Genomic DNA, 66,437 nt, shown 5'->3' with positions numbered 1-66,437 from the left:
GCTTTGAAACAACTGAAGCTGCACATTTCAGATGGTCAGTCGGACCTGAAGGACCAAACCCTTAGAAGATGCAGAAGTTCCTGGTTTACTGACAGCTGCAGTTTTGTGAAACAAGGAGACTGTAAGGCAGGATCCAGTCCCCGGCTTGAAATAGGTGAACTAGAGATTTCAGAGATGATGTTTGTGCTTATAGTCCTTGGATCCTGGTCAGTAGCAGTTACTGCATATCCTGCCTTACAGAAATGAACGGGCGCCCGTTGCCCGGGCTTGCCCTCGCCACGACTGCGCACGCGCAGAGCAGGCGGCCGGCGTGCGCGCCGCCGTCCGATCGCCCCTCCTGCCGAGCTTTAAGTGACAGCCGGGACAGCCAATCGGCTCTGCAGGGCGGGAACGCGGCTCTCCCGGAAGAAGGGCGACAGCGAAAGCCAATAAGATGGCCGAACGGGGAAGGGCTGGCCAATAGGAGGGCTGGAGGCCGTGCCGGGGGAGGGGCGTGCGGGAGGCCGTGCCGGGCCGCAGCCTGGGCCTGCTGTGCGTCGGTCTGTCCGGCGGTGCCGCCCGGCGTGCGCTGCTGCTCCGGGCCGCGCGTGCCGGGGAAACGTCTCTTCCTTCTGTGGAAGCCGCCGAGCGCCTCGGCCTGCACTCTGTCATAAATACGCGGCGATGAGCGGCTCGGTGCGCACAGGGCGGCCAATCCGCTGCTGGGACGGCACTGCCGCTGTCAGACCGCGTCCGAAGTCGCGGTCCCTCCGGCTGTGAGCTCCCTCCGAGGACGAGCAGGCCGCCATCAGGTCTCCGCAGCGCCTTCTCCGGGCCGCACGAGCCCGACGATCTCAGCCCTTCCTGTCGGGAGAGGCTGTTCCTGGGCGATGGGGCGCCACCAAGGAGTCAGATGCAACGAGGGCATCCCCTCGTCTTCCCATTCACTGCTACCCAGAAGCGAGCAGGGGCAAGGGAAGAGCATCCCTCCACTTCTTGTCTGAGGAGAAGCGGTGCGCCGAGAGGCCTGAGAGAAGGGGGAGGATGTGGGGGGTGGGAGCTGCACCGCCACAGCTGACGCAGGCACTGCGGGCTGTAGGTGACGAGAAATCCACACGGCAAGCCTTCCTTCCACATGGGCCCAACACAGAATCACAGAATCATAGAATCACAGAATGACCCGGGTTGGAAGGGACCTCAAGGATCATGGAGTTCCTACCCCCCTGCCTGGCAGGGCCACCAAACATACACCTTTACTAGATCAGGTTGCCCAGGGCCCCGTCCAACCTGGCCTTGAACACCTCCAAGGACGGGGCATCCACAGCCTCCCTGGGCAGCCTGTTCCAGGGCCTAACCACTCTCCTAGTAAAGAACTTCCCCCTAACATTCAACCTAAATCTTCCCTCCTTCAACTTGGATCCGTTTCCCCTAGTCCTGCTATTGTCAGCCTTTTCAAAGAGTTTACTCCCCTCCTGGGTGGAGGTACCCTTCAGGTATTGAAAGGCTGCAATGAGGTCACCCCGCAGCCTTCTCTTCTCCAGGCTGAACAAGCCTAACTCCCTCAGCCTGTCCTCATAGGGGAGGTGCTCCAGCCCCCTGATCATCTTCGTGGCCCTCCTCTGGACCCTCTCCAAAATCTCTCTGTCTTTCTTGTACTGAGGGCTCCACACCTGGACACAGTACTCCAGATGGGGCCTCACAAGAGCCGAGTAGAGAGAGACAATCACCTCCCTATCCCTGCTGACCACCCCTCTCCTGATGGAGCCCAGGATCCCATTTGCCTTCCGAGCCGCCAGAGCGCACTGCTGGCTCATGTTGAGTCTCTCGTCCATCAGGACCCCCAGGTCCTTCTCTGCCCAGCTGCTCTCAAGGACCACTCCTCCCAGCCCGCACAGGTGCCTGGGGTTCTTCCGGCCCAAGTGCAAAACCTTGCACTTAGCTGTGTTGAACCTCATTAGGTTCACCTGAGCCCAGCTTTCCAGCCTGTCGAGGTCCCTCTGGACGGCATCCCTTCCTTCCACCGTATCAACCGCACCTCTCAGCTTGGTGCCGTCAGCAAACTTGCTGAGAGCGCACTCAATTCCCTCATCGATGTCATTAATAAAGATGTTAAAGAGCACCCGTCCCAAGACAGACCCTTGGGGGACACCGCTCGTTACCGGCCTCCACCTGGACATAGAGCCGTTGACCACCACCCTCCGTCTGCGGCCTTTCAACCAATTGCTTATCCATCGAGTTGTCCACCCATCAAATCCACTTCCCTCCAATTTGGAGATGAGGATGTGGTGGGGGACCAGGTAAATGACATCGGTCGCCTTCCCTTCATCCACCATCGCCGTCACTCCAGCATAGAAGGCCACAAGATTAGTTAAGCACGACCTTCCCCTGGTGAAGCCGTGCTGGCTGTCTCGGATCACATTCTCATTCTTTATGTGATCGAGCATGTTGTCCAGGAGGATCTGTTCCATGATCTTCCCAGGCACGGAGGTGAGACTCACCGGCCTGTAGTTCCCCGGGTCCTCCCTGCTCCCCTTCTTGTATACGGGAGTGACGTGACCCTTCCTCCAGTCATCTGGGACCTCACCTGACAGCCACAGCTTCTCAAATATGATGGAGAGCGAGGAAAGAAGAAGCACGACATTTGGGCCTTGCAGGTGGGCATCCTTCTGTGCCAGAAGTTCTTTGTCCTCTTAATAGTGAAGGGAGTGACGTGCAGAATCAAACTCTGTAACCCACGTAAGGTTATAAAGCAGCTATGCTCATCATGGCGCCAGATCAAGGGGGATATCTCCTCCTTTCTCACACTCGGAGAAAAGCCCTGGGTACATATTTACAGGCATAACATTTACATGTTCATTACGTTCCACAGAAATGGGCTCAAATTCTGAGAAATTATTAACATACTGTCCCACCCTCTTGAACACGCGTCCTAAAAATGGGGTGGGTGTCTCCGGTGGTCGCTGGATGAAGGCTGGTAGTCGACCTCGCTGTGAACTTCCAGCCTTTTAATGTGGGTAGTCCAAACCAGCTCGTACTGGTGTTGTGTTGAGCTGAGGCATCTGTTTCACTCTCCCATCTTCTACAACAGGAGTCCTTCCTTCTTTCTTATTGTTGATGGGCAGCGAGTTTCCGTGGACTCAGCATTCTGTTCTTCAGCTTATGTGTGCGCAAGCATCTTGTCCTTCAGCGTGGACCCACTCCAGGTCTGTGAAAAGGCTGTTCCCACAATTTGGAAAGGCTGTTCTCCTGGTTCGGGAGACAGCCAGAGCTGGGGAATGGATGCATGGCACCGTAACTCTGAGCAGCAAGGGAACTAGAATGGAATGCAGACACTGCCAACTTCTGCCAGTTCAAATCTGCTTCCAAACTGTTGTGGCTTTGTAATTTGGTTCGTCTTGCTATTCCACATCAGAACATCATGTGGGATAATGGGAGTTAAGGACACAAGTTTTTTTTTTCTTTCTTTCTTTTCCTTTCCTGTGGACTGCCTGAAATGGGCATGGGGGGAAGCGGCACCGGAGGGGAGGTCGGGGAGGGGACAGTTTTGCCCGGCAGCGTGGTTGGAACTTCCCGCCTCCCACAGCCCGCCGGTGCGATTTGGACTCGTTTTTCTCCTTGTTGGAACTCTCTCGTTGTTGCTTAGTGTCATTGGGCTCATTAAACTGCTGTTCATTCTTTTCATAGTTTCCCTCCTAGACCCATTCGCAATCTCCCTTCCCTTCCCCTCTCGGCCGCACCGCGCTGTTAGAGAGAGGAGGTTTTGGTTCCTACTCTGCCCGGGTTTGTTCCCGCTGTCACCGAGTGAGCTCTAGAGAGAACTGCGTGACACAAACTCATTGCAAAGTCTCAGCTAGAAGAAGCGTCACCTCAGTGTACCCAACAAAAAGAACAGCGTTGAGATTCTAATTTTTGGGGGGTTTTTTGTTTTATTGAGGGTGGGTTGTTTTTTGTTGGGTTTTTGTTCTTTTTTGGTTTTTTTGTGTTGTTTTTTTTTTGGGGGGGGGGGGAGGGAGGGAGGAAGGGAAGGGTGGGACGGTTGTTGGATTGTTTGTTTTAAGTATAAAATAAAACTTGGAAGACTTCTGGCCTCTCCAGTGGCAGAATGGAACGGACTGGAACTATTGCTGAGATTCTTGTTCAATTGGGCAAGAGTCTTGTTGCCTTTCCCAGCTCTCATCTCCAGTTGGAACCATCTCCTCGTTGCTATCAGGAGGAGCTTCTTCTTCTGCTGCTCTCTTTTCCCTCTTGCGCACTCTGTGAGAATGAGTTTCAGAAAGCACTACTCACTGACAGGAAATAAGGGGAAACTTGAAAGACTTTGCAACCTGAGTCCTGGCAGTGTACTGCCAGCAGCCGATTTGGCCGCCCAGGATCCTGGCACCACAAATGCTCCATTGCCAAATGCAGCAATCAGGTGTTCTGGGGAAAGGCCAACTCACAGGTAGTTTCTGCACAGCCATATCACAGCACCAACGGCCAGCACCAGCACAGGCAGCAGCACCGCTGAGACCATCACCGGAACGTGGCGCTTCCGCCCAGGTCTGTGAGCACCAGCCTTTGTGCTTTCGCCTGCATTCATCCCTGGAAGAAACGAGACAATGTCCCACATTACCTTCAGCTGCGCTACAGATGATCTCTCAGTGTGCTTCACGGACCCCAGAGGTCTTTTTTGTCAGTGGGTGCCTCCGTCTCTGGTGCCGAAGCACCGGAGGACAAGAAGGATTGCTTCCACCTCTCGCTGGGTAGGGAGAGGCTGCACAGGCACTACCCGTGTCCTCCTCTGGGCCGAGAGCTGGGGCTGTACCCTGGGGTCTGGGCTTGGTCTGTGGGGAGAGCTACAGAGCAGAATCCCTCACGCTTTCCCCGGCGTGCGTGTCCTGAGCTCTCCTGTGGGACGCCCCCCAGGCTGAAGGTCAGGCTTCAGCCAGCACAGGGCACAGCCAGAGCCAGCCCAGGGGAGAAACACTCCTGCAGGCTCCTACCACGCAGGACCCTGCTCATCACCCTCAGGTGGCTTCGCTCACAACTCTGGGATCCGGGAGCGGTGGGAGCTGAGCAGTGTCACAGAGGTCTGCAAGCTGGAACAACTCTCCACACCCCACTAAGGCCAGCCATTTTCAGAGAGCCAGCCCTGGCTTCTTTGACATCTGCTCTGTGCTCACACGCTCAGCTCTGGCTGCTGACCTGGTGTGCAAGAGCTGGCAGCAAGAGCCTGCAGGCACGCAGTGACTCTGGTTAGTGACACCGTATGATCACGGGACAGAAATTACCTGGCATGCCAGTTGTTGCTGCTGCCTGCGCTCCTCTGTCCGGGACCGGCAGAGTGGGATATCCGCCTTCCTGCCGTGCACCCTGCTCAGTTTCTTGGTCCGTTCCTTTAGAAAGAAAGCAGGGCAGTAGGATTGGGATGTCACGTGCACAAAGCAGCTCTGACAAGTAATGGTTGTGCTGGGGGAGCAGCTGCCTCTGGCTCTTGGCTGGGTGCAGACCAGCTCTGGTGCTTGACAGCACCTGCAAGGTGTTACATGGAACACGGCTGCAGCACGGCTCTGAGCCATCCCTTCCTGCTGTGCAGGCTACAGCCTGCCCACACACGTACGTCAGACCTCAGCTTCCCAGGTCCCACAGTGAACAGACTGAAGTATACCCACCACGCTCTGCCTTCTTCATTTCCTTCAGCAGCTGCTTCAGGAGCCGGGATGAGCCCTGGGAGTGTTTTCCTCTTTTGGCTTCATCCTCTTCTCTTTCCCGACCTTAACAGAACGTATGAAGTTAAATATCTTGTGCATGAAGTCTTGAACTCAGCCAAGTCAGTGAAGACAAACTACTCACTGCTGGGATTCCAGCTGGGCTCCAGCGCAGGAGGAAACGGATGACCTGGCAAGGCCCACACTGGGGGCACTTCTGCAACCAAAGACCCACAAAAAGTTTCAGTCACACACTACAGCATCACTGAGTAGCAGAGCGTACAGGGGATCGTGCCATGAGATGGCACTGAAACGGGCAGCAAAAGCTCTCTGAAGAATTTCAAAGCTATGACCTACCTGCGCCATCCGACAGAGTCTCCGTTCTGGAAATCAGAGGATAACCTGGATCGCCTCCTCTGGTCACATCTGCAAACAAATGCAGGACAGAGCAACTGCTACTGAGCATCCTTTCGGCCAGAAGGACGCAGGATGCAGTTAAAGCCAGGGATTCCTTCACAACACTGTTCTCTCCCTTCCGCACGGGAGCGCCTCGGAAACAGTTCCTGGCTGCCTCCAGGGGCCTCACCATCGTACTTAACGAATGCTGTGCGGAGCTGCCCAGAGGAACGCCCTCCTGGAGTTCACCCCTGCTCTAAACTCAACCGCACGGAGCGGGGTAAACCTAGGCTTTGGTAAGCCACTGCCTGCAGACACAGCTGTCATCACGCATAGAGGAGAAATGTTCCCATTGCGTGTGCCCATCTCTCGTTTCCTTAGTGAGCTGCAGTGCTGGAAGTGGCTCAGGTGATGACACGGGGCGGGGGGGGGGGGAAATTCCAAAGCTGCACAGAGGCCAGGTGACCTGCTGGCTGGCATTCCACAGCTTTCCAAATACTTTCTCCAGGCCGTGGGAAACAATTCTCAGGGACCTCATGGAAGACCATTTGGCCCCTTGAGAGGCCACAGCCCGAATCATCGAATGACCCAGGTTGGAAATGACCTTGAAGATCATCAAGTCCAACCGCAGCCTAACCATAGAACCCTAACTCTAACAACGCTCTGCTAACTCATAGCCCTGAGCACCACATCCAAATGGCTTTTAAACACATCCAGGGATGGCGATTTAACCACCTTTCTGGGAAGCCTATTCCAGTACTTAAAAAAGGTCTGTGCTCCCTCGGCTGCAGAGGGGCAGCGGTATGCTTCCCACTGAAACGTGGCAGCTCTCCGAGAGACATAGTACTCATGGCTCATCTGTGGAAGCCCTTCCAGGCACAAACAGGCTTGGAAGACCCGGAGAGGATCTTCAGTCAAATTGCACCCAGGTGAACCGTGAGAGCAGGAACGGTTCAGCCTCCAAGGAAACAGACGCTCACAACTTACCCCTGGGTTGTCCCCCAGGCACAGGCATGAAGTTCGGATCCAAAGGATCATCCGGAAAGGGAGCACCAAGCTCATCATCTAGAATCAAGAACAGATGTGAGAAGTTCCAGCTCCATGGTGTGATCTCCTTCTCCCTCAGTAACTGGATGAATAACTCAGGTCATGATTTCCAAAGCTGCGGGGTGGACGGGATGAGCCGTAGGCTGGCACCTGGCAGCGTATGCAGTGCTCTCTCCAGGCCACGTGCCACATCTCTCGCAGATGACGGGGAAGAAGATGCAGCCCCCCAGGGCTTTCTTCCTGGGAGGCCTCTGATGTACAGGAAGGTCACACTGAGGCACTGGAGGAAAGCACACCTGTCTCTTCCCCTGGGCTGTGGACTGGGGCTCTGGCTTGGAAACTGGGATTCATCTCTGGGGAGTGCCATGAGCCTGAAGCAGAAATGCTCGTGCACGCCCAGCACGCCTCTTCTCAACTCTCCCCGGGCATCTCCCAGGATAAAGGCTGTGCTCCAGCCAGCAATGAGCAGAGCCACAGCCCGGCATGGCTGGAGCCGGCCCTGGGGAGCAGCGCAGCCACGGGCTCTTGCCCGGCTCCCGCAGTGCCGCCCATCACCCCCTAGCCAACAACACCCCCGTGGAAGGCAGGCCCCAGGGAAGTGTAGTACAGGGCCGTGGGGACACAGCCCGACTTCTTGCTGCCAGCGCTGCTCAGTTTGGGTCCCAGCTCTACCCACCCACCTGCTCCTGGTGCTCGCCACGGAGCAGCACAGCTCTCCTGGAAACTCATGGCCACCAAGAGGAGGAAGAGGACAAGGCGGGCAGGGCCCATGGGGTCCATGGCCCCCCACACTCGCACCATGCTTCCAACACCACCGCTGCAGCCACAGTGAGTGTCGCACAGAGCCAAGCCTGAGGCCAGGCCTTGTGAGCTCATGGCACAGCTCAGCACAGCCATAGGACGGGGCATTGTGACCTCACCGCTCTGTGATTCCGGGTGGCGGCTCCCCGCAGGCTGCTGCTCTTGTGATGCGCTGCACCGGGGCTGCGTGGGGCTGCTGCTTGCATCATAGACATGCAGAATCATACAACGGCTTGGCTTGGAAGGTGTTGTCAGCAAAGATGGCTGAAGTTATGACTTCCGCCAGCGTTTAAATCACGCTTCCCTTTTTTGCCTGAAAAGCTGTACTTTTATAGCAGACAGACAAGGATGTTCAAAAAACACACATGCTATTTGGAGGAAATCTACTGCAATAAGAGCCCTAAACCCCCTTCAAAGCCACGATCCATTCATTCTTTTCCTAGAGGTGTCCTTGGTTCTTATGCTGTTTATCCTGCTTCGCAGCTGCTGCTCTGTGAAGTCATTATCTTGCTCCATAGCTGCTGCTCTGTAAATTCCTTCTTGTATTCCCACAGTCCTGTTTCCCTTTTCTGGAGGCACAGATTTTGCGGAATCCCTCCCCTCCACCAGTCATGGAACTGGGACAAACCAGCCTGTAAACCGTCGACAGGGCCAAACCTTTACTATACACACAGACGTCTGTGACTTAAACTTAGTTAAATGAGATGACACACACATTAGACGTAGACAGGACAGTGCAGCAGTGTGCAGTGCTCAAATTAATTGTGGTGGGTGCTGCGCGAAAAGCTGAGCTGTTCTCAGATGTCATTCACAAATATTCTTGTAAGACCTCTGATGAGTGTTACAGACCAGGCTACTAACAGCTGGGCGGTACATATGTTTTCCAGTGCTTAAGGGAGATTGAGTGTTCTGCTCAGGCAAGAAATTCCTGATCTTACTGTAGATGTAAAAGAGACCCCGCTTTGCTGTGATTCTGGAGCAAGAGAGAGTAGAAATCTCAATCCAATAGCAAGGAGCTTCCTCTGAGTTTATAATAATGAGTTAATGATGGAGATCTGTCTTTCTCCGTGAAGGCAAAAACAAGGAGATGCAGGAGGATGAAAGGTATACTGATGAATAGGAGGAATTTTCTAAGCTTACAAAGGGTGTCAGCTGCACAGCTCCCAGCAGTCACATGAGGCTAAGGAAACTCAGCAGCCTTAGAGCATGTAACCTATGCAGATCTTGACAGAAACAAATGCAAGTGGCATACCAATGACTCTTTTGCCTCATGAAGAACATTTTGATTTCTAATAGTAAGTTGCTACCTAAGTGTGAAAGGTAAGCAGACTATATAGTAAGCTCAATGCAAATGGATTTTTTTCATGTGAAAAGCATGGCATAAAAGGTAAAACGTCAATACTGCAAATTTTCTGCCTCTAGTATGTTTATTTACCTTTTATTACTGGCATCTAGGCTAAGTTGTTGGAAATATATTAGGAAACATTTCTTCTCTGAGAGAATGGTCAGGCACTGGAATGGGCTGCCCAGAAAGGTGATTGGCCATCATTCCTGGAGGTGTTCACGAGATGTTTAGGCATTATACTGAGGAACATGTTTTAGTGGGAAATATTGGTGATGAACTGATTGTTGGACTGGATGATCTTGGAGGCCTTTTCCAACTTTGGTGACTATGATGATTCTATGTCAATGATGTTTATTTTTTCAAGTAGGCAATGCTTTTACACTTTCAAATCTTCTGTTCTTTTAGTGCTACTGGGAATGTGAAAATTGCTGAGGTTCATCCAGGTAATCAGTGTGATCAGTGTGATCTCAACCGTCAGGAACAGATTGAGAGCCTGTGGGTTAGAATTAGAGATGAGATTAATAAAGGTCACCTGGTGTTAGGGGTATACTACAGGCCACCTGATCGAGGGGAGGCTGTTGACGAGGCTTTCTTGCTCCAGATGTGGGAGGCGTCATGCTCACGGGCTCTCGTCCTAATGGGGGACTTCAACCATCTGGCATCTGTTGGAAAGACCACACGGCGAGCTGCAAGAGCTCCAGAAGGCTCATGGAATCCATTGATGATAACTTTCTGGTCCAGGTAGTGGACAGACTGTCCAGAGATGAAGCGTTGCTGGACCTGCTGCTCACCAACGCTGAGGAGATCATCAAAGGCGTCAAGGTTGGAGGCAGCCTGGGCTGCAGTGACCATGCCCTGGTCGAGTTTGTGATCTCGAGGGCTGTGGGCCTGGCAAAGAATGGGGCCAGGACCCTGAACTTCAGAAGAGCAAACTTCAAGCTACTCAATGGATTGTTGGCCAAGATCCCCTGGGGTGCTGTCCTTAACGACAAGGATGTTGAGGAGAGCTGGCTACTCTTCAAAGGTACCCTCCTGAAAGCACAAGAGGTCTCTATCTCTCTGAATAAGACGGTGGGCAGATGACGTAGGAAACCGCCATGTCTCAGCAAGGACCCGATGAGTGAACTGAGGGCCAAGAAAGGGGCGTACAAGCTCTGGAAACAAGGCTGTGTCACCTAGGAATAATACAGGGATGCCGTCTGGAGTTGCAGGCATGGGATCAGGAAAGCCAAGGCGCAGGCAGAACTGAACCTGGCGAGGGATGTGAAAAACAATAAAAAGACATTCTACAGGCACATTGGCCAGAAGAGACAGGCCAAAATGGGTGTACCTTCTTGGTAAATTTAAAAGGAGAGCTGGTTCCAACAGATGAAGAGAAAGCTGAGGTGCTGAATGAGTAAGCCCCTTCCCTGGTGTGTGGGTCTGTGGGTGCCTCCAGCCCATCAGTCTCAGTTCTAGGCTGTACCAGGCTGGAACCTTGACATACATACACACAGCTCTTGAGAAACACACTGGGTTAAAGTGGATTATAGAGTTTGATTCCGCAAGTCAAGATCGTCGGGCTCGTGCGGCCCGGAGAAGGCGCTGCGGAGACCTGATGGCGGCCTGCTCGTCCTCGGAGGGAGCTCACAGCCGGAGGGACCGCGACTTCGGACGCGGTCTGACAGCGGCAGTGCCGTCCCAGCAGCGGATTGGCCGCCCTGTGCGCACCGAGCCGCTCATCGCCGCGTATTTATGACAGAGTGCAGGCCGAGGCGCTCGGCGGCTTCCACAGAAGGAAGAGACGTTTCCCCGGCACGCGCGGCCCGGAGCAGCAGCGCACGCCGGGCGGCACCGCCGGACAGACCGACGCACAGCAGGCCCAGGCTGCGGCCCGGCACGGCCTCCCGCACGCCCCTCCCCCGGCACGGCCTCCAGCCCTCCTATTGGCCAGCCCTTCCCCGTTCGGCCATCTTATTGGCTTTCGCTGTCGCCCTTCTTCCGGGAGAGCCGCGTTCCCGCCCTGCAGAGCCGATTGGCTGTCCCGGCTGTCACTTAAAGCTCGGCAGGAGGGGCGATCGGACGGCGGCGCGCACGCCGGCCGCCTGCTCTGCGCGTGCGCAGTCGTGGCGAGGGCAAGCCCGGGCAACGGGCGCCCGGGCAACGGGCGCGTGGCGGCGTGACGTCACTCGACGCGACGCGCGGCGGAGGGGGTGAGCGTCACGTGACCTGGGGCCGCGGCGGCGCGGGGCCGAGGGCAGGTGAGTCGTTGCGGGGCCGGTGGCGCGTTGCGGGGCGCGGGGGGTCCCGTAGGGCTGGGAAGGGGCTGCGAGGCGTTCCCCTGGAGCTGCGGGTGCCTGGACGCGTTTGGGGTCCGCGCGGGGCTGGGAATGGGGCGGGGAAGCGGGGGGTCTCGTGAGGCCGAGGGGGCGCGGGGCTGTTCTTTATGCGGGGCGTTCCCCCGAGAGTCGGGAGAAGGGGCCGGGGGTCTTCCTCTTCTCCCTCTCGTTCTCCTCTTGCAGACCATGGCTGCCCCTCTTTCCCCCACGCTGGTGCTGGGCGAGGCCTCGGAGAGCGACTCGGAGCCGGAGCCGGGGGGGAACGCGGTCGGGACCCGTGCGGTGGGGCTGAAGGTTCCCGGGGAGGCGTCGGAGACCGAGGAGGAGGAGGAGGAGGAGGAGGAAGAGGACAGCGTGGCCCGAGTGCCGCTGCCGGGCGTGTCCCGGGGGGGCACCTCACTGCTGCAGCAGCGGCTGGGGGCGGGAGAGGGGCGGCTGCGGGGTGCGATGGCTGAGGCGCTGGGACGCAGTTTCAGTGGGGCTGCGCGGCTGCTGGAAGGCCTTGGGGGGCCCCTGGGCCAAGCTCAAGCTGGGGCAGCTGCTACCGCACACTGCCTGTGCCTGGTGCGCCGTGATCTGCGTGCTGTGGCTGCCACCGTCGCCACCGTCGCCGCCTGCCGCCTGCTGCCTGACATCTGTGGGGTGCTGTGAGAGTGAGAACCCCGGTGGGGCGGTGCTGGCCGCCGTGGGGAGCTCCGGCTTCATTGTCGCGGTGTTACTGTCAGTAACCTCCAGCACTGTGTCCGGTGGACTTCAGGGTTGTGGCTGTCCCTGATGGCATTCTTATTGTCACTGCCTTTCCGGCGCAGTGTCACCTTGAGTTGATGCTGCCATCAGCAGCACTGCTACTGATGGCTCCGTATCTCAGCAGTGTTCCTGTGTCACCTGGCCTGTGGGGACCTTGGCCTCACAGCAACACTGTCACCGAATGGAAGCTCCTGACAATTGCTTGGTCCGGAATTCTGTGGTTTTTGCCTGTTCAGGGGATCGGAGGGTTGTGGCACTGAGTAAAGCCCTTTGGAGACGCAGCTGCAGCAAGGACGTGACTTTCACTAGGTGGGAGGCAGTGTGTTCACCCGTGGCACCGTGCTCCCAGTGGTCAGAGCGAGGTCCCTTTTGTTGCCCCTCGCGTCCCCAGGCTGTGGTTGTGTCTTTTCCTGCTGTATGAATGTCCCCAGCACCTGGCCGCTGTCCCCAAGCTGTGGCTACATCCTGTCGCCCTGAGTGCCCCTTGGCCACGTCCTCAGCCTGCTGCTACCTCTGTGTGCCCCTCTGAGAACTTCAGCCAGGAACAGAGAGAAGCACACGTGATACACGATGGAGCCACGCGGGTCTATCACACTGCATCCTGCCTGGGCTATCACCTCCTATGGGATACTAGAGATACACCCTGGGTGCTAGTGGGCTTGTGGCACCAAAATGCCCGGGGCACAGTGAGGGTCCTGGTGTCTCCAGGTGGGTCCCAAATGTGCCCAGGGACTGACCTGAGGGGTAGTGGAAAACCAGGATGAAGGTTCACATTCCTCATTCCCCTGTGTTGTGGCAAAGGGAAGAGGTTTTGTGAAGGGCACCGTGGTGTTAGGTTCCTTTCATAAAGATTCTAGACCTCAGTTCCCTTCCTGTATCCAAATCAGAATGAAACATGGTATTCAGAATCCATCTTTTGAGGAAGAACCAACGAGCCCTTGTAACTGGCAGTGCTTGGATATTCTAGATAACCTGTCCCATAAGGAGTGCTGGGTGATGCTGACTGATACCATCAATTGTGAGTGTGCTCCATAGGAGGCTTCCCTCTGTGGGAGTGAGGAAACAGTGTGTGGCGATTCAATACTGTAGGGTTACTACGAGGTTATTAGAGTCTAGGATTCTAAAGTCTGAGGATTCTGTGAGGATGTTAACTCCTGTGTTTGTAAGTTCTGTCATTTCAGATTCTGTGATTGTTTCCTGATTCTAGATTATTTGACTGCGCTGATTCTGGGCTTCAGTTGTGTGGTGATTCTGATTCCTCAATAAGAGTATAGATTCCCAGGTTTGTAGCTGTGCAATATGATGCATTTCCATACCCACCCTGTGCACAGTGTGTGGCATAGTTCTGAGTGCCTGACACGACCCAAGCAAAATACATTTCAGTTGGTTATTAAAGTATGTATATATATATATATATATGTAAAACACTTTAGTTTCTGCTCCCTGTTCCGTTAACTTACGTTCTTCCTTGCTTCGTATGTAACTTCCGAGCTTGGCGTCTTGCAGATAATACCTTTTCTCCCTTTTGTCCTTCGATGGCCCCTAATGATCTCTTCTTGCTCAGTTATAACAGTTGTTATGAGCCCATTCATATAAGAGTTTGGGACTGGAGTTCACTCCAGGACTCTTCTTTATAATAGTTGGTGTCCCTAGTTACTGTCTTGCAGACTTCACAGATTTGTAACAGATGGATACAGCTACAATCCACGCTCTAAGGGGGAAGTAGGAATGTGTTTATTGATGTAATGTAGATATGCTGTGCTACAGTATATAAGGGTGATATAACACGACTGGAGATGGCTGGGTACACTTGGTTATTTTCCACGTAGAGGGCCTACAGTTCACTCTCCTACTGTGTCATGAGGATCAGAGCAGACCCCATTGCCGTCTGACTTCTTCAAACCACATTGGTAAGGATCCTCAGCACAGCTGAATCCACTCCTAGTCCCAGTCGCGTTCAAGAGTTTGCGTCTAAGGGATCCTGTGTGCACAAAGATTCAACCGTAGTGAAGCTAACCAAGCTCAAACCGAGCTGTTAGTCGCTTACTAAGGATCCATATCAGCAAGGTGTCTTGATCTCAAGGTAGAAAGGATCTCTGTGCAGGTGTGACCTCGAGGCATCCCTGCTCAAGAGGAGAGCTCGTCCTGCAGCCTGCTGCTGTGCAGGAGAGCTTAAGAGGTGCCTGTGCTGCTCTATTTTGGTGGTAAGATGATTGACTCGCTGCCGTACTTTGTTTTTAGGCACGTGCTCAAGTGGCCCTCAGTTGTTGAGCCAGACGTCTGCTGTCATTTCTTTCAGCCTCCCGGTCTGAGTCAGTTTTGTGATCGTTAATCTGATTTAGCTGGGAGTGTTGCTCGCTGTCTTCCTATGCCAGGCTGAGGGAGGAAGGTGGGAGGAAAGAAGGGTGAGGAGGGAGCACACCATCATACTGGCTTTGCTGGGAAGGAAGACTGGTAAGGGCAGTGCTGCTGCTCTGAGTCCCAGGTGGATTTTACCCCCAGGAAATACCCTGCAGGTGGGCTTGTCAGGGTGGGGGTTGAGCAGGGATTGCTGCATTCCCTCACACCTCTCCTGTTTCTCTTATCACAGCAGGCTCCAGTTTAATATCAGCCTGCAGCAGAGCAGCAAATAGTCACGGCACATCCATCTCTGGACACGAGCAACTCTCCCGTTATGCCAGACAGCAGAGGCATTGAAGTGGTGTAAGGCCCCACAGCTTTACAGAGGAAATTCCACACAGTCATTGACTTTCCATCCGAAAGATGAAGAGGATTTTCTTTTGCAGCACCTATCATATTTTTTTTTAATTTATTTATTTTTCTGCATTGTTACTAATGCAAAACTTGCTGAAACTAAGGTACCCTAACCATGCCTGAAGTGTTGCAGAAAATTTCCACTCAGTTTGGAGTCTGAGGACTCAACTAACATACAACTGCCTGGTGGGCTCAGCTTAGCCGCACAGTGGCTCCGTTCCTTCCTTGTTAGGCAGGCAGTCACAAGGTGTCTAAAGCCATCTGATGTCTATCCTTGCCTGTACTAACTGCACCTGGAAACATCTGGGTTAACCAGATTTCAGGGCAAACTGTTCCAGTTCCCTCAGTAATCAAGAGTGCATCCTCTCTCTAGTGCCCTGCATGGGATCAGCAGCTCAGCCACTCCCCTTCTCTGGAGGGGTTGCTGCTGCTTGCATTGCTCTGGAAATTGCGGGGGTGGAGGGGGGGCGGGAATGTATCGAAGGGATCCCATTTATGATCTTTCTGCTTCTCTTTCCTTTTTCTTTTGAACTTCGGCTCCTTGTGAGGAACTGTTCCTTCTTGCACCCATTAAATGTCATAAGCCGGTTCTTTTTCAGAGAAAGGAGACTTACTGTTTACACACAAATTCAAAGTCTGACAAGCCCAATCATGTCAGACCCCTATTTTGGTCAAAAGAATGATTTTCCCTTTAGTGGCTCTCTAGGCTTCCGTATGCAGTATTTAAACATCTTTTTCCTTTTCTTGTCCCCAGTTTAGGGATTATTTGTCCAATTCTGAAGCTTCTCCCCACGGGGCTATCTTCAGGCACAAATCTGGGGACGCTTTTCCCTTGTTCTTGGGAACTCCTATTCCCCATACCTCCAGAATGCTGCTGTGAACTACCCAGCTCACACGATTCTTGGATTTAGGGCCCGTTCCCTCTGGAGTACCTCTCTCTGATTCTCGGATTATTAGGGGTGTGCCGCTGGCACTTCATCAAGTGCACAGGGTACCATACAGCAACAGCACACTCCTGAGACTCACCCGAGACTCGAGAGACCCCCAAGGCAAGAATTAAATTCCCTTACCTCGGTCCGTGCACGAAGTTACCGGGACTGCAGGGGTCAACACCTGTGCCTTGGCTTTCACAGAGCCCATCCTGTATGTAACAGTTTCCTATCAGCCATCCCAAGAAGTCACCTCACCACCCAGGCAGGACCGCTGAAATCAGCGGGGTGCACCTCTCCTGTCCAGGGTGGTAGGGGGAGCCCCAAAGAGGCGATAATAATCCCAGGCCAGCCCACAGATTGCTGGAAATATAAATGTTGTCAGAATGGTATTTCTGGGAGAAGCAAATTGAATTCCAGATTGCAGTGGCGAGTGTGCTGCAAGTAGGAGCACCCCACAGGACACAATGACAGCTTTTGTACCTTGCTTTCCCCGTTGCCTTTCCCGCTCCCGTTTCCCTGTTTTGCCTCTCTCCCTCCCCTGTTTCCCCGTTGGCTGGGCACTCCAAGTACATAGTCTTATCAAAGGTTTACACTTCTTAATTTGTGTGTTATCTGGTGTCAGTTGGTAGCCGCCTTGTTGTTTCCAAGATGTCTCAGTACTCTTGTAGTATTGATGTGATGATTTTATTCAAAGTCTTCATTGAACAAAGAGGGAAGGAAGGGAGGGGTAAGGTGGGGGGTTGGGGGGAGGGTTGGTATCAGACTGCGAGATAAATTTTTTTTATCATAATTCTGCTTCAGAAACAACATTTGATTCCCACACTCTCTGCTTGGTATTTTGTCTTTTGATGCAAACACATAAGCCCCATTGGTGACTGGTTCAGCAGTTCAGCTTGCCTTGGCACCCTTTGCCTGGTCGTAGGGAAGGTGGCAGGCTGTGATTCAAGGACGGTGTTGTATGGACACTATTTATCGCCTGCATCCAAAGGTGCAACAGTTTCTGGAGACCCAGGTGGGACCCTGTAGGTGATGGTCCTCTCGCCACCAAGCATCCAGTTGCCAGCAGTGGGTGAGTTCACTGGGACTTTGGGGATGGGAGGTGCCAACCAGCAAGCCTTCAATTTCTGCTACTAAATTTGGGCTTGGAAGCATGTTACACGTGGGAAATACACTTGGTGCAGGAAAGGGGATGTCCTTAGCCAGAGTACTGGAAAATTGAAGGAAAACAGATGAAACTGCAGATCTGTCAACAAAAATGTAAGCACATGACACTTGACTTGGCAGGTCTGTGGGAAGGTCAGCTTCCCCGTGTTTGTATTTCATCCATCATCCTCCACACTGGAGAGGATTTATCCGCTTGGCTTGCTTAATTGCAGCACGTTTCACACGTGTGGATAGCCTGTGCATATTGCATCACCTCCTCTGTGGCCTGAGGTGCTGCACCAAGCTGGAATTAATTCCTTCTTGGGGTTGTTGAGGCACTGCAAAAGTCTGCCAAGCAAAGCTGTGGATGCTCCATCCCTGGAGGTGTGCAAGGCCAGGCTGGATGGAGCTCAGCACAGCGAGACTCTGTGGGTGGCATCTCTGCCCACGGCAGTGGGGCTGGGGTTCTAAGTTCTTCACTGTCCCTTCCAAGCCAAGCCATTGTATGATTCTGCATGTCTATGATGCAAGCAGCAGCCCCACGCAGCCCCGGTGCAGCGCATCACAAGAGCAGCAGCCTGCGGGGAGCCGCCACCCGGAATCACAGAGCGGTGAGGTCACAATGCCCCGTCCTATGGCTGTGCTGAGCTGTGCCATGAGCTCACAAGGCCTGGCCGCAGGCTTGGCTCTGTGCGACACTCACTGTGGCTGCAGCGGTGGTGTTGGAAGCATGGTGCGAGTGTGGGGGGCCATGGACCCCATGGGCCCTGCCCGCCTTGTCCTCTTCCTCCTCTTGGTGGCCATGAGTTTCCAGGAGAGCTGTGCTGCTCCGTGGCGAGCACCGGGAGCAGGTGGGTGGGTAGAGCTGGGACCCAAACTGAGCAGCGCTGGCAGCAAGAAGTCGGGCTGTGTCCCCACGGCCCTGTACTACACTTCCCTGGGGCCTGCCTTCCACGGGGGTGTTGTGGGCTAGGGGGTGATGGGCGGCACTGCGGGAGCCGGGCAAGAGCCCGTGGCTGCGCTGCTCCCCAGGGCCGGCTCCAGCCATGCCGGGCTGTGGCTCTGCTCATTGCTGGCTGGAGCACAGCCTTTATCCTGGGAGATGCCCGGGGAGAGTTGAGACGAGGCGTGCTGGGCGTGCACGAGCATTTCTGCTTCAGGCTCATGGCACTCCCCAGAGATGAATCCCAGTTTCCAAGCCAGAGCCCCAGTCCACAGCCCAGGGGAAGAGACAGGTGTGCTTTCCTCCAGTGCCTCAGTGTGACCTTCCTGTACATCAGAGGCCTCCCAGGAAGAAAGCCCTGGGGGGCTGCATCTTCTTCCCCGTCATCTGCGAGAGATGTGGCACGTGGCCTGGAGAGAGCACTGCATACGCTGCCAGGTGCCAGCCTACGGCTCATCCCGTCCACCCCGCAGCTTTGGAAATCATGACCTGAGTTATTCATCCAGTTACTGAGGGAGAAGGAGATCACACCATGGAGCTGGAACTTCTCACATCTGTTCTTGATTCTAGATGATGAGCTTGGTGCTCCCTTTCCGGATGATCCTTTGGATCCGAACTTCATGCCTGTGCCTGGGGGACAACCCAGGGGTAAGTTGTGAGCGTCTGTTTCCTTGGAGGCTGAACCGTTCCTGCTCTCACGGTTCACCTGGGTGCAATTTGACTGAAGATCCTCTCCGGGTCTTCCAAGCCTGTTTGTGCCTGGAAGGGCTTCCACAGATGAGCCATGAGTACTATGTCTCTCGGAGAGCTGCCACGTTTCAGTGGGAAGCATACCGCTGCCCCTCTGCAGCCGAGGGAGCACAGACCTTTTTTAAGTACTGGAATAGGCTTCCCAGAAAGGTGGTTAAATCGCCATCCCTGGATGTGTTTAAGAGCCATTTGGATGTGGTGCTCAGGGCTATGAGTTAGCAGAGCGTTGTTAGAGTTAGGGTTCTATGGTTAGGCTGCGGTTGGACTTGATGATCTTCAAGGTCATTTCCAACCTGGGTCATTCGATGATTTGGGCTGTGGCATTCCCCAGCCCACCACCAGACCCTACAGGTCACTCAGGGAAAAGGAGGCCCCCACATGTGCCGGAAGCTCTCCTCACCTGTGTCTGATCTCAGTTCTGCCTGCAGGCCCTGCTGGTGAATCAGCAGAAGAGAATCCTGCCTATGATCCCGAGGGCGACGCTGGAGGTAAATCAGCAGGCTTCATTTCCTCGATATTTGTTCATATTTGGCTGGGACAGTTCATCGAGGGTTCCGCCTTTCACCAGCCAGAGGGTTCTTCTGCCCGAGAAGCGTGGATGGTCATCGTTTCTTGGGAGCTGTCAGCATTGTGTTGGCTTTGTCTGCGTATCTCTGAGGTCTCCCAGTGAGAAACTCTCAAGGGGCCAAATGGTCTTCCATGAGGTCCCTGAGAATTGTTTCCCACGGCCTGGAGAAAGTATTTGGAAAGCTGTGGAATGCCAGCCAGCAGGTCACCTGGCCTCTGTGCAGCTTTGGAATTTCCCCCCCCCCCCGCCCCGTGTCATCACCTGAGCCACTTCCAGCACTGCAGCTCACTAAGGAAACGAGAGATGGGCACACGCAATGGGAACATTTCTCCTCTATGCGTGATGACAGCTGTGTCTGCAGGCAGTGGCTTACCAAAGCCTAGGTTTACCCCGCTCCGTGCGGTTGAGTTTAGAGCAGGGGTGAACTCCAGGAGGGCGTTCCTCTGGGCAGCTCCGCACAGCATTCGTTAAGTACGATGGTGAGGCCCCTGGAGGCAGCCAGGAACTGTTTCCGAGGCGCTCCCGTGCGGAAGGGAGAGAACAGTGTTGTGAAGGAATCCCTGGCTTTAACTGCATCCTGCGTCCTTCTGGCCGAAAGGATGCTCAGTAGCAGTTGCTCTGTCCTGCGTTTGTTTGCAGATGTGACCAGAGGAGGCGATCCAGGTTATCCTCTGATTTCCAGAACGGAGACTCTGTCGGATGGCGCAGGTAGGTCATAGCTTTGAAATTCTTCAGAGAGCTTTTGCTGCCCGTTTCAGTGCCATCTCATGGCACGATCCCCTGTACGCTCTGCTACTCAGTGATGCTGTAGTGTGTGACTGAAACTTTTTGTGGGTCTTTGGTTGCAGAAGTGCCCCCAGTGTGGGCCTTGCCAGGTCATCCGTTTCCTCCTGCGCTGGAGCCCAGCTGGAATCCCAGCAGTGAGTAGTTTGTCTTCACTGACTTGGCTGAGTTCAAGACTTCATGCACAAGATATTTAACTTCATACGTTCTGTTAAGGTCGGGAAAGAGAAGAGGATGAAGCCAAAAGAGGAAAACACTCCCAGGGCTCATCCCGGCTCCTGAAGCAGCTGCTGAAGGAAATGAAGAAGGCAGAGCGTGGTGGGTATACTTCAGTCTGTTCACTGTGGGACCTGGGAAGCTGAGGTATGACGTACGTGTGTGGGCAGGCTGTAGCCTGCACAGCAGGAAGGGATGGCTCAGAGCCGTGCTGCAGCCGTGTTCCATGTAACACCTTGCAGGTGCTGTCAAGCACCAGAGCTGGTCTGCACCCAGCCAAGAGCCAGAGGCAGCTGCTCCCCCAGCACAACCATTACTTGTCAGAGCTGCTTTGTGCACGTGACATCCCAATCCTACTGCCCTGCTTTCTTTCTAAAGGAACAGACCAAGAAACTGAGCAGGGTGCACGGCAGGAAGGCGGATATCCCACTCTGCCGGTCCCGGACAGAGGAACGCAGGCAGCAGCAACAACTGGCATGCCAGGTAATTTCTGTCCCGTGATCATACGGTGTCACTAACCAGAGTCACTGCGTGCCTGCAGGCTCTTGCTGCCAGCTCTTGCACACCAGGTCAGCAGCCAGAGCTGAGCGTGTGAGCACAGAGCAGATGTCAAAGAAGCCAGGGCTGGCTCTCTGAAAATGGCTGGCCTTAGTGGGGTGTGGAGAGTTGTTCCAGCTTGCAGACCTCTGTGACACTGCTCAGCTCCCACCGCTCCCGGATCCCAGAGTTGTGAGCGAAGCCACCTGAGGGTGATGAGCAGGGTCCTGCGTGGTAGGAGCCTGCAGGAGTGTTTCTCCCCTGGGCTGGCTCTGGCTGTGCCCTGTGCTGGCTGAAGCCTGACCTTCAGCCTGGGGGGCGTCCCACAGGAGAGCTCAGGACACGCACGCCGGGGAAAGCGTGAGGGATTCTGCTCTGTAGCTCTCCCCACAGACCAAGCCCAGACCCCAGGGTACAGCCCCAGCTCTCGGCCCAGAGGAGGACACGGGTAGTGCCTGTGCAGCCTCTCCCTACCCAGCGAGAGGTGGAAGCAATCCTTCTTGTCCTCCGGTGCTTCGGCACCAGAGACGGAGGCACCCACTGACAAAAAAGACCTCTGGGGTCCGTGAAGCACACTGAGAGATCATCTGTAGCGCAGCTGAAGGTAATGTGGGACATTGTCTCGTTTCTTCCAGGGATGAATGCAGGCGAAAGCACAAAGGCTGGTGCTCACAGACCTGGGCGGAAGCGCCACGTTCCGGTGATGGTCTCAGCGGTGCTGCTGCCTGTGCTGGTGCTGGCCGTTGGTGCTGTGATATGGCTGTGCAGAAACTACCTGTGAGTTGGCCTTTCCCCAGAACACCTGATTGCTGCATTTGGCAATGGAGCATTTGTGGTGCCAGGATCCTGGGCGGCCAAATCGGCTGCTGGCAGTACACTGCCAGGACTCAGGTTGCAAAGTCTTTCAAGTTTCCCCTTATTTCCTGTCAGTGAGTAGTGCTTTCTGAAACTCATTCTCACAGAGTGCGCAAGAGGGAAAAGAGAGCAGCAGAAGAAGAAGCTCCTCCTGATAGCAACGAGGAGATGGTTCCAACTGGAGATGAGAGCTGGGAAAGGCAACAAGACTCTTGCCCAATCGAACAAGAATCTCAGCAATAGTTCCAGTCCGTTCCATTCTGCCACTGGAGAGGCCAGAAGTCTTCCAAGTTTTATTTTATACTAAAAACAAACAATCCAACAACCGTCCCACCCTTCCCTTCCTCCCTCCCTCCCCCCCCCCCCCCCAAAAAAAAACAACACAAAAAAACCAAAAAAGAACAAAAACCCAACAAAAAACAACCCACCCTCAATAAAACAAAAAACCCCCCAAAAATTAGAATCTCAACGCTGTTCTTTTTCTTGGGTACACTGAGGTGACACTTCTTCTAGCTGAGACTTTGCAATGAGTTTGTGTCACGCAGTTCTCTCTAGAGCTCACTCGGTGACAGCGGGAACAAACCCGGGCTATACAGTCCCCTTCCCCACCTCCCCTCTGATGCTGTAAAGCACAAGCTGTCCCAGCCATGACCTGCCTCTGACATGCTCAGCCTGCAGGGAGATCTTCTTGCGTGTCTGCAGGCTGTGCTCACTTTGCCAGGCACAAGGTTCAGTCCAGAGCTCAGCTCAGTTTACCTACAGCAGAAATCCAGGCTCTGCCAGCCCTGCTGCAGAAACACTGAAGTCCCGTTCTTGCAGTGTCACGCAGTTCTCTAGATCGATCCATGACATTGACAGGAGGGCAGTAGGCCCGTGGGCCCCTCGGGCCCCTAAAATGTGAAGGGAAAAGGGAAAAGGGGTAGGGAGGTGGGAGCTGGGCTGTAGGGAGCAAGCAGCAGCCTTTCTTGCTTACTATGATATCGGAATGCAAGATAACACAATATAAATGACCTTCTCCTGACCCTTGTCCCTGCCTCCCCCTGTCCTCAGAGTGCAGCCACCTGCTCTTGAGGAGGGTAAAGAACTGGGATAATTTATACTTGCTTATCCTGGCACTGTCTGTGGGCCGCTAAGAGAAATCCCTGCATTCCCAAAAACAGAGACAAAAAGGGACAGGCAGAGGAGTGCCTAGTGAAGATGGAACGATGCTTTCAGCTGTGGTTGCTATGGCTGGATACAACCGACCACCCAAGGCTGAGCACGCTCTCCTGTCTCAGCCCCAGTTCTGGAAATAGCCAGAAGAGCCCAGTGTTCTCTTGCCTTCCTTTACTGCTGTGAGCCATTCTGAAATGCACGTTATCAATAGAGCAAAATATCAATTTTTAGCCCCAAAATAAAATTCCTCCCTTAAATAGCACTACTTATCCCCAAAATAGGACATTTTCTACACACACACACACAGACAAACACACACACACACACACACACACAAAACAAAACAAAACAAAAAAAACCCCAAACCATTTTCTGCTGTAAATATCTCCTTTAATGCATTTCTTTGGAGCTGTTTGCCTTTGGAAGACAGTGCTGGCCTGTGACCAAAACCTCACTCCAGCTTTGTATAGAAGAACTGGGGAAACAGTACCATCGTCCCCTGTGAAAAGCAGGATGCAGGTGGGCACCTCCCTTTCTGCTGAGATCCCCAAACCAGAGGCTGCCACTCTAAAGAGAGCTAACTCCACCTCTGTTGGACTTACAAATAAGTTGGGACAGTCGCCATTGGCTTTGACTTAACAACACCTGATGACCCATCACTACTGAAGATCAACATCTGGACTCCCATGGTAGCGACCATCTCTCTCTTGTTTCCTACAAAGACTGCTTGCTTTTATTTCCAACTTTTTCTATTGCCCGTCTTCCCTTCCACATCTCCCTAAACAACTTGATTTGCAATAGACTGGACGGGCTAACATTTAACTCCTTGTGTCTCAATCTCTCCGTCGGGTACACGTATATTAAAAGAACCTCCCTCTCACTCTGATAGTAGGAGCGAGAGAGTGTCGCCTCCCTGAAGAAAAGCAGAGGTAGAGGGACAATGGGGACTCCTCCTTCCGAGACCCCTTGGCTCTGACAGACAGGGTGCCTGCATTTCTTGGAGCCTCGGGTCTCAAGTCAAGGCAGCATTTGAAAGGCGTAGCTGTGCGTGAGGCTGGGCCTGGGCTGGAGATGAGACTGTTCCCTTCCAACCTGCAGCTCCATGAGATCCCGGGTGGGAAGAGAAGGGCTTTTTGGGAGACTCGGGTATAGCTGAGGAGCAAAACACTGCAGCTAATCAACTTGGGAAGGGACAAAGAGAGGCAGAGAAACGGCTGCCTCCCTTCAGTGCTCTGACCTGAAGGCACCCCCGGGGTTTGCATCTGGGCACAGAACTGCCCTGTGTTTGGAGAAGAGTCTGCCTTCTTTGTACAGAAACCCATCGGCTGTTGGACTGCGTGGAAAGAGATGGAGTAAAATACAATCAAGGCCTTGCAGAAATCGGTCCTTTGCTGCGTTCTGGCCATTGGTGCGCTGAACAAGATCTATCGGCCCCACAGGGATGCACTTTCTCCCTGAAACACAGGCCCCAAGGGAAACAATTGCAGCTCCTCACTTAATAGAAGGATCTGCATTCTCTTCCAAACTGTACTTTGAGTAAACACTAGTCCTGCGTCCAAACAGATCGTTAAGGTGCCATGTTGCAATTGAAAATCCAGACCCTGGCTTTGGAAGCCAAAGAGAAGCCAAAGTCTGCTCCCCGACTCCCACCCCGGTCAGGCCCTCAGGCAGCCATCTTAAGAGGGCATGGCTGTGCTCCTGCCAGGCAGGCCGTACCCAGCGGTGAACGTGGCACCGGGAGGGGTGGGATGGGGCTGCCTGGAGCCCCCACTTCACACGGCTGTCCCCTCCTCAGCCCTCAGGAGAGCCGCAGCTCAGCCGGCGAGCTGTGTGTGGGAAAGGCTGTGTCACAGCCAAGGGTCCTGGCTCGGGGCTGCAACATGTGCCTCTTCTGAGCAGTGCAGTGCTGAGCATTGCTCCAGGAACAACGGGCAGTTACTGGGAACATTTCAGAAGCAAGAAGGAGAAGGCCAGAGGCCTGGAAACATGGCCTGTGGAGGAGCTGCCCTGAGCACCCGAGTGCTGAACTTCCAGCACAGTAGACATTTCCGCTACGGACTGCGCACACGTCAGTAGGAGGGGCAGCATGTAAATGAGTTCCTAGAAAAGCAATGAGTATGTTAATGATTTCTTGCAAATCTGTTGAATATGTATACGCTTGCCCTATGAGTTTCTAACACTGATGTCTATCGGTGCACATGATAGGAGGAGTGATCCCCCACGTGCCCAGTGGTGAATAAACACATACCTGCCTTATAACTTAGTTCTGTTTATAGAGTTTGATCCTGCACATCAATACAATTCCTCCCAAACCCTTCCCACTTTGATCCACTTCTGCACAGACACACTTTGACCACGTCACCCTCCTTTTATCCCCTTTCTTATTGCAGCCACTTGTCACTCCTTTGGGTCTGCTTTAGGCCTCTTGCGTCAGCGCCCCCACCCCCTACCCCATCACCCAGAACAAGGTCTGCATATCCCCTCCCATGGACACCTCCAATCTCCCGATGACCAGCGGAGCCCTCTGATGACCCTCTTGATCAGTGAAGCATTCTTCATGTCAGTGAACATTTCTGACAACCAGTGGAGCCCTCCAACAACCAACAAAGACTCCAGATGACCGCAGTCACCTTCTGATGGCAAAACAAGCCCTCTGTTGACCAGCTGCGTTCTGCTCTGTGTGCAGGGAAGGAAGGGTGGGAAAGGAAGACGTTGACAAAACCTTGTTAGACATCATGGTTTGCTCATCGTAGCATAATGATTTGTTTCTGATTTGATCAGACAATCTGGAGAGGATTGTGGCAGCAACTGACTGCCTTGAGAGACACTGCTGGAGTTGCAGAGATGAGGCAGGTGATGGTCTGCAGACAAAGCCGTACTGCCTGATGTTGCTGTGCATCAATTAGTAGAGAGAGTTCAAAAGCCTGACTGTTTCCAAGTGATGTACGATAGAAAGCTGCAGCCACACCGTGAATCACCTGTGATGATGCCTGTTGATCCTGAGACGGTGACTCCTTCCATCAGGAGGCTTCCAGAATCGCTGGAACCCATAGGCGTACAACTGCAAGGGAAGATACAGGCTGTGTCCCAGGGAGAAAGAAACTGGGCAGTGTTAGAAGGAACTGTAATGTCCAACCATCTGCAGTCAGGATACTGACTTGAGGAATCAAACTCTATAATCCAGAGACTGGTTATAAAGCAGGTATGTTTATTCCAGCGTTGCGCAGCGCCGGGTGCAAGGGGGATAGCTCCTCCAAACTTGCACACCGACTTGTAAAATCGTGACACAGATATAGGTACACCTCATATATAGTCAGTGATTTCTCGGAATTCTGATCCATATTCAATAGTTCTTTAGCATGCAGACCCCCTCTTGTTATCACCCATCTTATCAGGGAGATGCAACTCCTCTTCTGGTATTTAAACTTCTAATCCCCTCCTCGCCAGGTGTCTCAGGGAGATCTCACTCCTTATCTGCATCCTTCCTGCTCTCCCAGACCCATTGTCTCCATTCCTTGTCATTCTAACTAACTAGATCATTCCTTTTCCCACCTACAAACTACATTTAACTATCCCCCTTTATTCTAAATTCCAACAGAGCCTCTGCTTCTTGCTTCACTGTTCAAAATCCCATAACAAATATTCTTGGAAGGCAAAGGACACCTCAAAAAAGGGTGTAAAATCAACTCTCACTGGATCGTTCCCTACCTTTTATTTGCTCTGTAATATTTGTGTCGCCACTCCTGCAGAACCACGGGCTGCTGTCTGTGACAAGTTAGTGGTGTGTGCTGTTGTAACTCAGACAATTGTGTCATCCCATGTCTTATTCAAATTAAAGTACACAACGTGTTGTATCTTCCATGTACTTTATAGCTGCAACTGATGAACATTTAACTCCTCCTTACCACCCGTCCCTTTCCCTTATGCTTGCCTTATTTATTTATTTATTTATTTATTTATTTATTTATTCCCTCATTTCCTCACCACCTGAACAGACATTTGTGCATCAATTTCAATCATCCTTTCAGCAGGTGGTGCAAAAGACAAAACTGTTTTTCTTTGTGGTCTCCAATCTTGCTTGGCAAGGCCTTTCTAGTGCTAAGAGTCTGACTGAATTACCCAGGGGGGCAAATGGTGGCTGTCACCATGCCACAGTGCCTCTGCTTGTGATTGCACAGATAAGCAGAAGAGGGACAAGCAGCCTTTTTCAGGGGTGCTGCTTGAAGGAGCTGAGCACTGCAAAAGGTGACAATGAGTGTGCAGGACAACAGAGGCACCACTCCCTGCTGGCACATCTGTACGGCCAGGAATGTCACATTAAACTGAGAGAAGAAAACCCACAGCAATGGGGGATAAAAGGCCATCCCTAAACTGGGGACTTTGCAGACAAACTCCCAAAGACAGCTCTGGCAGAGAATTCCCTGAGGGGAAATCCTCTTGGATGAACCCCCGAGGCCAGCTTGCTGCGGAGCTTCCTGGCTTTCTCCCAGATCAACAGAAATGGGGAAACCCTGCTCGGTGGTTCGGAGAATATGGAGATGTAAGGCAAAACAACAAAACAGTGAGAACCTAAAAGGAAGGAGGAGACAGATGACCAGTGCCACAGGACAGGAATTATTGGACGCAGTTGAAGGGCAAGTCATCCCAGCTCACGGCTGGGCTGCTGCCTCCTATTGCTGGGGATCCCCACTCCTCCCAGCTGCTCGTTCCCTCCCACGCATTTTCCCTTGGAGCTGTGTGTTCCTCCAACCCTGATGAGCCTCTCCTGCACCAGACCAGGCCCCTGCTCCCTGGGATGGAGGAAGCAGCGCTCCTCAATACTGCAATCATCATCTCCTTCCAGCTTGCTGGGGGTCAGGGAGCCTTCAGAGAAGCTGTCAAGCTCCTGCTGGTTTCACTAGCTCACCAAAACCACCCTCCACTTCCTCACTTCCTGCAAACTGCATTCCAACCGCAGCAGCTTTAGATGAGCCCAGCAAGTGTGAAGGCCCTTCTGCAGGAGGTCTCAGACAGACCTTCCCAAGGCCAAAGCAAAAACCTTCAAGCTCAGAAGGAATCACCTGCAAGACAAGCACGCACTGGAGAACGCTCCAATATCTCTGTGCTGTGGGGATGAGCTGCTTGGGCACCCTGTGGGTTTGCACTGCCTTCTGCTCCCACCACCTCCTGAAACTTGGAACGGTGCATTTAGGAAGAGCAAGCTTTGTAGTTTCATTGGAGACAGTCAAGGCTTGGTGTCTCACAGCTGCTCTGAGCTCCTGAGTCAAGCATTAAACTGGATGAGGTTTAACAAAAGCAAGTGTAGAGTCTTACATTTAGGGAGGAAGAATTGCATGCACCAGGACAGGCGGGGGGATGAGCTGCTGGAGAGCTCTGCTGAGAGAGACCTGGGCGTCCTGGTGGACGACAGGTTGGCCATGAGCCAGCAGTGTGCCCTTGTAGCCAAAAAGGCCAACAGCATTCTGGGGTGCATTAAAAAGAGTGTGGCCAGCAGGTCGAGGGAGGTGATCCTCCCCCTCCAGTCTGCCCTGGTAAGGCCCCATCTGGAATACTGTGTCCAGTTCTGGGCTCCCCAGTACAAAAAATACAGGGATCTCTTGGAAAGAGTCCAGCAGAGGGCCACAAAGATGGTGAAGGGCCTGGAGCATCTCCCCTATGAAGAAAGGCTGAGTGAACTGGGTCTGTCTAGCCTTGAGAAAAGACAATTGAGAGGGGATCTAATCCAGGTCTATAAATATCTGAGGTGTGGGGGCCATAGTGGCAAAGCCAGTCTCTCTTCAGTTGTACATGGACACAGGACAAGGGGAAATGGACATAAGCTGGAACATAGGAAGTTCTGCACGAATGTGCGCAAGAACTTCTTTACGGTGAGGGTGACGGAGCACTGGAACAGGCTGCGCAGGGGGGTTCTGGAGTCTCCTTCTCTGGAGATATTCAAGTCCCACTTGGACGCCGAGCTGTGCGACCTGGTGTAGGGAACCTGCTTTGGCCGGGGGGTTGGACTCGATGATCTGTAGAAATCTCTTCCAACCCCTATGATTCTGTGATTCTGTGATGCAGGAAGAGCAGTAGAACCAATGTGTAGCACAGCTAGGGAGGATGATAGGGTTGTGTGGAAGAAATGCCTTCTCCAGAAGCAAGCAGTGGGCTGGAGAGGGCACCAAAACCAAACCCTGCTTTCACCTTCCCCACTAATCATTCCACATGCTGACATTTATTTTAAGAGCAAAAGCAAGACTACAGTGAAGAAAGCTCCAGAACAACTCAGCTACTTTATTCACCCCCTTCCCTTTCCACTACAGAAGATACTCAGAAATTCTCCAAGAGCCACGTTACTGCTCTCCTGACCCTTCTCTCGGACTCATCAATGCACTCAGACTGAGTTTCCAACAGTTTCCAGTTCCAGACTGAGAGCAACACATGCACACAGACACACAGCAGATCCCTACAAAACCGCTTCTCCATTAGGAAATTGCATGAAAAAGCTGCTGGCGGGAAGAGCAGAAGTGGAAAGTGGGCATAGTGAGAGAACTGCTTTGGGCAGCAAGGAAAGGCCATCTGAAGCTCCTTCTGCAGTTAAGGCTTAAGTCCCTTCTGCAGAGGGTGCCAGCAATGCCGTCTCCTTTGCAAACTCCTCCTGCGTGGGGAGAAGCATTGGTCTCCCTCATCCATCTCCCTCATCTCCCTCATCCCTGGGCTCTCCAGCATCCTGAGGGTGTCTCTGCTGGGGGTTTTCCCATGAGAAATGAGGCACCAGCCCTGAGAGAAACTCTTCCTGCAGGAGACGTGCTCCCAGGAGATACCTGTCCTGTGGACTGCAATGTTTAATGAGGACTGAGCTCTGACGAATGTCTTCTGGGAGTGTGAGGAGCTCTCTGCTCAGCACAAAGCCCTTCTCACACTCAAGGCTTCCTGCCATGTGAACTCACTGGCGCAGACATGCTGGTACCACAGCAGATGGGATTCTCTGAGGGAGAGAAAAGACAACTTCCCAGGCATCTCCCTGCATGCAGGCCTGGCCAAAATGTTCCACCTGACAGGAGGTTTAGTTTGGTCCCAGAGTTCTTCCTCTACCCAAGGGTTTGTAAGGTTCAGCACCACACAAAGCCACAGGTGGTGACCAGCCTGTGGCTCCAACAGAAGCTCTTCTCATATCTGTGGCACTTGCAGGCTCTGTTTCCTCTGAGGATGTGCTTGTTGGTAACAAGGCTGCAACTTCTTCTGAAGGTTCTCAAAAGTCCAGGTGCTTCTGCAGCATGCCAGCACTGTGGACGTGCTTGTGGGTGCTGAGATTAGAACTGCTCCTAAAGCACTTCCCACACTCAGAACACTTGTATGGTCTCTCTCCTGTGTGCATACGCTGGTGCAGCTTCAATTCAGAACTCCTCTTGAAGCTCTTACCACACTCAGTACACTTGTATGGTCTCTCTCCTGTGTGGATGCGTTGGTGCACCTTCAATACAGAACGCCTTTTGAAGCCCTTCCCACACTCAGTGCACTTAAATGGTCTCTCTCTTGTGTGGGCGCTACGGTGGTAGGTGAGGTTGGAACTGTTTTTGAAGCTCTTCCCACACTCAAGGCACTTAAATGGTCTCTCTCCTGTGTGGATGCGCTTGTGCTGCTTCAATTCATAGCTGCATTTGAAGCTCTTCCCACACTCGGTGCACTTAAATGGTCTCTCTCCTGTGTGGATGCGATGGTGGTAGGTAAGGCTGCAACTGTTTTTGAAGCTCTTCCCACACTCAAGGCACTTATATGGTCGCTCTTCTGTGTGCACACCTTGGTGTTTTCTGAGTTCAGAACTACTTTTCAAGCTCTTCCCACACTCGGTGCACTTGAATGGTCTCTCTCCTGTGTGGACGTGATGGTGGTAGGTGAGGCTGTAACTGTTTTTGAAGCTCTTCCCACACTCAAGGCACTTATATGGTCGCTCTCCTGTGTGGACACGTTGGTGTCTTTTGAGTTTAGAACTATCTTTCAAGCTCTTCCCACACTCAGGGCACTTGTACAGTCTCTCTCTGCTGTGGATACGCTGGTGGGAAGTGAGGCTCCCACTGTCTGTGAAATTCTTCCCACAATCAGAGCACTCGAAGGCTCCCTCTCCTGTGTACGTGCACTGCTGCCTAGTGGGGTGGAGTCTCCATTTCAAGCTCTCTGCAGAATCACAGAACTCGTAATGCCTCTTTGCTGAGTGCATGCACTGCTGGCTAGTGATGCTGGAATCCATTTTAAAGCTCTTCTCACACTCAGTGCACGGATTCTGCTTTTTCATCCAGCACGCATCCTTGCTCCTGGTTTCCTCAGGCTGCTTTGGAACCATGGAGAAGTCCTCTGGGTTCCTCAATGTCATTCCCAGACGCTTTCCCAGGGGCTCATTGATGTGCTCACCCTGACCTTGCTGCAGGCCCTCCTGGGCATCCCTTCTGATTTCTTCCACAGAGATGTGACCCCGCTGTATTTCTGCTACGCAACTTCTCTGCAGAACCTCCTCTGTATTTTTGATCCCATCAGCTGCTGGATGACAAAGGAAATCCAGCAATAGCACACGGTGCCCAAAACAAAACACAGGCAGAGAAGGCTCTTACAGCCCCAACATTCCCCTTCCCTCTACCACCTCACCTGGGCTGAGGTCTCCTGGCACGGCCTCAGGGATACAGGGGTCTTCCCCTACTTCAAGCAGGGAGATCACCAAGGGCTTGGGGGCTGGAAATGGAGCTTCAGGGAGAGAAATGGGGAACAAGAGAGCATTTCCGTCATTCTGCAACAGTGCCTGTTCAACAGTTCCACTCTGTGTCCCTCCCCATGGAGATACCACCATTTGGGCCTGAATGACACTGCGCCTACAGCTTCCCTTGGAGCAAAGAATGTTTTGACATCTCTGAACACTGTGAAGGGATATTTTTTCTTTCAAATCAACTTTACAACAACTTATTGATTTCCTTACAACCTACCAGTGGTCAAGGCATCAAAATGTTGATGGCAATTGCATGGAAAATGGATTATTCAAGGCCCAGCTTGCAGAGGCTCATTCTGCACAGCCAAAGGTGCCCTAACAAGGAGGAAAGGCAGCCAAGCTCTCACCCAGCGAGGCCACGCACTGGTACGTCTCCAGCATCACGTCCCGGTAGAGCGCTTGCTGCGCAGGGTCCAGCAGCGCCCACTCCTCCTTGCTGAAATACACGGCCACCTCCGCAAAGCTCACGGGCTCCTGCAAGCAAAGAGGCTCCTTGCTGGAACAGCCAAGGCCCAGGCAAGCAGCCTGCACAGGACACAACCTCCCATCCCAGCTGCATCTCTGTCCCCAGCACACACACGCTGGCTGAGGGCACCTCCCTCTCCCCCTGCATTCACATCCCTGGCCCCTTGGCCTCTCCTGCCTGCTTCCCCAACCCCTACCTCAGCTGGATGTGCTGCGGCCATTTGCTGCTCTCCTGCAGCCTGCGATGATCACGGCTGGAAGGCAGAAGTTGAACTGGAGCCTGTAGGGAGAAGAGAAATGACAGGGGAGCTGTGAGGGAATGCAGCAGTCCCAGTCCCAGCTCGGCCCTTTTGCAGGGCGCTGCTTGGCCTTGCAGAGGAAGACAATGAGCTGCAGCACTGGAAACAGTCTGGCTCAAAGAGATGAACTGTCACAAAGCCGTCTTGAACTGGGAGGCAGAAACAACTGGTAGCTGACACTTAGTTCCACAGCTGAGACTGAGCCGGGGACTTAAGACAAAGCATGGCAAGGAAGCAGTCATCTTACCCCAAAACAGAGAGCAGTCCAAGTGCCCCTCCAGCTCTGCTGCACAGCAGCGGGCTGCACCACAGGACCTGCCCTCGAGCAGGGCTGTCTCTGCAGCTCACACCTGTACTGAGATCCCTTGCAGCTTGACATCAAGACTCCTTCTCAGTACAGACCTTCCATAAGACACCCGTGGTTACTTTGGAGCTTTCATGTGTTCTCTAAGGTTCTGTCTTAGAGGGACCATGCACATATGATTCCTTCCACACAAAGCCTTGACCAAGCTTGGGAACAGGAGAGGATCCAGCCACATCCTAGCTCCTTACCTCTGTGGTCTGAAGACATGAGAAAGAAAGGGGAACTACTCTGAGCCTCGTGACTCAATGGGAGGGCCTCTTGTAGGTGTGTGTGTAACCCTACCCTGTATGCAGTAAATAACCAAGTGTATCCAGCCACCTCCGATCCTGTTGTGTCAATGTTAAATCACTACAGCATATCTGTATTATATCAACAAATATAGCCCTGCTTCTCCCTTAGGAGTGTATGCTGTGTTTGGATCCACCTGTGACCAATGGGCAAAGTCTGCAGGATGGCAAGAAGGGAAACAAACCGAAGACAAGAGACACGAAGCGCATCCCAAATTCTTCCGTGAATGTTCTCATGCCAACTGCTGTAGTTGAGCAGCAAGCAGAGGTCACAGGGGGCAGTAAAAGGACGCAAAAGGGGAAGGGGGTTATCAGCATCGTGTCAGGTTTGGAAGTGACATATGAAGCAAAGGAGAACTGCACCGGTCCTCCCAGAATCAAAAGCAGCTGACATTCCACAATATTTCTGCTGCGCTACACGGTGGAAGTTGTGCAGGTAATGCTTGTTCACACAATAAACAAAGACCTCCCTGAGTTGCCTACAATCCTTTAGGCCACACATCCTCAACCTCTATGGTTTGGCTCCAAACAGATGTGAAACTGCACCCATAGCACTAATTAAAGGCACTGCCTCTACACAGTTAAGTCAAACAAGAGGCAGCAGAATGACTGCTTACTGTCTACCTTAGCTGCAGTTAAGGAAACTGAACAGTGATAGACGAGCAGTGGGAAAGGGTAGTTTTATTGGAGGTCTGAGTGGTGAAGGAAGTTGAGGACATACAACAAGGACAGCCTGTGCCAACTGGGGGATCTTTTGATTGACTGCAAGCACACCTAAGGGGGATGGCTACCCAGGAAAGAGCTGCAGAAATACTGTGAGAAAATGGTACGGCCATCCAACCATCCAGCAGGAGGTGAAGAAAAGCACCTGGCTCATGGCAGAACACCGTGAATGCAGCCCCAAACACACAAACACAGCGAGCCTCAGCACAGATGGCAGCTGCCAGCAGAGCAGCCTGCTGGAGCACCACCTCTACAGATCAGTGAGGGGAACACCTGGTGGCAAATGGATTAAATCCTCTGGCACATGTCCGTACATCCTCTCAGGAGTGGAGGTAGCCTTGTGCTTGCTGAAATCAACCAAGCCCTCAGAAAAGGGTTAGGAAAAGTACTTTGTGAAGGAGACTGATGCAGTTCTCAAAACCACCTACTGCTGACGTTACCTAAAAGTGATGATGGCTCACCTTCCTCGGGTAAGGAAGTGCAAATCGGCAAGGAGTCAACTGGATGGTACACACTTCTCAAATAAATAGGATGCTTTACTTAAACACGTAAATAAATCAACAAAACATCCAACCATACGGAGATCATTTTTGCATCTTTTGAGGAGAGAGTATCTGACAGCACTGCAGCCAAATCAGCCTGTGACGGTCACAACCACCAGCAGCCGATGCTGTGCTGGTAATTTTAACTGAACCGTGAAGGCAACTCATCCAATAGTAGCAGTGCTAAACAGAACAATTAAGGCATCGTGGATTTATCCTTCTTTGTGACAGCGTGACCTGCTCAGAATTCCCCACCGAGATGATTCCCTACTTTTCTTAATCCTCACCATAGGCACTCAGAGCCTGTGCTCAGAATGTAGTGAGTATGAGAACAAATTTCTAACAACTCAGATCTCTCGTCACGCACGGAAATGAAGCACACTTCAATATTTAAACAAAACTGGATGTCACTGGGATATGGCAGTGTAACTGCTTTTCCCACTTGCTATGGCTGATGCAAACGTGAGTGACTGTAGCGTGGATGGGGAGAGAGACGCATCCTGCTCACCCCTCCTCGCCCTCACCCCATCCTCCACCTTCACCCTCAGTTCCCTTCCTCAGCCTGGCCTTGCTCACAAGGCGCTGCACAGGAAGACAATGCACAACACACCAGGAAAAGTTCTGGCTAAAACAGATGAACAACCATAAACCCATCTCAAAATGGGGACTGAATGAAGGGACAGCAGAACCCTGCTTCAACAGCTGGGGCATAACAGAGCATGCTCTGAGCCTCGGGACTCAGCAGGAGGGTCTGCACTGTGTGTGCATTTAACCCTGCCCTCTACGCAATAAACAGCCACGTGGTTACCACAGCCTTGTTAAGCCGTTGTTAGAGCACTCCATGATACCTGCACTATATCAATAAATACATTCCTCCCTCTCTCTTCAGCTGAGCACGCAGACTGCGCTCACTGCCAGGGGACGCTCTCAGCAGCGCGTGCCCTTTGCAGAAGGCAGCCTGGGCTGTGCTTTACTCACCTGCTGCTGCTCGGGCGCGTTCTCAACGCGTGCTCCAGTCAGCCCACAGGCTGCCAGCTTCTCATCGTCTGTTCCAGAGCCCAGTGCCGGAGCTGTGAAGATGCTGAACGTGCTCAGGGCCCGCAGCTGTGCGCTCAAGGCATCTGCAGCTGCCGGGACAGCCTGAACAAAAGCCTTGCGAGGGGTTTGCACAACCCCGGCTGAGCCATCAGGCAAGCGCTCAGCAAACAAACGGGAACGCCATTTCAAGGGTCGCCAGAGGCACTTGTTGCCCGCAGGGTCCCCGAAGGGAAGCTGGGGGCTGCCGCGGAGGAGGAGCAGGGGGAGCGGCAATTCCCTCTTGGAGGCTTCACGTGAAGACACTCCAAAGGAGGTATGGGGGAGTTTAAAGCTTCCATCGATCCACGCGTGCAGAGCTGCAGAGCGAGGTCATCTCGTGTCTCCCGTGGCCCAGAGGAAGAACTGCAGCCTCAGCTGCGCTGTGTTACAGAGATCCAACCGGACAGCAGAGCACGCTGACCTCCTCTGCTCCTTCCTCGCTGTCCCAGCTCCGAGCCCGTTCCCGCGGCCCTCGGAGCCCAGCCGGGGCTGCAGAAACTGCTCCGTCTGGGCCAGCAAACCTGCTGCGCTGAGTGGGAGCTGGAGCCGGGACCAGGGTCCCGCCTGGGGTACGGCAGTGCGGGTTCCGCCCCGTCCGGGGCCGCTCCCCGCTCCTCTCCCGGCGCTGCTGGCAGGGGGCAGGAAGCGTGCGCTGCTCTGCACGAGCCACGAAGGGCACCTACCTTGGGTGCGGAGCAGGCTGCTCCCAGCTCTGGTGCAGGTAGCCAGGCTCCTCGGAGTCGCGTAGAGCAGAGGATGCCGAGTGCCCTCAGCCCGGAGCTGGCCGCAGGACGGCCTTGGTGCACCTCCTGCCACCGCGGTGCTGCCCGGATGCCTTTCAGCCAGGCCCTCGCCTCTTCCGCACAGGCTCAGGTGCCAAGCAGGAACTGCCACAGTCCCGAGCCGGCTGCCAGGCGCTCGGCAGTTTCACAGCTCGTTCTCATGGCACATCTGCACCCGGGGGTGGGGAGGAAGGGAGAGAGGGAGGGATGGGGGCTGTGTTTTGTTACGCTAATGAAGCATCGCTTTCTGCCGGCTCTCTTTGCTTCCTTCGGTGGGGACATTCGCACACCCTTAAGGCCAGGCATCCCGCCCTTGCTGTCCTGGCGTTCCTTTCACTCTTCTCACCCAGGAGTATGTCCCAGCAAGAGGCAATCTCCGGTACAGCACCAGAGGACACTGTGTGTTGAATAGAACCCTTCCAATGGAACGAAGCTGTGGGTAGGAGCTTTTCCCAGAAGCTGCTGTAAGAATACGACTTTCCCCAGATCCTTGTCTAACGGTCCTAATAAGTTTTCTGTGCAGCGATACCATGGGGTTCTGTGTGGGTTTGTGGTCCGTATGGCTGGCCATACCTACCCTTGAGTTGCACTGGGCAGTGTACTTGGGGATGACCCTACGTACCCAGTGCAGTACATTCCAAATTGCCACAGACACCAACTGACTGCCGTACCTTTTGTGGGAATCAAATGTTGTTTCTGCATTTATAACAAGATAAGAATATTTCATTTCAAGGTCTCACTATGTAAGTGAAGCAATTTGTAGCTATTATAAATTAGGTAAAAGTCATAAGTACAAAGACTGCAGCTCCTGTGTGTCCAGGCATCTGAAATAGAACTACTGATTTTTGGTGTTGGACAAACAAGACCTGAGTAATACAGGATCCAAAGAGGAGAAGTTAAAATAATTAACAATATACCAGTATAAACTAACACAATGTATGTTTAGATATATATATGTATATATATGTAATGTTTTGCTGTACACATTGTAAAAATATACAAGTCATGATATAGGTATACAGAAGTATAATTGAGGGTATGTGGAAGTGTAACTGAGGGTACAAATAGTGGAATAGTGTACAAAGGAAAAAGGGTTAAAGAGAAAGTGAGTTTGGTATGAGAGGAATCCCCCTGCACAATTTTAGTTACAATTATTAGTTACAATTATTTCTACAACATTCTGCTCTATCAGGACGGGCCTGGTATTTCAGGGATCTTTGGGGTGAGAGCCAATGTTCCCCTTTTGCCTCCAATACAGTAAACACTGTATGAGATATTAAAACTGGGATTCTTTGGCCCAATGTAGATTTACAGGCTGCTTGAATATTGAGCACCAGTGCAGCCACCGCCCTCAGGCACCCTGGCCATCCCTTACTCACTTCATCAAGCTGTCTGGAGCTTAACGATCAGTCCATAGCTGTGTATCCACAGTCAGCACCATCCTGTCATTCCTGGGAATGTATGGAGTTCCCTGGCAGTCTGTGGCTCAGGGGTTTGGCAGATGGCTTCTTTCCTGGCAGTCCTTAAGGTTCAAAGTCCAGCTGTAATCCCATATCCCAAATATGTCACTTGCTGTTGAGTTAGTTGTGCTTTCTGTAAACCAAGAAACTCAGCAAACTCACAGTCCATTGCACAGTTCTCTTTTGTTGCTGTGGCATCCACGTGCTGCAGTAAAGTTCCACCCTGGGATGGAGGATCCCAGGTCTCAGGCTCACGAGTTGACCGTCATAAAGCTGTTCTCGCAACCCTGGGTAACACTGTTCAGGTTAACCAAGACTCTTCTCCCCATATTAGGGCTTTTGTATTCAAAGGCAAATAACCTTAGGCTTCCTTTGGCCAAACCAGGCAGAAGAGACATGCTTCAAATCCAGAAGGAAAATTCCACCTATTCATTCCTTAACTTGGTTAATAAAGTGCATGGATTTGTCACCACTGAGTGTATCCATTCAACAATTCTATTACTTGCCCTCAAGTCTCATACCAAACTACAGCACTTGCTATCAAAATTGGAATCCAGACTCCAAAAAGTTATCTATTATTTCTTTTATCCTTCTACAGTTACATATCCTCATAGGGCACCGCTTTACCCTGACTGGGCAAGCTCTTGCATTTAACTTCTGTTTAGGGCTTCATTTTTGGTGCTGATGCCCACACCCCTAAGTGCATCATATTTGGGATTGCTGTAACTCCTGGGGGTACAACATTGTTTTGCCCAGTTTGTGTTAAAGCCAGAGTTACAGTTTTTAATCAGTCAATATCATTGCACCCTTAGCTCCAGTTTTATTAAATTTCTTGCCAGAGTAGCCTGGCAGGTACAAGAATTTCTGTATTCCTACTTGTTTTCTTAGCTTATATTTAATTGATCCAAAATAAATAAATAAATAAATAAAAAATCCTTTTCTTGTTGGGCAGTAGCTTCTACTACTGTTACAAAACCTTCTATGAGTAGTAAGAAGCACCCATATCCACCAGAAAATAAAGCTCTTTATCCTGCTTCCCTAGATGCAATTTCCCATTGCAGTTTGCACACTGCTTTCCTTCCAGTGGGGTCGAGCCCTCCCTGGGCTCTTCAAGCCCCCACCCCATCACCTCTCCCTGAGGGGATCTCTGGGTCCTACAGCCCTATTCTAGCACCATAACAGTAACAGCTGTTCTTATTCCCAATTCCCTTACTACCTGTTTGTCAGTCAGTTTGCGTTTGGTTTGTTTTCATATCGTTCACCTCTCTTCAGTCCTGACATCCCTGCTATACCTTGCCAGTCCTTGCTTTCTTCAGCCTGTGTCTGTCCCAAACTTTCTCACTTTCCAAACTCTCATCATTACATAAACTACTAACATCCTATCTCACTTTCACCTCCTTCTCTCCAGAGGTGTCCAGTGCTAATACCGGGATTTCAGGTTTCCTAGATCTCTGCACATGAAGGCTCTTTTCACTTCCATTGCCCCGTACTCTCCACCTCCCCCTTCGTTGTTTACAGCAGCAGTTTCTGTCCCCGGCTCTCTCTCACTCCAAGAGTTCTTGCGGGGGGTGGGGGAGTTCGAGGGGGGGGGAATGAGGGGAAACAGTGCAGGGGGATTCCTCTCATACCAAACTCACTTTCTCTTTAACCCTTTTTCCTTTGTACACTATTCCACTATTTGTAGTGGAATATATATATGTATATATATATGTAATACATATAATACATATATATATGTAAGCTATACCTGGCTCCTGGCTGTGCAGGAGGACCTTGGTTCCAGTCCCTTGGGTCCATGGGTCCCAGCGCAGCCACCCCACGTGGCACACCCGTTGTCTTGCAGGAGAAGCAGCTCATTGCCCAGCTGGAGGAGCAGCTGAAGGCTGAGACAGAGGAGATCCAGGTAGTGTGGAGGGGCGAGGGGAGCAGGGCTGCCCACCCCATGTTGTGGACCTGGAGGAGAGCTGCAGCAGACGCTCACGCTTTTGTCTGCCAGGTGCTGCGCCGGGAGGAACAGCGCCTGCGAGAGGAGCGGGAGGAGCTGGAGCTGGAGGGTGCCTGGTGAGTGGGACCGGGCCCTGCACCCCACGCCTGCACACGGGGCTCTCTGCTGCAGTGGGACTGCAGCGCTGCTGGGGTCGGGGCTCGGGTTCTCTTCGCTGCCTGGCGTGGCAGAGCAGCCCCGTCCCAGCCCTGGGGTGGGCACACACTGCTGGGGAGCCACCGCGGTGGCAGAGGCCGGCAGCCTCCAACCAAGCCTTGTTGCCCACAGGCAGCAGCATCGGATGGAGCTGGAGGCAGAGCGCGTGCCTGGGGCTGTGCTGCCGGAGCTGGTGGAGGCACAGCTGGTCAGGTACAGAACGCACGGCACCCTCACCCCATGCAACGGGGATCTCTCCGCACACAGGGCTCCCTGCAGCACTGGCGCTGTGCTGCTGCGCTGCTGGGCTCCCAAGTCCTGCATGAACTCCAGCTGCGCAGCAGGCCCTGACCACCATCCCTGCCCCATCTTCACCTACAGGAGAAGAAGGAGCGGGCGAGGAGATGTGGGCTCTCCTTCTGGATGCAGTGAGTATCCCTTTGTTGCCCTGTGCCCCGCTACCAGCAGCCGTGCTCCTGGCAGTGGGCTGATGGCCTGGACCCCTCTGCAGCCAGCGGGGCTCCCAAACAGCCCCTGTGGCACCGTGTGGGGCTGTGCTGCCATGGGGTAGGGACGCCTCATTCCCGGCCCTCTTTTGCCCCACAGGACCATCTGCCTCATCTTCGTCTGCCTCCAGCTGCTGCTCATTGCCGTGCTGGGCTCTGCCCTATTTTACGCCCGGCACTATGACCAGGAGCTGCTCTATCGGCTCCTGCTGCGGGTGCTGCCCCAGTCAATGTACGCTTACGTGGTGTACTTTGCAAGCAGGACCCTGCGTGTGGTCTGTGATGGGCTGCTGCCCATCTGACCACCCAGCTCAATAACCCCTCCCAGCTCAGGGCTACGCAGTGGGGCAGGGGACAGGGCTCTGTCCCCATGGAAGGAGCCTCTCCTGTGATCCTGCCCCCAGGGGCTCACAGGCACAGCAGTGGGGCAGTGTTGGCAGGCGGCTGAGTGCCACCACGTTGGACTTGTTGGAAATCAGTCTGCACTGTCATCGGGAGTCGCTGTCAGCTGAAGAACAAACCTCCGACGGCCCATCAGACTGAAGATCCGCACCTGACAGCAGGACGTGGCTGGATCTACCAGCGCTGAACCGCCTCGCTTTGCTTCCTGTCTGTCCCTCTTTCCCCGTTTTCTGTCTTTTCTCTTGGTCTTCTTTCATTCTTTAACTCCTCAAAGCAGCCATGGCCTACAATAACGGCCTCTAACACTTCTTCATCATAATTGGCCCATTAGCCAATGTTACCCCCAATTGGTTGTTAGTTGTTAAGAAAGCTCTCAATAAATGCCCTTATATTATTCCTCTCAGTTTGGATGACTCCATGCGGTCTCACTGCGGCCTTCAAATACTTGAAGGGAGCGTATAAACAGGAGGGGAAACGGCTGTTTGCGAGGGTGGGCAGTGATAGGACAAAGGGGGATGGTTTTAAACTGAGTCAGGGGAGGTTTAGGTTGGATCTTAGGAGGAAGTTTTTCACGCCACGGGTGGTGACGTGCTGGAACAGGTTGCCCAAGGAGGCTGTGGATGCCCCATCCCTGCAGGCATTCAAGGCCAGGCTGGATGCGGCTCTGGGCAGCCTGGTCTGGGGGATGGCGATCCAGCATATGGCCCCCCTCTTTAAACCAGATGATCATTGTGGTCTTTTTCAAACCAGTCCATTCTATGATACTAGGGTATGATTCTATGACTGCTGCCAGCCTTTCAGGCCGTGATTTTAGGCCCTCGGGTTGGTGCTGCCCTGCTTGATTGGGGCTTCAGGCCCCGTGGCCGGTGCTGACCCTTCAGGTTGGACCTGTAAGGCCTGGCAGGTGGGCTGTATCACACTCCCATGAACTCCCACAAACTCCAGTGGCGGAAGGAACGACCACATGACTGGAAACATCTCCCGTGCCCAATGCCACTGCTTGAAATACTATCTGGGACCTGGAAAAGCAAATCCTGCGGCAACACGGCACCCCAGATAGAACGGAGTCAGACAACGGGGCTCGTTTCCAAAACAATCTCATAACCACCTGGGCCAAAGAGTGCGGCATCGAGTGCATATATCACATCATGCACAGCCTCTGGGAAAATCAAACAGTGCAGTGCTGTTAACAACTACAACGAGGGCAATGGGCGCTGAGACAGACAGACATTGGGACGCACGTGTAGCAAAGGCCACCTGGGTAGCCAGTGCTCAGGGATCTGAGCATCAAGCTGGTCCTGCCCAATCAAACCTCCTGCACACAGCACAAGTACAATGGAAACGTGGCACCCACTGACACTCATCGACCCTTGCTGAGCATCTCTGGAGACCAAGCAGTAGCTGTGAGCACAGTGAGGTGGGGAGTGGCACGTTCCATCATAGCGAAGGTGACAGCGGGTCACTCCCGCTGGCGCAGGTTGTTCTGAGCTGGTGACAGTGCAAAGCTGATGGTGGTGGCCGTGTCACCGTGTCCTCTCCCAGGCTGTACGTATACCTGGGACTGCCCCGACCCAGGCCCAACACCCTGCACTTCACCTTACTGAACCTCATTAGGTTCGCATCCTCCCAGGCGACGATTCTGAGCAACTCTGTGAAGAAATGAAAGAACCTTGAAAGCAACAAGGGGTGTTTTGGGCTGGATATTAGGAAAAACTTCTCCAAAAGAGTGGCTGGGCACTGGGACGGGCGGCCCAGGGAGGGACTGGAGTCAGCATCCCTGGAGGTGTTCAGGGAACGTTTAGATGTGGTTCTGAGGGACGTGGCTTAGTGGGAAATGGTGGTGGCAGGTGAACAGCTGGACTGGATGACCTTGGAGGTCTTTTCCAACCTTGGTGGTTGTGTGATCCCGTGTGTTTTGGTGCTGAGGACTTTGCCTCTCTATTTCTAAGCAGAAGCACGAGGCTCCTTGCTGTCTGCTCCTTGTTGCAAGGTGACAGCTCCTCAGAGCGCACTCCACCAGGCTGCCCCTCTGCTGCCATCTGCTGCACGGCGGCACAGTGTGAAGCCCCAAGGCCGCTCCTGCCTTGAGATCTCTGGCTCCGGTTCTGGCCGGGCCGGTCCAAAGCAGCTGCTCTCGCTGAGTGAGCGCTGAGTGCTGGAAGTTCAGCGCTCGGGTGCTCAGGGCAGCTCCTCCACAGGCCATGTTTCCAGGCCTCTGGCCTTCTCCTTCTTGCTTCTGAAATGTTCCCAGTAACTGCCCGTTGTTCCTGGAGCAATGCTCAGCACTGCACTGCTCAGAAGAGGCACATGTTGCAGCCCCGAGCCAGGACCCTTGGCTGTGACACAGCCTTTCCCACACACAGCTCGCCGGCTGAGCTGCGGCTCTCCTGAGGGCTGAGGAGGGGACAGCCGTGTGAAGTGGGGGCTCCAGGCAGCCCCATCCCACCCCTCCCGGTGCCACGTTCACCGCTGGGTACGGCCTGCCTGGCAGGAGCACAGCCATGCCCTCTTAAGATGGCTGCCTGAGGGCCTGACCGGGGTGGGAGTCGGGGAGCAGACTTTGGCTTCTCTTTGGCTTCCAAAGCCAGGGTCTGGATTTTCAATTGCAACATGGCACCTTAACGATCTGTTTGGACGCAGGACTAGTGTTTACTCAAAGTACAGTTTGGAAGAGAATGCAGATCCTTCTATTAAGTGAGGAGCTGCAATTGTTTCCCTTGGGGCCTGTGTTTCAGGGAGAAAGTGCATCCCTGTGGGGCCGATAGATCTTGTTCAGCGCACCAATGGCCAGAACGCAGCAAAGGACCGATTTCTGCAAGGCCTTGATTGTATTTTACTCCATCTCTTTCCACGCAGTCCAACAGCCGATGGGTTTCTGTACAAAGAAGGCAGACTCTTCTCCAAACACAGGGCAGTTCTGTGCCCAGATGCAAACCCCGGGGGTGCCTTCAGGTCAGAGCACTGAAGGGAGGCAGCCGTTTCTCTGCCTCTCTTTGTCCCTTCCCAAGTTGATTAGCTGCAGTGTTTTGCTCCTCAGCTATACCCGAGTCTCCCAAAAAGCCCTTCTCTTCCCACCCGGGATCTCATGGAGCTGCAGGTTGGAAGGGAACAGTCTCATCTCCAGCCCAGGCCCAGCCTCACGCACAGCTACGCCTTTCAAATGCTGCCTTGACTTGAGACCCGAGGCTCCAAGAAATGCAGGCACCCTGTCTGTCAGAGCCAAGGGGTCTCGGAAGGAGGAGTCCCCATTGTCCCTCTACCTCTGCTTTTCTTCAGGGAGGCGACACTCTCTCGCTCCTACTATCAGAGTGAGAGGGAGGTTCTTTTAATATACGTGTACCCGACGGAGAGATTGAGACACAAGGAGTTAAATGTTAGCCCGTCCAGTCTATTGCAAATCAAGTTGTTTAGGGAGATGTGGAAGGGAAGACGGGCAATAGAAAAAGTTGGAAATAAAAGCAAGCAGTCTTTGTAGGAAACAAGAGAGAGATGGTCGCTACCATGGGAGTCCAGATGTTGATCTTCAGTAGTGATGGGTCATCAGGTGTTGTTAAGTCAAAGCCAATGGCGACTGTCCCAACTTATTTGTAAGTCCAACAGAGGTGGAGTTAGCTCTCTTTAGAGTGGCAGCCTCTGGTTTGGGGATCTCAGCAGAAAGGGAGGTGCCCACCTGCATCCTGCTTTTCACAGGGGACGATGGTACTGTTTCCCCAGTTCTTCTATACAAAGCTGGAGTGAGGTTTTGGTCACAGGCCAGCACTGTCTTCCAAAGGCAAACAGCTCCAAAGAAATGCATTAAAGGAGATATTTACAGCAGAAAATGGTTTGGGGTTTTTTTTGTTTTGTTTTGTTTTGTGTGTGTGTGTGTGTGTTTGTCTGTGTGTGTGTGTGTAGAAAATGTCCTATTTTGGGGATAAGTAGTGCTATTTAAGGGAGGAATTTTATTTTGGGGCTAAAAATTGATATTTTGCTCTATTGATAACGTGCATTTCAGAATGGCTCACAGCAGTAAAGGAAGGCAAGAGAACACTGGGCTCTTCTGGCTATTTCCAGAACTGGGGCTGAGACAGGAGAGCGTGCTCAGCCTTGGGTGGTCGGTTGTATCCAGCCATAGCAACCACAGCTGAAAGCATCGTTCCATCTTCACTAGGCACTCCTCTGCCTGTCCCTTTTTGTCTCTGTTTTTGGGAATGCAGGGATTTCTCTTAGCGGCCCACAGACAGTGCCAGGATAAGCAAGTATAAATTATCCCAGTTCTTTACCCTCCTCAAGAGCAGGTGGCTGCACTCTGAGGACAGGGGGAGGCAGGGACAAGGGTCAGGAGAAGGTCATTTATATTGTGTTATCTTGCATTCCGATATCATAGTAAGCAAGAAAGGCTGCTGCTTGCTCCCTACAGCCCAGCTCCCACCTCCCTACCCCTTTTCCCTTTTCCCTTCACATTTTAGGGGCCCGAGGGGCCCACGGGCCTACTGCCCTCCTGTCAGTGTCATGGATCGATCTAGAGAACTGCGTGACACTGCAAGAACGTCCCGTTCAGTGTTTCAGCAGAGAGAAAAACAGGGCTGGCAGAGCCTGGATTTCTGCTGTAGGTAAACTGAGCTGAGCTCTGGACTGAACCTTGTGCCTGGCAAAGTGAGCACAGCCTGCAGACACGCAGGCAGATCTTCTCCCTGCAGGCTGAGCATGTCAGAGGCAGGTCATGGCTGGGACAGCTTGTGCTTTACAGCATCAGAGGGGAGGTGGGGAAGGGGACTGTATTGCCCGGGTTTGTTCCCGCTGTCACCGAGTGAGCTCTAGAGAGAACTGCGTGACACAAACTCATTGCAAAGTCTCAGCTAGAAGAAGCGTCACCTCAGTGTACCCAAGAAAAAGAACAGCGTTGAGATTCTAATTTTGGGGGGGTTTTTTGTTTTATTGAGGGTGGGTTGTTTTTTGTTGGGTTTTTGTTCTTTTTTGTTTTTTTTGTGTTGTTTTTTTTTGGGGGGGGGGGGGGAGGGAGGAAGGGAAGGGTGGGACGGTTGTTGGATTGTTTGTTTTTAGTATAAAATAAAACTTGGAAGACTTCTGGCCTCTCCAGTGGCAGAATGGAACGGACTGGAACTATTGCTGAGATTCTTGTTCGATTGGGCAAGAGTCTTGTTGCCTTTCCCAGCTCTCATCTCCAGTTGGAACCATCTCCTCGTTGCTATCAGGAGGAGCTTCTTCTTCTGCTGCTCTCTTTTCCCTCTTGCGCACTCTGTGAGAATGAGTTTCAGAAAGCACTACTCACTGACAGGAAATAAGGGGAAACTTGAAAGACTTTGCAACCTGAGTCCTGGCAGTGTACTGCCAGCAGCCGATTTGGCCGCCCAGGATCCTGGCACCACAAATGCTCCATTGCCAAATGCAGCAATCAGGTGTTCTGGGGAAAGGCCAACTCACAGGTAGTTTCTGCACAGCCATATCACAGCACCAACGGCCAGCACCAGCACAGGCAGCAGCACCGCTGAGACCATCACCGGAACGTGGCGCTTCCGCCCAGGTCTGTGAGCACCAGCCTTTGTGCTTTCGCCTGCATTCATCCCTGGAAGAAACGAGACAATGTCCCACATTACCTTCAGCTGCGCTACAGATGATCTCTCAGTGTGCTTCACGGACCCCAGAGGTCTTTTTTGTCAGTGGGTGCCTCCGTCTCTGGTGCCGAAGCACCGGAGGACAAGAAGGATTGCTTCCACCTCTCGCTGGGTAGGGAGAGGCTGCACAGGCACTACCCGTGTCCTCCTCTGGGCCGAGAGCTGGGGCTGTACCCTGGGGTCTGGGCTTGGTCTGTGGGGAGAGCTACAGAGCAGAATCCCTCACGCTTTCCCTGGTGTGCGTGTCCTGAGCTCTCCTGTGGGACGCCCCCCAGGCTGAAGGTCAGGCTTCAGCCAGCACAGGGCACAGCCAGAGCCAGCCCAGGGGAGAAACACTCCTGCAGGCTCCTACCACGCAGGACCCTGCTCATCACCCTCAGGTGGCTTCGCTGACAACTCTGGGATCCGGGAGCGGTGGGAGCTGAGCAGTGTCACAGAGGTCTGCAAGCTGGAACAACTCTCCACACCCCACTAAGGCCAGCCATTTTCAGAGAGCCAGCCCTGGCTTCTTTGACATCTGCTCTGTGCTCACACGCTCAGCTCTGGCTGCTGACCTGGTGTGCAAGAGCTGGCAGCAAGAGCCTGCAGGCACGCAGTGACTCTGGTTAGTGACACCACATGATCACGGGACAGAAATTACCTGGCATGCCAGTTGTTGCTGCTGCCTGCGCTCCTCTGTCCGGGACCGGCAGAGTGGGATATCCGCCTTCCTGCCGTGCACCCTGCTCAGTTTCTTGGTCCGTTCCTTTAGAAAGAAAGCAGGGCAGTAGGATTGGGATGTCACGTGCACAAAGCAGCTCTGACAAGTAATGGTTGTGCTGGGGGAGCAGCTGCCTCTGGCTCTTGGCTGGGTGCAGACCAGCTCTGGTGCTTGACAGCACCTGCAAGGTGTTACATGGAACACGGCTGCAGCACGGCTCTGAGCCATCCCTTCCTGCTGTGCAGGCTACAGCCTGCCCACACACGTACGTCAGACCTCAGCTTCCCAGGTCCCACAGTGAACAGACTGAAGTATACCCACCACGCTCTGCCTTCTTCATTTCCTTCAGCAGCTGCTTCAGGAGCCGGGATGAGCCCTGGGAGTGTTTTCCTCTTTTGGCTTCATCCTCTTCTCTTTCCCGACCTTAACAGAACGTATGAAGTTAAATATCTTGTGCATGAAGTCTTGAACTCAGCCAAGTCAGTGAAGACAAACTACTCACTGCTGGGATTCCAGCTGGGCTCCAGCGCAGGAGGAAACGGATGACCTGGCAAGGCCCACACTGGGGGCACTTCTGCAACCAAAGACCCACAAAAAGTTTCAGTCACACACTACAGCATCACTGAGTAGCAGAGCGTACAGGGGATCGTGCCATGAGATGGCACTGAAACGGGCAGCAAAAGCTCTCTGAAGAATTTCAAAGCTATGACCTACCTGCGCCATCCGACAGAGTCTCCGTTCTGGAAATCAGAGGATAACCTGGATCGCCTCCTCTGGTCACATCTGCAAACAAACGCAGGACAGAGCAACTGCTACTGAGCATCCTTTCGGCCAGAAGGACGCAGGATGCAGTTAAAGCCAGGGATTCCTTCACAACACTGTTCTCTCCCTTCCGCACGGGAGCGCCTCGGAAACAGTTCCTGGCTGCCTCCAGGGGCCTCACCATCGTACTTAACGAATGCTGTGCGGAGCTGCCCAGAGGAACGCCCTCCTGGAGTTCACCCCTGCTCTAAACTCAACCGCACGGAGCGGGGTAAACCTAGGCTTTGGTAAGCCACTGCCTGCAGACACAGCTGTCATCACGCATAGAGGAGAAATGTTCCCATTGCGTGTGCCCATCTCTCGTTTCCTTAGTGAGCTGCAGTGCTGGAAGTGGCTCAGGTGATGACACGGGGCGGGGGGGGGGGGGGAAATTCCAAAGCTGCACAGAGGCCAGGTGACCTGCTGGCTGGCATTCCACAGCTTTCCAAATACTTTCTCCAGGCCGTGGGAAACAATTCTCAGGGACCTCATGGAAGACCATTTGGCCCCATGAGAGTTTCTCACTGGGAGACCTCAGAGATACGCAGACAAAGCCAACACAATGCTGACAGCTCCCAAGAAACGATGACCATCCACGCTTCTCGGGCAGAAGAACCCTCTGGCCGGTGAAAGGCGGAACCCTCGATGAACTGTCCCAGCCAAATATGAACAAATATCGAGGAAATGAAGCCTGCTGATTTACCTCCAGCGTCGCCCTCGGGATCATAGGCAGGATTCTCTTCTGCTGATTCACCAGCAGGGCCTGCAGGCAGAACTGAGATCAGACACAGGTGAGGAGAGCTTCCGGCACATGTGGGGGCCTCCTTTTCCCTGAGTGACCTGTAGGGTCTGGTGGTGGGCTGGAGAATGCCACAGCCCGAATCATCGAATGACCCAGGTTGGAAATGACCTTGAAGATCATCAAGTCCAACCGCAGCCTAACCATAGAACCCTAACTCTAACAACGCTCATAGCCCTGAGCACCACATCCAAATGGCTCTTAAACACATCCAGGGATGGCGATTTAACCACCTTTCTGGGAAGCCTATTCCAGTACTTAAAAAAGGTCTGTGCTCCCTCGGCTGCAGAGGGGCAGCGGTATGCTTCCCACTGAAACGTGGCAGCTCTCCGAGAGACATAGTACTCATGGCTCATCTGTGGAAGCCCTTCCAGGCACAAACAGGCTTGGAAGACCCGGAGAGGATCTTCAGTCAAATTGCACCCAGGTGAACCGTGAGAGCAGGAACGGTTCAGCCTCCAAGGAAACAGACGCTCACAACTTACCCCTGGGTTGTCCCCCAGGCACAGGCATGAAGTTCGGATCCAAAGGATCATCCGGAAAGGGAGCACCAAGCTCATCATCTAGAATCAAGAACAGATGTGAGAAGTTCCAGCTCCATGGTGTGATCTCCTTCTCCCTCAGTAACTGGATGAATAACTCAGGTCATGATTTCCAAAGCTGCGGGGTGGACGGGATGAGCCGTAGGCTGGCACCTGGCAGCGTATGCAGTGCTCTCTCCAGGCCACGTGCCACATCTCTCGCAGATGACGGGGAAGAAGATGCAGCCCCCCAGGGCTTTCTTCCTGGGAGGCCTCTGATGTACAGGAAGGTCACACTGAGGCACTGGAGGAAAGCACACCTGTCTCTTCCCCTGGGCTGTGGACTGGGGCTCTGGCTTGGAAACTGGGATTCATCTCTGGGGAGTGCCATGAGCCTGAAGCAGAAATGCTCGTGCACGCCCAGCACGCCTCGTCTCAACTCTCCCCGGGCATCTCCCAGGATAAAGGCTGTGCTCCAGCCAGCAATGAGCAGAGCCACAGCCCGGCATGGCTGGAGCCGGCCCTGGGGAGCAGCGCAGCCACGGGCTCTTGCCCAGCTCCCGCAGTGCCGCCCATCACCCCCTAGCCAACAACACCCCCGTGGAAGGCAGGCCCCAGGGAAGTGTAGTACAGGGCCGTGGGGACACAGCCCGACTTCTTGCTGCCAGCGCTGCTCAGTTTGGGTCCCAGCTCTACCCACCCACCTGCTCCCGGTGCTCGCCACGGAGCAGCACAGCTCTCCTGGAAACTCATGGCCACCAAGAGGAGGAAGAGGACAAGGCGGGCAGGGCCCATGGGGTCCATGGCCCCCCACACTCGCACCATGCTTCCAACACCACCGCTGCAGCCACAGTGAGTGTCGCACAGAGCCAAGCCTGCGGCCAGGCCTTGTGAGCTCATGGCACAGCTCAGCACAGCCATAGGACGGGGCATTGTGACCTCACCGCTCTGTGATTCCGGGTGGCGGCTCCCCGCAGGCTGCTGCTCTTGTGATGCGCTGCACCGGGGCTGCGTGGGGCTGCTGCTTGCATCATAGACATGCAGAATCATACAATGGCTTGGCTTGGAAGGGACAGTGAAGAACTTAGAACCCCAGCCCCACTGCCGTGGGCAGAGATGCCACCCACAGAGTCTCGCTGTGCTGAGCTCCATCCAGCCTGGCCTTGCACACCTCCAGGGATGGAGCATCCACAGCTTTGCTTGGCAGACTTTTGCAGTGCCTCAACAACCCCAAGAAGGAATTAATTCCAGCTTGGTGCAGCACCTCAGGCCACAGAGGAGGTGATGCAATATGCACAGGCTATCCACACGTGTGAAACGTGCTGCAATTAAGCAAGCCAAGCGGATAAATCCTCTCCAGTGTGGAGGATGATGGATGAAATACAAACACGGGGAAGCTGACCTTCCCACAGACCTGCCAAGTCAAGTGTCATGTGCTTACATTTTTGTTGACAGATCTGCAGTTTCATCTGTTTTCCTTCAATTTTCCAGTACTCTGGCTAAGGACATCCCCTTTCCTGCACCAAGTGTATTTCCCACGTGTAACATGCTTCCAAGCCCAAATTTAGTAGCAGAAATTGAAGGCTTGCTGGTTGGCACCTCCCATCCCCAAAGTCCCAGTGAACTCACCCACTGCTGGCAACTGGATGCTTGGTGGCGAGAGGACCATCACCTACAGGGTCCCACCTGGGTCTCCAGAAACTGTTGCACCTTTGGATGCAGGCGATAAATAGTGTCCATACAACACCGTCCTTGAATCACAGCCTGCCACCTTCCCTACGACCAGGCAAAGGGTGCCAAGGCAAGCTGAACTGCTGAACCAGTCACCAATGGGGCTTATGTGTTTGCATCAAAAGACAAAATACCAAGCAGAGAGTGTGGGAATCAAATGTTGTTTCTGAAGCAGAATTATGATAAAAAAAATTTATCTCGCAGTCTGATACCAACCCTCCCCCCAACCCCCCACCTTACCCCTCCCTTCCTTCCCTCTTTGTTCAATGAAGACTTTGAATAAAATCATCACATCAATACTACAAGAGTACTGAGACATCTTGGAAACAACAAGGCGGCTACCAACTGACACCAGATAACACACAAATTAAGAAGTGTAAACCTTTGATAAGACTATGTACTTGGAGTGCCCAGCCAACGGGGAAACAGGGGAGGGAGAGAGGCAAAACAGGGAAACGGGAGCGGGAAAGGCAACGGGGAAAGCAAGGTACAAAAGCTGTCATTGTGTCCTGTGGGGTGCTCCTACTTGCAGCACACTCGCCACTGCAATCTGGAATTCAATTTGCTTCTCCCAGAAATACCATTCTGACAACATTTATATTTCCAGCAATCTGTGGGCTGGCCTGGGATTATTATCGCCTCTTTGGGGCTCCCCCTACCACCCTGGACAGGAGAGGTGCACCCCGCTGATTTCAGCGGTCCTGCCTGGGTGGTGAGGTGACTTCTTGGGATGGCTGATAGGAAACTGTTACATACAGGATGGGCTCTGTGAAAGCCAAGGCACAGGTGTTGACCCCTGCAGTCCCGGTAACTTCGTGCACGGACCGAGGTAAGGGAATTTAATTCTTGCCTTGGGGGTCTCTCGAGTCTCGGGTGAGTCTCAGGAGTGTGCTGTTGCTGTATGGTACCCTGTGCACTTGATGAAGTGCCAGCGGCACACCCCTAATAATCCGAGAATCAGAGAGAGGTACTCCAGAGGGAACGGGCCCTAAATCCAAGAATCGTGTGAGCTGGGTAGTTCACAGCAGCATTCTGGAGGTATGGGGAATAGGAGTTCCCAAGAACAAGGGAAAAGCGTCCCCAGATTTGTGCCTGAAGATAGCCCCGTGGGGAGAAGCTTCAGAATTGGACAAATAATCCCTAAACTGGGGACAAGAAAAGGAAAAAGATGTTTAAATACTGCATACGGAAGCCTAGAGAGCCACTAAAGGGAAAATCATTCTTTTGACCAAAATAGGGGTCTGACATGATTGGGCTTGTCAGACTTTGAATTTGTGTGTAAACAGTAAGTCTCCTTTCTCTGAAAAAGAACCGGCTTATGACATTTAATGGGTGCAAGAAGGAACAGTTCCTCACAAGGAGCCGAAGTTCAAAAGAAAAAGGAAAGAGAAGCAGAAAGATCATAAATGGGATCCCTTCGATACATTCCCGCCCCCCCTCCACCCCCGCAATTTCCAGAGCAATGCAAGCAGCAGTAACCCCTCCAGAGAAGGGGAGTGGCTGAGCTGCTGATCCCATGCAGGGCACTAGAGAGAGGATGCACTCTTGATTACTGAGGGAACTGGAACAGTTTGCCCTGAAATCTGGTTAACCCAGATGTTTCCAGGTGCAGTTAGTACAGGCAAGGATAGAAATCAGATAGCTTTAGACACCTTGAGACTGCCTGCCTAACAAGGAAGGAACAGAGCCACTGTGCGGCTAAGCTGAGCCCACCAGGCAGTTGTATGTTAGTTGAGTCCTCAGACTCCAAACTGAGTGGAAATTTTCTGCAACACTTCAGGCATGGTTAGGGTACCTTAGTTTCAGCAAGTTTTGCATTAGTAACAATGCAGAAAAATAAATAAATTAAAAAAAAATATGATAGGTGCTGCAAAAGAAAATCCTCTTCATCTTTCGGATGGAAAGTCAATGACTGTGTGGAATTTCCTCTGTAAAGCTGTGGGGCCTTACACCACTTCAATGCCTCTGCTGTCTGGCATAACGGGAGAGTTGCTCGTGTCCAGAGATGGATGTGCCGTGACTATTTGCTGCTCTGCTGCAGGCTGATATTAAACTGGAGCCTGCTGTGATAAGAGAAACAGGAGAGGTGTGAGGGAATGCAGCAATCCCTGCTCAACCCCCACCCTGACAAGCCCACCTGCAGGGTATTTCCTGGGGGTAAAATCCACCTGGGACTCAGAGCAGCAGCACTGCCCTTACCAGTCTTCCTTCCCAGCAAAGCCAGTATGATGGTGTGCTCCCTCCTCACCCTTCTTTCCTCCCACCTTCCTCCCTCAGCCTGGCATAGGAAGACAGCGAGCAACACTCCCAGCTAAATCAGATTAACGATCACAAAACTGACTCAGACCGGGAGGCTGAAAGAAATGACAGCAGACGTCTGGCTCGACAACTGAGGGCCACTTGAGCACGTGCCTAAAAACAAAGTACGGCAGCGAGTCAATCATCTTACCACCAAAATAGAGCAGCACAGGCACCTCTTAAGCTCTCCTGCACAGCAGCAGGCTGCAGGACGAGCTCTCCTCTTGAGCAGGGATGCCTCGAGGTCACACCTGCACAGAGATCCTTTCTACCTTGAGATCAAGACACCTTGCTGATATGGATCCTTAGTAAGCGACTAACAGCTCGGTTTGAGCTTGGTTAGCTTCACTACGGTTGAATCTTTGTGCACACAGGATCCCTTAGACGCAAACTCTTGAACGCGACTGGGACTAGGAGTGGATTCAGCTGTGCTGAGGATCCTTACCAATGTGGTTTGAAGAAGTCAGACGGCAATGGGGTCTGCTCTGATCCTCATGACACAGTAGGAGAGTGAACTGTAGGCCCTCTACGTGGAAAATAACCAAGTGTACCCAGCCATCTCCAGTCGTGTTATATCACCCTTATATACTGTAGCACAGCATATCTACATTACATCAATAAACACATTCCTACTTCCCCCTTAGAGCGTGGATTGTAGCTGTATCCATCTGTTACAAATCTGTGAAGTCTGCAAGACAGTAACTAGGGACACCAACTATTATAAAGAAGAGTCCTGGAGTGAACTCCAGTCCCAAACTCTTATATGAATGGGCTCATAACAACTGTTATAACTGAGCAAGAAGAGATCATTAGGGGCCATCGAAGGACAAAAGGGAGAAAAGGTATTATCTGCAAGACGCCAAGCTCGGAAGTTACATACGAAGCAAGGAAGAACGTAAGTTAACGGAACAGGGAGCAGAAACTAAAGTGTTTTACATATATATATATATATATATATATATACATACTTTAATAACCAACTGAAATGTATTTTGCTTGGGTCGTGTCAGGCACTCAGAACTATGCCACACACTGTGCACAGGGTGGGTATGGAAATGCATCATATTGCACAGCTACAAACCTGGGAATCTATACTCTTATTGAGGAATCAGAATCACCACACAACTGAAGCCCAGAATCAGCGCAGTCAAATAATCTAGAATCAGGAAACAATCACAGAATCTGAAATGACAGAACTTACAAACACAGGAGTTAACATCCTCACAGAATCCTCAGACTTTAGAATCCTAGACTCTAATAACCTCGTAGTAACCCTACAGTATTGAATCGCCACACACTGTTTCCTCACTCCCACAGAGGGAAGCCTCCTATGGAGCACACTCACAATTGATGGTATCAGTCAGCATCACCCAGCACTCCTTATGGGACAGGTTATCTAGAATATCCAAGCACTGCCAGTTACAAGGGCTCGTTGGTTCTTCCTCAAAAGATGGATTCTGAATACCATGTTTCATTCTGATTTGGATACAGGAAGGGAACTGAGGTCTAGAATCTTTATGAAAGGAACCTAACACCACGGTGCCCTTCACAAAACCTCTTCCCTTTGCCACAACACAGGGGAATGAGGAATGTGAACCTTCATCCTGGTTTTCCACTACCCCTCAGGTCAGTCCCTGGGCACATTTGGGACCCACCTGGAGACACCAGGACCCTCACTGTGCCCCGGGCATTTTGGTGCCACAAGCCCACTAGCACCCAGGGTGTATCTCTAGTATCCCATAGGAGGTGATAGCCCAGGCAGGATGCAGTGTGATAGACCCGCGTGGCTCCATCGTGTATCACGTGTGCTTCTCTCTGTTCCTGGCTGAAGTTCTCAGAGGGGCACACAGAGGTAGCAGCAGGCTGAGGACGTGGCCAAGGGGCACTCAGGGCGACAGGATGTAGCCACAGCTTGGGGACAGCGGCCAGGTGCTGGGGACATTCATACAGCAGGAAAAGACACAACCACAGCCTGGGGACGCGAGGGGCAACAAAAGGGACCTCGCTCTGACCACTGGGAGCACGGTGCCACGGGTGAACACACTGCCTCCCACCTAGTGAAAGTCACGTCCTTGCTGCAGCTGTGTCTCCAAAGGGCTTTACTCAGTGCCACAACCCTCCGATCCCCTGAACAGGCAAAAACCACAGAATTCCGGACCAAGCAATTGTCAGGAGCTTCCATTCGGTGACAGTGTTGCTGTGAGGCCAAGGTCCCCACAGGCCAGGTGACACAGGAACACTGCTGAGACACGGAGCCATCAGTAGCAGTGCTGCTGATGGCAGCATCAACTCAAGGTGACACTGCGCCGGAAAGGCAGTGACAATAAGAATGCCATCAGGGACAGCCACAACCCTGAAGTCCACCGGACACAGTGCTGGAGGTTACTGACAGTAACACCGCGACAATGAAGCCGGAGCTCCCCACGGCGGCCAGCACCGCCCCACCGGGGTTCTCACTCTCACAGCACCCCACAGATGTCAGGCAGCAGGCGGCAGGCGGCGACGGTGGCGACGGTGGCAGCCACAGCACGCAGATCACGGCGCACCAGGCACAGGCAGTGTGCGGTAGCAGCTGCCCCAGCTTGAGCTTGGCCCAGGGGCCCCCCAAGGCCTTCCAGCAGCCGCGCAGCCCCACTGAAACTGCGTCCCAGCGCCTCAGCCATCGCACCCCGCAGCCGCCCCTCTCCCGCCCCCAGCCGCTGCTGCAGCAGTGAGGTGCCCCCCCGGGACACGCCCGGCAGCGGCACTCGGGCCACGCTGTCCTCTTCCTCCTCCTCCTCCTCCTCGGTCTCCGACGCCTCCCCGGGAACCTTCAGCCCCACCGCACGGGTCCCGACCGCGTTCCCCCCCGGCTCCGGCTCCGAGTCGCTCTCCGAGGCCTCGCCCAGCACCAGCGTGGGGGAAAGAGGGGCAGCCATGGTCTGCAAGAGGAGAACGAGAGGGAGAAGAGGAAGACCCCCGGCCCCTTCTCCCGACTCTCGGGGGAACGCCCCGCATAAAGAACAGCCCCGCGCCCCCTCGGCCTCACGAGACCCCCCGCTTCCCCGCCCCATTCCCAGCCCCGCGCGGACCCCAAACGCGTCCAGGCACCCGCAGCTCCAGGGGAACGCCTCGCAGCCCCTTCCCAGCCCTACGGGACCCCCCGCGCCCCGCAACGCGCCACCGGCCCCGCAACGACTCACCTGCCCTCGGCCCCGCGCCGCCGCGGCCCCAGGTCACGTGACGCTCACCCCCTCCGCCGCGCGTCGCGTCGAGTGACGTCACGCCGCCACGCGCCCGTTGCCCGGGCGCCCGTTGCCCGGGCTTGCCCTCGCCACGACTGCGCACGCGCAGAGCAGGCGGCCGGCGTGCGCGCCGCCGTCCGATCGCCCCTCCTGCCGAGCTTTAAGTGACAGCCGGGACAGCCAATCGGCTCTGCAGGGCGGGAACGCGGCTCTCCCGGAAGAAGGGCGACAGCGAAAGCCAATAAGATGGCCGAACGGGGAAGGGCTGGCCAATAGGAGGGCTGGAGGCCGTGCCGGGGGAGGGGCGTGCGGGAGGCCGTGCCGGGCCGCAGCCTGGGCCTGCTGTGCGTCGGTCTGTCCGGCGGTGCCGCCCGGCGTGCGCTGCTGCTCCGGGCCGCGCGTGCCGGGGAAACGTCTCTTCCTTCTGTGGAAGCCGCCGAGCGCCTCGGCCTGCACTCTGTCATAAATACGCGGCGATGAGCGGCTCGGTGCGCACAGGGCGGCCAATCCGCTGCTGGGACGGCACTGCCGCTGTCAGACCGCGTCCGAAGTCGCGGTCCCTCCGGCTGTGAGCTCCCTCCGAGGACGAGCAGGCCGCCATCAGGTCTCCGCAGCGCCTTCTCCGGGCCGCACGAGCCCGACGATCTTGACTTGCGGAATCAAACTCTATAATCCACTTTAACCCAGTGTGTTTCTCAAGAGCTGTGTGTATGTATGTCAAGGTTCCAGCCTGGTACAGCCTAGAACTGAGACTGATGGGCTGGAGGCACCCACAGACCCACACACCAGGGAAGGGGCTTACTCATTCAGCACCTCAGCTTTCTCTTCATCTGTTGGAACCAGCTCTCCTTTTAAATTTACCAAGAAGGTACACCCATTTTGGCCTGTCTCTTCTGGCCAATGTGCCTGTAGAATGTCTTTTTATTGTTTTTCACATCCCTCGCCAGGTTCAGTTCTGCCTGCGCCTTGGCTTTCCTGATCCCATGCCTGCAACTCCAGACGGCATCCCTGTATTATTCCTAGGTGACACAGCCTTGTTTCCAGAGCTTGTACGCCCCTTTCTTGGCCCTCAGTTCACTCATCGGGTCCTTGCTGAGACATGGCGGTTTCCTACGTCATCTGCCCACCGTCTTATTCAGAGAGATAGAGACCTCTTGTGCTTTCAGGAGGGTACCTTTGAAGAGTAGCCAGCTCTCCTCAACATCCTTGTCGTTAAGGACAGCACCCCAGGGGATCTTGGCCAACAATCCATTGAGTAGCTTGAAGTTTGCTCTTCTGAAGTTCAGGGTCCTGGCCCCATTCTTTGCCAGGCCCACAGCCCTCGAGATCACAAACTCGACCAGGGCATGGTCACTGCAGCCCAGGCTGCCTCCAACCTTGACGCCTTTGATGATCTCCTCAGCGTTGGTGAGCAGCAGGTCCAGCAACGCTTCATCTCTGGACAGTCTGTCCACTACCTGGACCAGAAAGTTATCATCAATGGATTCCATGAGCCTTCTGGAGCTCTTGCAGCTCGCCGTGTGGTCTTTCCAACAGATGCCAGATGGTTGAAGTCCCCCATTAGGACGAGAGCCCGTGAGCATGACGCCTCCCACATCTGGAGCAAGAAAGCCTCGTCAACAGCCTCCCCTCGATCAGGTGGCCTGTAGTATACCCCTAACACCAGGTGACCTTTATTAATCTCATCTCTAATTCTAACCCACAGGCTCTCAATCTGTTCCTGACGGTTGAGATCACACTGATCACACTGATTACCTGGATGAACCTCAGCAATTTTCACATTCCCAGTAGCACTAAAAGAACAGAAGATTTGAAAGTGTAAAAGCATTGCCTACTTGAAAAAATAAACATCATTGACATAGAATCATCATAGTCACCAAAGTTGGAAAAGGCCTCCAAGATCATCCAGTCCAACAATCAGTTCATCACCAATATTTCCCACTAAAACATGTTCCTCAGTATAATGCCTAAACATCTCGTGAACACCTCCAGGAATGATGGCCAATCACCTTTCTGGGCAGCCCATTCCAGTGCCTGACCATTCTCTCAGAGAAGAAATGTTTCCTAATATATTTCCAACAACTTAGCCTAGATGCCAGTAATAAAAGGTAAATAAACATACTAGAGGCAGAAAATTTGCAGTATTGACGTTTTACCTTTTATGCCATGCTTTTCACATGAAAAAAATCCATTTGCATTGAGCTTACTATATAGTCTGCTTACCTTTCACACTTAGGTAGCAACTTACTATTAGAAATCAAAATGTTCTTCATGAGGCAAAAGAGTCATTGGTATGCCACTTGCATTTGTTTCTGTCAAGATCTGCATAGGTTACATGCTCTAAGGCTGCTGAGTTTCCTTAGCCTCATGTGACTGCTGGGAGCTGTGCAGCTGACACCCTTTGTAAGCTTAGAAAATTCCTCCTATTCATCAGTATACCTTTCATCCTCCTGCATCTCCTTGTTTTTGCCTTCACGGAGAAAGACAGATCTCCATCATTAACTCATTATTATAAACTCAGAGGAAGCTCCTTGCTATTGGATTGAGATTTCTACTCTCTCTTGCTCCAGAATCACAGCAAAGCGGGGTCTCTTTTACATCTACAGTAAGATCAGGAATTTCTTGCCTGAGCAGAACACTCAATCTCCCTTAAGCACTGGAAAACATATGTACCGCCCAGCTGTTAGTAGCCTGGTCTGTAACACTCATCAGAGGTCTTACAAGAATATTTGTGAATGACATCTGAGAACAGCTCAGCTTTTCGCGCAGCACCCACCACAATTAATTTGAGCACTGCACACTGCTGCACTGTCCTGTCTACGTCTAATGTGTGTGTCATCTCATTTAACTAAGTTTAAGTCACAGACGTCTGTGTGTATAGTAAAGGTTTGGCCCTGTCGACGGTTTACAGGCTGGTTTGTCCCAGTTCCATGACTGGTGGAGGGGAGGGATTCCGCAAAATCTGTGCCTCCAGAAAAGGGAAACAGGACTGTGGGAATACAAGAAGGAATTTACAGAGCAGCAGCTATGGAGCAAGATAATGACTTCACAGAGCAGCAGCTGCGAAGCAGGATAAACAGCATAAGAACCAAGGACACCTCTAGGAAAAGAATGAATGGATCGTGGCTTTGAAGGGGGTTTAGGGCTCTTATTGCAGTAGATTTCCTCCAAATAGCATGTGTGTTTTTTGAACATCCTCGTCTGTCTGCTATAAAAGTACAGCTTTTCAGGCAAAAAAGGGAAGCGTGATTTAAACGCTGGCGGAAGTCATAACTTCAGCCATCTTTGCTGACAACACCTTCCAAGCCAAGCCGTTGTATGATTCTGCATGTCTATGATGCAAGCAGCAGCCCCACGCAGCCCCGGTGCAGCGCATCACAAGAGCAGCAGCCTGCGGGGAGCCGCCACCCGGAATCACAGAGCGGTGAGGTCACAATGCCCCGTCCTATGGCTGTGCTGAGCTGTGCCATGAGCTCACAAGGCCTGGCCGCAGGCTTGGCTCTGTGCGACACTCACTGTGGCTGCAGCGGTGGTGTTGGAAGCATGGTGCGAGTGTGGGGGGCCATGGACCCCATGGGCCCTGCCCGCCTTGTCCTCTTCCTCCTCTTGGTGGCCATGAGTTTCCAGGAGAGCTGTGCTGCTCCGTGGCGAGCACCGGGAGCAGGTGGGTGGGTAGAGCTGGGACCCAAACTGAGCAGCGCTGGCAGCAAGAAGTTGGGCTGTGTCCCCACGGCCCTGTACTACACTTCCCTGGGGCCTGCCTTCCACGGGGGTGTTGTTGGCTAGGGGGTGATGGGTGGCACTGCGGGAGCCGGGCAAGAGCCCGTGGCTGCGCTGCTCCCCAGGGCCGGCTCCAGCCATGCCGGGCTGTGGCTCTGCTCATTGCTGGCTGGAGCACAGCCTTTATCCTGGGAGATGCCCGGGGAGAGTTGAGAAGAGGCGTGCTGGGCGTGCACGAGCATTTCTGCTTCAGGCTCATGGCACTCCCCAGAGATGAATCCCAGTTTCCAAGCCAGAGCCCCAGTCCACAGCCCAGGGGAAGAGACAGGTGTGCTTTCCTCCAGTGCCTCAGTGTGACCTTCCTGTACATCAGAGGCCTCCCAGGAAAAAAGCCCTGGGGGGCTGCATCTTCTTCCCCGTCATCTGCGAGAGATGTGGCACGTGGCCTGGAGAGAGCACTGCATACGCTGCCAGGTGCCAGCCTACGGCTCATCCCATCCACCCCGCAGCTTTGGAAATCATGACCTGAGTTATTCATCCAGTTACTGAGGGAGAAGGAGATCACACCATGGAGCTGGAACTTCTCACATCTGTTCTTGATTCTAGATGATGAGCTTGGTGCTCCCTTTCCGGATGATCCTTTGGATCCGAACTTCATGCCTGTGCCTGGGGGACAACCCAGGGGTAAGTTGTGAGCGTCTGTTTCCTTGGAGGCTGAACCGTTCCTGCTCTCACGGTTCACCTGGGTGCAATTTGACTGAAGATCCTCTCCGGGTCTTCCAAGCCTGTTTGTGCCTGGAAGGGCTTCCACAGATGAGCCATGAGTACTATGTCTCTCGGAGAGCTGCCACGTTTCAGTGGGAAGCATACCGCTGCCCCTCTGCAGCCGAGGGAGCACAGACCTTTTTTAAGTACTGGAATAGGCTTCCCAGAAAGGTGGTTAAATCGCCATCCCTGGATGTGTTTAAGAGCCATTTGGATGTGGTGCTCAGGGCTATGAGCGTTGTTAGAGTTAGGGTTCTATGGTTAGGCTGCGGTTGGACTTGATGATCTTCAAGGTCATTTCCAACCTGGGTCATTCGATGATTCGGGCTGTGGCATTCCCCAGCCCACCACCAGACCCTACAGGTCACTCAGGGAAAAGGAGGCCCCCACATGTGCCGGAAGCTCTCCTCACCTGTGTCTGATCTCAGTTCTGCCTGCAGGCCCTGCTGGTGAATCAGCAGAAGAGAATCCTGCCTATGATCCCGAGGGCGACGCTGGAGGTAAATCAGCAGGCTTCATTTCCTCGATATTTGTTCATATTTGGCTGGGACAGTTCATCGAGGGTTCCGCCTTTCACCGGCCAGAGGGTTCTTCTGCCCGAGAAGCGTGGATGGTCATCGTTTCTTGGGAGCTGTCAGCATTGTGTTGGCTTTGTCTGCGTATCTCTGAGGTCTCCCAGTGAGAAACTCTCAAGGGGCCAAATGGTCTTCCATGAGGTCCCTGAGAATTGTTTCCCACGGCCTGGAGAAAGTATTTGGAAAGCTGTGGAATGCCAGCCAGCAGGTCACCTGGCCTCTGTGCAGCTTTGGAATTTCCCCCCCCCCCCCCCGGTGTCATCACCTGAGCCACTTCCAGCACTGCAGCTCACTAAGGAAACGAGAGATGGGCACACGCAATGGGAACATTTCTCCTCTATGCGTGATGACAGCTGTGTCTGCAGGCAGTGGCTTACCAAAGCCTAGGTTTACCCCGCTCCGTGCGGTTGAGTTTAGAGCAGGGGTGAACTCCAGGAGGGCGTTCCTCTGGGCAGCTCCACACAGCATTTGTTAAGTACGATGGTGAGGCCCCTGGAAGCAGCCAGGAACCGTTTCCGAGGCGCTCCCGTGCGGAAGGGAGAGAACAGTGTTGTGAAGGAATCCCTGGCTTTAACTGCATCCTGCGTCCTTCTGGCCGAAAGGATGCTCAGTAGCAGTTGCTCTGTCCTGCGTTTGTTTGCAGATGTGACCAGAGGAGGCGATCCAGGTTATCCTCTGATTTCCAGAACGGAGACTCTGTCGGATGGCGCAGGTAGGTCATAGCTTTGAAATTCTTCAGAGAGCTTTTGCTGCCCGTTTCAGTGCCATCTCATGGCACGATCCCCTGTATGCTCTGCTACTCAGCGATGCTGTAGTGTGTGACTGAAACTTTTTGTGGGTCTTTGGTTGCAGAAGTGCCCCCAGTGTGGGCCTTGCCCGGTCATCCGTTTCCTCCTGCGCTGGAGCCCAGCTGGAATCCCAGCAGTGAGTAGTTTGTCTTCACTGACTTGGCTGAGTCACCGCTGATCTTCAAGACTTCATGCACAAGATATTTAACTTCATACGTTCTGTTAAGGTCGGGAAAGAGAAGAGGATGAAGCCAAAAGAGGAAAACACTCCCAGGGCTCATCCCGGCTCCTGAAGCAGCTGCTGAAGGAAATGAAGAAGGCAGAGCGTGGTGGGTATACTTCAGTCTGTTCACTGTGGGACCTGGGAAGCTGAGGTCTGACGTACGTGTGTGGGCAGGCTGTAGCCTGCACAGCAGGAAGGGATGGCTCAGAGCCGTGCTGCAGCCGTGTTCCATGTAACACCTTGCAGGTGCTGTCAAGCACCAGAGCTGGTCTGCACCCAGCCAAGAGCCAGAGGCAGCTGCTCCCCCAGCACAACCATTACTTGTCAGAGCTGCTTTGTGCACGTGACATCCCAATCCTACTGCCCTGCTTTCTTTCTAAAGGAACGGACCAAGAAACTGAGCAGGGTGCACGGCAGGAAGGCGGATATCCCACTCTGCCGGTCCCGGACAGAGGAGCGCAGGCAGCAGCAACAACTGGCATGCCAGGTAATTTCTGTCCCGTGATCATACGGTGTCACTAACCAGAGTCACTGCGTGCCTGCAGGCTCTTGCTGCCAGCTCTTGCACACCAGGTCAGCAGCCAGAGCTGAGCGTGTGAGCACAGAGCAGATGTCAAAGAAGCCAGGGCTGGCTCTCTGAAAATGGCTGGCCTTAGTGGGGTGTGGAGAGTTGTTCCAGCAGTGTGCCAGAGAAGGTACTTGCAGACCTCTGTGACGCTGCTCAGCTCCCACCGCTCCCGGATCCCAGAGTTGTGAGCGAAGCCACCTGAGGGTGATGAGCAGGGTCCTGCGTGGTAGGAGCCTGCAAGAGCGTTTCTCCCCTGGGCTGGCTCTGGCTGTGCCCTGTGCTGGCTGAAGCCTGACCTTCAGCCTGGGGGGCGTCCCACAGGAGAGCTCAGGACACGCACGCCGGGGAAAGCGTGAGGGATTCTGCTCTGTAGCTCTCCCCACAGACCAAGCCCAGACCCCAGGGTACAGCCCCAGCTCTCGGCCCAGAGGAGGACACGGGTAGTGCCTGTGCAGCCTCTCCCTACCCAGCGAGAGGTGGAAGCAATCCTTCTTGTCCTCCGGTGCTTCGGCACCAGAGACGGAGGCACCCACTGACAAAAAAGACCTCTGGGGTCCGTGAAGCACACTGAGAGATCATCTGTAGCGCAGCTGAAGGTAATGTGGGACATTGTCTCGTTTCTTCCAGGGATGAATGCAGGCGAAAGCACAAAGGCTGGTGCTCACAGACCTGGGCGGAAGCGCCACGTTCCGGTGATGGTCTCAGCGGTGCTGCTGCCTGTGCTGGTGCTGGCCGTTGGTGCTGTGATATGGCTGTGCAGAAACTACCTGTGAGTTGGCCTTTCCCCAGAACACCTGATTGCTGCATTTGGCAATGGAGCATTTGTGGTGCCAGGATCCTGGGCGGCCAAATCGGCTGCTGGCAGTACACTGCCAGGACTCAGGTTGCAAAGTCTTTCAAGTTTCCCCTTATTTCCTGTCAGTGAGTAGTGCTTTCTGAAACTCATTCTCACAGAGTGCGCAAGAGGGAAAAGAGAGCAGCAGAAGAAGAAGCTCCTCCTGATAGCAACGAGGAGATGGTTCCAACTGGAGATGAGAGCTGGGAAAGGCAACAAGACTCTTGCCCAATCGAACAAGAATCTCAGCAATAGTTCCAGTCCGTTCCATTCTGCCACTGGAGAGGCCAGAAGTCTTCCAAGTTTTATTTTATACTTAAAACAAACAATCCAACAACCGTCCCACCCTTCCCTTCCTCCCTCTCCCCCCCCCCCCAAAAAAAAAAACAAAAAAACCAAAAAAAGAACAAAAACCCAACAAAAAACAACCCACCCTCAATAAAACAAAAAACCCCCCCAAAATTAGAATCTCAACGCTGTTCTTTTTCTTGGGTACACTGAGGTGACGCTTCTTCTAGCTGAGACTTTGCAATGAGTTTGTGTCACGCAGTTCTCTCTAGAGCCCACTCGGTGACAGCGGGAACAAACCCGGGCAGAGTAGGAACCAAAACCTCCTCTCTCTAACAGCGCGGTGCGGCCGAGAGGGGAAGGGAAGGGAGATTGCGAATGGGTCTAGGAGGGAAACTATGAAAAGAATGAACAGCAGTTTAATGAGCCCAATGACACTAAGCAACAACGAGAGAGTTCCAACAAGGAGAAAAACGAGTCCAAATCGCACCGGCGGGCTGTGGGAGGCGGGAAGTTCCAACCACGCTGCCGGGCAAAACTGTCCCCTCCCCGACCTCCCCTCCGGTGCCGCTTCCCCCCATGCCCATTTCAGGCAGTCCACAGGAAAGGAAAAGAAAGAAAGAAAAAAAAAACTTGTGTCCTTAACTCCCATTATCCCACATGATGTTCTGATGTGGAATAGCAAGACGAACCAAATTACAAAGCCACAACAGTTTGGAAGCAGATTTGAACTGGCAGAAGTTGGCAGTGTCTGCATTCCATTCTAGTTCCCTTGCTGCTCAGAGTTACGGTGCCATGCATCCATTCCCCAGCTCTGGCTGTCTCCCGAACCAGGAGAACAGCCTTTCCAAATTGTGGGAACAGCCTTTTCACAGACCTGGAGTGGGTCCACGCTGAAGGACAAGATGCTTGCGCACACATAAGCTGAAGAACAGAATGCTGAGTCCACGGAAACTCGCTGCCCATCAACAATAAGAAAGAAGGAAGGACTCCTGTTGTAGAAGATGGGAGAGTGAAACAGATGCCTCAGCTCAACACAACACCAGTACGAGCTGGTTTGGACTACCCACATTAAAAGGCTGGAAGTTCACAGCGAGGTCGACTACCAGCCTTCATCCAGCGACCACCGGAGACACCCACCCCATTTTTAGGACGCGTGTTCAAGAGGGTGGGACAGTATGTTAATAATTTCTCAGAATTTGAGCCCATTTCTGTGGAACGTAATGAACATGTAAATGTTATGCCTGTAAATATGTACCCAGGGCTTTTCTCCGAGTGTGAGAAAGGAGGAGATATCCCCCTTGATCTGGCGCCATGATGAGCATAGCTGCTTTATAACCTTACGTGGGTTACAGAGTTTGATTCTGCACGTCACTCCCTTCACTATTAAGAGGACAAAGAACTTCTGGCACAGAAGGATGCCCACCTGCAAGGCCCAAATGTCGTGCTTCTTCTTTCCTCGCTCTCCATCATATTTGAGAAGCTGTGGCTGTCAGGTGAGGTCCCAGATGACTGGAGGAAGGGTCACGTCACTCCCGTATACAAGAAGGGGAGCAGGGAGGACCCGGGGAACTACAGGCCGGTGAGTCTCACCTCCGTGCCTGGGAAGATCATGGAACAGATCCTCCTGGACAACATGCTCGATCACATAAAGAATGAGAATGTGATCCGAGACAGCCAGCACGGCTTCACCAGGGGAAGGTCGTGCTTAACTAATCTTGTGGCCTTCTATGCTGGAGTGACGGCGATGGTGGATGAAGGGAAGGCGACCGATGTCATTTACCTGGTCCCCCACCACATCCTCATCTCCAAATTGGAGGGAAGTGGATTTGATGGGTGGACAACTCGATGGATAAGCAATTGGTTGAAAGGCCGCAGACGGAGGGTGGTGGTCAACGGCTCTATGTCCAGGTGGAGGCCGGTAACGAGCGGTGTCCCCCAAGGGTCTGTCTTGGGACGGGTGCTCTTTAACATCTTTATTAATGACATCGATGAGGGAATTGAGTGCGCTCTCAGCAAGTTTGCTGACGGCACCAAGCTGAGAGGTGCGGTTGATACGGTGGAAGGAAGGGATGCCGTCCAGAGGGACCTCGACAGGCTGGAAAGCTGGGCTCAGGTGAACCTAATGAGGTTCAACACAGCTAAGTGCAAGGTTTTGCACTTGGGCCGGAAGAACCCCAGGCACCTGTGCGGGCTGGGAGGAGTGGTCCTTGAGAGCAGCTGGGCAGAGAAGGACCTGGGGGTCCTGA

General features: G+C 53.2%; 6 protein-coding genes across 24 annotated transcripts; 3 read left to right on the top strand and 3 right to left on the bottom strand.

Moving 5' to 3' along the window:
• Positions 1 to 3,915: 3,915 nt before the first annotated feature.
• Positions 3,916 to 8,178, bottom strand: LOC140261725 (uncharacterized). 2 transcript variants are annotated; one of them, XM_072355480.1, is made up of 8 exons: positions 8,030 to 8,178; positions 7,050 to 7,127; positions 6,024 to 6,092; positions 5,812 to 5,883; positions 5,631 to 5,732; positions 5,250 to 5,354; positions 4,419 to 4,560; positions 3,916 to 4,233 (listed from the first exon to the last, which is right to left on the bottom strand). In XM_072355480.1, exons 1-8 carry the CDS (start codon positions 8,133 to 8,135, stop codon positions 4,098 to 4,100), a joined length of 810 nt encoding a protein of 269 aa, XP_072211581.1. In that variant the 5' UTR covers positions 8,136 to 8,178; the 3' UTR covers positions 3,916 to 4,097. The 2 variants fall into 2 exon arrangements, with proteins under 2 accessions (XP_072211581.1, XP_072211580.1); XM_072355479.1 differs by having other exon boundaries at positions 3,922 to 4,233; positions 7,260 to 8,160.
• A 9,338-nt stretch (positions 8,179 to 17,516) lies between these two features.
• Positions 17,517 to 22,258, top strand: LOC140261589 (uncharacterized). Of its 7 annotated transcripts, none has more exons than XM_072355166.1 (9): positions 17,517 to 17,760; positions 18,663 to 18,740; positions 19,271 to 19,330; positions 20,050 to 20,118; positions 20,259 to 20,330; positions 20,410 to 20,511; positions 20,788 to 20,892; positions 21,582 to 21,723; positions 21,909 to 22,258. In XM_072355166.1, the coding sequence occupies exons 1-9, from the start codon at positions 17,517 to 17,519 to the stop codon at positions 22,042 to 22,044; spliced, it is 1,008 nt and encodes a 335-aa protein (XP_072211267.1). In that variant the 3' UTR covers positions 22,045 to 22,258. The 7 variants fall into 7 exon arrangements, with proteins under 7 accessions (XP_072211267.1, XP_072211265.1, XP_072211270.1 ...); XM_072355164.1 differs by having other exon boundaries at positions 19,259 to 19,330; XM_072355168.1 differs by lacking the exon at positions 17,517 to 17,760 and adding an exon at positions 18,279 to 18,530.
• A 6,654-nt stretch (positions 22,259 to 28,912) lies between these two features.
• Positions 28,913 to 36,383, bottom strand: LOC140261661 (uncharacterized). Of its 3 annotated transcripts, XM_072355326.1 has the most exons (6): positions 36,131 to 36,383; positions 35,349 to 35,440; positions 32,353 to 32,435; positions 32,038 to 32,164; positions 31,576 to 31,671; positions 28,913 to 31,470 (listed from the first exon to the last, which is right to left on the bottom strand). In XM_072355326.1, exons 3-6 carry the CDS (start codon positions 32,374 to 32,376, stop codon positions 30,188 to 30,190), a joined length of 1,530 nt encoding a protein of 509 aa, XP_072211427.1. In that variant the 5' UTR covers positions 32,377 to 32,435; positions 35,349 to 35,440; positions 36,131 to 36,383; the 3' UTR covers positions 28,913 to 30,187. The 3 variants fall into 3 exon arrangements, with proteins under 3 accessions (XP_072211427.1, XP_072211428.1, XP_072211429.1); XM_072355327.1 differs by lacking the exon at positions 35,349 to 35,440; XM_072355328.1 differs by lacking the exon at positions 36,131 to 36,383 and having other exon boundaries at positions 28,913 to 31,467; positions 35,349 to 36,076.
• On the top strand, positions 33,224 to 40,920 carry LOC140261860 (uncharacterized). The gene is made up of 7 exons (XM_072355748.1): positions 33,224 to 33,431; positions 35,522 to 35,721; positions 39,533 to 39,592; positions 39,686 to 39,750; positions 39,962 to 40,042; positions 40,211 to 40,257; positions 40,436 to 40,920. The coding sequence occupies exons 1-7, from the start codon at positions 33,224 to 33,226 to the stop codon at positions 40,651 to 40,653; spliced, it is 879 nt and encodes a 292-aa protein (XP_072211849.1). The 3' UTR covers positions 40,654 to 40,920.
• Positions 40,921 to 43,005: 2,085 nt separating this feature from the next.
• On the bottom strand, positions 43,006 to 51,035 carry LOC140261588 (uncharacterized). 7 transcript variants are annotated; one of them, XM_072355162.1, is made up of 9 exons: positions 50,118 to 51,035; positions 49,138 to 49,215; positions 48,557 to 48,616; positions 47,767 to 47,835; positions 47,555 to 47,626; positions 47,374 to 47,475; positions 46,993 to 47,097; positions 46,162 to 46,303; positions 43,006 to 45,976 (listed from the first exon to the last, which is right to left on the bottom strand). In XM_072355162.1, the coding sequence occupies exons 1-9, from the start codon at positions 50,359 to 50,361 to the stop codon at positions 45,841 to 45,843; spliced, it is 1,008 nt and encodes a 335-aa protein (XP_072211263.1). In that variant the 5' UTR covers positions 50,362 to 51,035; the 3' UTR covers positions 43,006 to 45,840. The 7 variants fall into 7 exon arrangements, with proteins under 7 accessions (XP_072211263.1, XP_072211259.1, XP_072211258.1 ...); XM_072355158.1 differs by having other exon boundaries at positions 45,442 to 45,976; positions 48,557 to 48,628; positions 49,348 to 51,004; XM_072355157.1 differs by having other exon boundaries at positions 45,443 to 45,976; positions 48,557 to 48,628; positions 50,118 to 51,004.
• An 8,160-nt stretch (positions 51,036 to 59,195) lies between these two features.
• LOC140261681 (uncharacterized) lies at positions 59,196 to 64,372 on the top strand. Of its 4 annotated transcripts, none has more exons than XM_072355365.1 (9): positions 59,196 to 59,850; positions 60,753 to 60,830; positions 61,340 to 61,411; positions 62,130 to 62,198; positions 62,339 to 62,410; positions 62,502 to 62,603; positions 62,880 to 62,984; positions 63,693 to 63,834; positions 64,020 to 64,371. In XM_072355365.1, the coding sequence occupies exons 1-9, from the start codon at positions 59,745 to 59,747 to the stop codon at positions 64,153 to 64,155; spliced, it is 882 nt and encodes a 293-aa protein (XP_072211466.1). In that variant the 5' UTR covers positions 59,196 to 59,744; the 3' UTR covers positions 64,156 to 64,371. The 4 variants fall into 4 exon arrangements, with proteins under 4 accessions (XP_072211466.1, XP_072211467.1, XP_072211468.1 ...); XM_072355366.1 differs by having other exon boundaries at positions 59,197 to 59,850; positions 61,352 to 61,411; positions 64,020 to 64,372; XM_072355367.1 differs by lacking the exon at positions 61,340 to 61,411 and having other exon boundaries at positions 59,197 to 59,850; positions 64,020 to 64,345.
• The last annotated feature ends 2,065 nt before the right edge of the window (positions 64,373 to 66,437 follow it).

This window comes from Excalfactoria chinensis, chromosome 22, assembly GCF_039878825.1.
Source record: "Excalfactoria chinensis isolate bCotChi1 chromosome 22, bCotChi1.hap2, whole genome shotgun sequence".
NCBI lineage: Eukaryota > Metazoa > Chordata > Aves > Galliformes > Phasianidae > Excalfactoria > Excalfactoria chinensis.
Note: the sequence above shows the minus strand (reverse complement) of the source record. Positions and strands in the feature narration are given on the sequence as shown.

Coding starts and splice junctions, on each gene's coding strand:
- LOC140261725 (XM_072355479.1), bottom strand. CDS start 7,476: ATGGCACTCCCCAGAGATGAATCCCAGTTTCCAAGCCAGAGCCCCAGT. Junction 5,733..5,811: donor GCCCAGCTGGAATCCCAGCA/GTGAGTAGTTTG, acceptor CGTTCTGTTAAG/GTCGGGAAAGAGAAGAGGAT. Junction 4,561..5,249: donor AGCAACAACTGGCATGCCAG/GTAATTTCTGTC, acceptor CGTTTCTTCCAG/GGATGAATGCAGGCGAAAGC.
- LOC140261589 (XM_072355164.1), top strand. CDS start 17,517: ATGCTCCATCCCTGGAGGTGTGCAAGGCCAGGCTGGATGGAGCTCAGC. Junction 20,331..20,409: donor GCCCAGCTGGAATCCCAGCA/GTGAGTAGTTTG, acceptor CGTTCTGTTAAG/GTCGGGAAAGAGAAGAGGAT. Junction 20,893..21,581: donor AGCAACAACTGGCATGCCAG/GTAATTTCTGTC, acceptor CGTTTCTTCCAG/GGATGAATGCAGGCGAAAGC.
- LOC140261661 (XM_072355326.1), bottom strand. CDS start 32,376: ATGGCCGCAGCACATCCAGCTGAG. Junction 31,672..32,037: donor CCAGTGCGTGGCCTCGCTGG/GTGAGAGCTTGG, acceptor CTCTCCCTGAAG/CTCCATTTCCAGCCCCCAAG. Junction 31,471..31,575: donor GCCAGGAGACCTCAGCCCAG/GTGAGGTGGTAG, acceptor TTTGTCATCCAG/CAGCTGATGGGATCAAAAAT.
- LOC140261860 (XM_072355748.1), top strand. CDS start 33,224: ATGCTGTGTTTGGATCCACCTGTGACCAATGGGCAAAGTCTGCAGGAT. Junction 33,432..35,521: donor GGTTATCAGCATCGTGTCAG/GTTTGGAAGTGA, acceptor CCTGAACAAAAG/CCTTGCGAGGGGTTTGCACA. Junction 40,043..40,210: donor GTGGAGGCACAGCTGGTCAG/GTACAGAACGCA, acceptor CTTCACCTACAG/GAGAAGAAGGAGCGGGCGAG.
- LOC140261588 (XM_072355157.1), bottom strand. CDS start 50,361: ATGCTCCATCCCTGGAGGTGTGCAAGGCCAGGCTGGATGGAGCTCAGC. Junction 46,304..46,992: donor AGCAACAACTGGCATGCCAG/GTAATTTCTGTC, acceptor CGTTTCTTCCAG/GGATGAATGCAGGCGAAAGC. Junction 45,977..46,161: donor TGGCTGTGCAGAAACTACCT/GTGAGTTGGCCT, acceptor TCATTCTCACAG/AGTGCGCAAGAGGGAAAAGA.
- LOC140261681 (XM_072355365.1), top strand. CDS start 59,745: ATGATTCTGCATGTCTATGATGCAAGCAGCAGCCCCACGCAGCCCCGG. Junction 60,831..61,339: donor GCCTGGGGGACAACCCAGGG/GTAAGTTGTGAG, acceptor GTCTGATCTCAG/TTCTGCCTGCAGGCCCTGCT. Junction 62,604..62,879: donor AATGAAGAAGGCAGAGCGTG/GTGGGTATACTT, acceptor TTCTTTCTAAAG/GAACGGACCAAGAAACTGAG.